This window comes from Stegodyphus dumicola, chromosome 7 (assembly GCF_044657685.1).
Source record: "Stegodyphus dumicola isolate Sdum_Otavi_A_Nest chromosome 7, ASM4465768v1".
NCBI lineage: Eukaryota > Metazoa > Arthropoda > Arachnida > Araneae > Eresidae > Stegodyphus > Stegodyphus dumicola.
The window spans coordinates 181438237-181497368 of NC_140774.1; the positions used below are offsets into that span (position 1 = coordinate 181438237).

The 59132-nt window shown below is 32.2% G+C and overlaps 1 protein-coding gene across 1 annotated transcript; it reads left to right on the forward strand.

Moving 5' to 3' along the window:
• The first annotated feature begins 11298 nt into the window (after window positions 1–11298).
• LOC118195430 (acidic leucine-rich nuclear phosphoprotein 32 family member A-like) lies at window positions 11299–58880 on the forward strand. The gene is made up of 8 exons (XM_035366734.2): window positions 11299–11474; window positions 26269–26412; window positions 36460–36579; window positions 39347–39488; window positions 44111–44158; window positions 47345–47418; window positions 53950–54040; window positions 58500–58880. The coding sequence occupies exons 1-8, from the start codon at window positions 11427–11429 to the stop codon at window positions 58541–58543; spliced, it is 711 nt and encodes a 236-aa protein (XP_035222625.1). The 5' UTR covers window positions 11299–11426; the 3' UTR covers window positions 58544–58880.
• Window positions 58881–59132: the final 252 nt, after the last annotated feature.

Below are 59132 nucleotides of genomic sequence, written 5' to 3' on the forward strand. Positions count from 1 at the left end.
TTGAAGATTAAGGAACAACGCAATCTGCAACATTAACTGAATTAGATAATTTTATCTTAGCTTATACCATCCGTTATACATTAAACGCGCATTCGTAAACATATTTTGCGCACACGCATATTCGCAGGCGTAAAGGTCTTATGCACATGCGTCAAAGCGACGCATGCGCAGAAAGTTTGTTACTTTGATGTCCGGATTATGGGTGTCCGAATTAACGACTTTTGACTGTACTACTATATAGTATAATCGGTCAAAAAAAGCAATTTTAAACATAACAAACTGTCCTCACCATCTGCAGTCAAATAGATTAGCAGAGCATTCAGTATAAATGGCGAAGAAATTGCTGAAGAAAACTCGAGTGGATTATGCTGGTCCTTATTTAGCATTGTTAACTCATAGGAACACTCCAGCTAATGAGTTGTTAGAATCGCAGCTCAACAACTTGCAAGTAGAAGAACAAGAACTATTCTTCTTACATCAGAAAAATGATTGAAACTTCAAGTTGTGGAAAATGTGAAAGAAAAAAAAATCAACCAAAAAAGAACTAAGCAGAAATCGTATTATAATCGTCATAAAAAAAACATTACCATTGTTTCACAAAAGAAATTAGGTAATCACTGGAAAGCAGTAGTCGTGAAAGAAGAAAACAATATGCCCAGATTATATATGCATTTGCATACATACAGGTCCGTAATAGATTGAATGCACACAGAACCGATGATAGCTCTATAAAATTAATTTTACCAAAAGAAACACTTTACAGCTCTAGAAATTTCCACAAAAATACTCATACAACCCTTCTCAGTATCACAAAGTACAATCTGTAGTTACACTTCAAACTATTAAGAATATTAAGTACAGCATAATGCAAACCACATTTAAAAGGCAAAGCTCCCACAAGCATCTTTCAATACTCTTCCCTGTCTTATATAGTTTTGACCCAGCCACCATGAAATCTCTAGTAAGTTACTGAAAGGCATATGAGGGCCGTATACAGTTATGCAAAGATCAATGTAGAGTGTAGATTTGTCGAGCCATGAAAGTATCTCTTGATTAATGATTTTCATACTCTCATCCAATTCTTGTACTACAACTTCGATAGTTCTAATATCCATATCATTCAGTAGTATTCTTCAGTAGATGAAGTATATATCTTGCTATGGAGTATTCAAGCATGAGCACATTCCAGTCAAGCCTCGCAAGTGGAACAATATCACTTGCTGGCGATCAAACAGGTTCATTGTTTATAGCAGGAGATGTAAAAAAGAGCACCTTCTATGGCTGAAACCTGAATGTATGGATATATACAAGGTTTGGTTTATAAATGTGTACAATTATGATTTTTATGAAGGGTGCACTTTTAAACTGAATGCTTTATATAGTAAGCAATGAACAGGTTTTTTTATTGCACAGTAAGTATTATTTGGGACACATGTATGAACACAAGTCATTTGCAATTGACACCACAATAGTCTCAGTGTCATAGCTTTAAAATGTAATATCCACTAGAAAAATTTTAAAACACAATGCAAAAATTTATTCTACCATAAGGAAAATGTGCCCACCAGTGCCTCGGCAGTAATGTTCCTCAAAGCTGGTAGTTTGATCCGAGTTCAATTTTAGGCAAACAAGCTGGCTTTTTTATACATGTGTAGTGTGGATATTAGTCAGTGTCTTTTACAAAGTCCTTCATGGAAGAATCCTTCTGCTTACGCTTATAGCTCTCACGTACTTTGCCATAATCAAATCAAAATAAAAATCACAATAAGATAGACTATTACTAAAATTACTTTTTTAGTAAGCAAATTAAAAGTATGTAATTTGAGCTTAACTGTAATTTTGTAAAATGCACTAAAAATATTTTTTTTTTTTTTTTCTCTAGCAGGGGGCAATTAGCTTACCTAGAATTAATTTTACTGTTAAGCATATTAGTTGAATAACTGTATTGTTCTTACATGAGTAATTTGCATTCAGATGATTTTTTTTTAATCACTATATAGATTTTACGTGCCTCATTTTCTGTTTTTATTTGGTAACAAGGGGTTACTAGACTATACTGCAAAACATTTTGATGGGTAGTTATGTATAGACTTTTGATATGAACTCAATATTACGCATAAACTAACATATAGCTATCCCTAGGTTATCTATCTATATATAAATCGGAACCGATAGTCAACCCTCTAAGGATAATAGAGCATAAGTAGTAATTTTTGCAATACAATATATTATGGAATGTGAAATATGACTGCAGAAACACAGTAAAGAATGTGGAGAACAAAATTTGATATTTATCAGAATTGTTCAAATGAACTGTTACTAAGTGTAATGCAAAGAAGTGATTGGCATATACTTTGAAAGTTATTCAGCATGTCACATCACTTCTGTTCCAGTGATGCTAATTTCCTGACAAGGTCTGCTGTAGAACCAATCTGTTTTGTAAACAAGATCCATTGTCATTGTAATGCATGTATAAAAGTTTCTTATTATCTATTTGTACAATTCTTTTATAATAATTCTCAAATATCTTGCTGTAATCATAATCAATTACCAAGAATTTCTTAATTAAATGAAATAAATCATACGAATGAAATACTGCAAAATTTTTTATTATCGCATACGATGGAGGATAAAATAATACTAACACCTGTGAAATAATGGAAAATCTTTATTAATAGGGGGTTGGACCGCCCTTTGACTGAAGTACAGATTGAATGCGATGTAAAATAGATGCATAAAGGTCATGGACAGTATTTAAAGGAATATTAAGCCATTTTTCCTGCAGAGTGGTCTCTAATTCCGAAAGTCTGGATGGAGGTAAAAATCGGAAACGAAGTTTGGACTCTAAATATGCCCATAAATGTTCAATAATATTCAAGTCCGTGGACTGAGAGGGCCAAGCGAAATGTTCAATTGCATTGTCATGTTCTTCGAACCATTTTTGAATACATCTAGCAGTGTGGATAGGTGCATTGTCATTTTGAAAAAGTGGTCACTCCCCAGGGAATACAGTCTGGGCAAAAGGATGGACATGATCCCCTAGAATGCTTAGATAGTGACTGGATGTGATCCTTTTATGCAGAATAACAAATGGCCCAAGATATTGTACCCTATACCATAATGGCGCTACCCCCATGCTTCACAGTCGGCAAGAGGCAGTTAGAATGAAATGCGTCTGTGGGCGTTCTCCAAACATAAACACGTCCGGTCGTCTGAAAGAGGGTGAATGACGATTCATCTGAACATATTACACTGCTGTGGGGACCAGTCTTTGTGATCTCTGCACCATTGGCATTGCTTGAAAGCATTAGTTGCTGTCACCAAGGGTTTACAAATTGCCACTCTGCCATAAAAGTTTGCAGCATGAAGTTCCCTTTTGGCAGTTTTTTTTTTTTTTTTTTTTTCAAAACAGGATCCTGGAGATGACTATTAATTTCGGATGTGATCTCGGATAACGATTGCTTGTGCTTTTGGGCTACTATGCACTTCAAGACCCATCTATCCCTATCAGCCAGCTTTGACTTTCAGCCACTGTTGTGCTTTGAAGACATCGTCTTACCCTCTTTCATATGCGCTGTCATAACGGCTGATACCGTACTCCTTGCACGCTCCACAAGGTTTGCTGTTTCCGTAACCGATGCTTCACTTAAATGCGCTCCAAGTATCATTCCTCTTTGGAACTCTGACAGGTCTGACATTTCAACTTCTCACAGACAGTTCGATCGAAGCATGCAACGCAGGTGACTGCTGTTGAGAGACTGATACCTTTCTCTTCATGCTCACTAGGTGGCAGACTAGGTGCAGGTGGTGCGGCTGTACTGCAGAGGTAAAATACGTCATACTTTTCACAGATGTTTGCATTATTTTGTGCTATGTGATTTCACATACTGAAAGTTAGAGATGATTTATATTTATAACAATTAAAATCAAAAATGAAACAAACTATTTTCAGTTTATTCTTGTAGCATATAAATACACTTTTATTAATTGTATACAGCATTAATATTTTACTTACTGTATATCAGGAAATATGAATTTATTAATTTATTGCAACCTTTAATTTAGAATGCATTATACATATGAAATATTATAAATATGAAGATGAGGAAATGTGTAATGGCAAATTACTCTTTCCATTCCATAATGCATGTAACTAAATATGTGTTTAAGATATTGCAAAATGTGTATGCTTCTAGCAGGTGTAATTAAATTTTTATATTTTTACTGCAGTTAAAAAATGAAATACAATGTCATTGCATCTTGTGAAATTTTGAATAATTGAGACTTGAAAACATTACCATGCTGAACTGCACACAAATTTACTGCATATATATTTCCAAAAACCTATTATTTTTAATTCATATAATCAGGGCTTAATTTCTAAAATTAGAAGTACTGGAGCCCTATGGAAGACCGTCAGCAAAGAGGAACAAGAGTAAATAAATAAATAAAATGACAATTAAGAATTAAGAATTTTATATATTCATTAAGAATTTTAAAATTAAATAGTTGATTATCATCAAATTAATAAATTATGATTTAATTGATAATTATTAGATAATTAACTATTATTTATTGAAATAATTAAAGTAATTAAATGTAAAGAGATAAATTAAAATTTAATAAACTATTTTTTAATATAATTTTATTGCTAAAAAAATTTCTATTGATTTTGTTATTCAATTACATAAATGAAGTGCCGCAGCCCTCTTATTTAGGGTTCCAGTGCACTCTGGCTAGAATTATGATTTATTACCAAAACTAAGAAGCATAGGAGCCGGGATCAGGTGAGCTCCGGCCCAATTTAAACTCTGATCGTAGGGAAAAATCATAAAAAAAAATTTAAATATACTTATAGCAGATGAAAATTCAGATAATGCTAAAACAAGGCGAAACAGAATGAGGGCTTGAGAGTATGAGTGGGTGGAAACAAAAAATGAGGGGAATCTTGGTGAGAGAGAATGTTCTCTTTGACCGCAGCTCTCTGCTGATATAAGTATAGCCATCAAGCGGATGTGTGTCAGAGGTAAAATGAGTCCTGAATCTGACTCCTAAGTATTAAAGTAAAGTTGTTAGTTACACTTTTCGCCCCCCCCCTCGTATTTGTTTACATTAGTGGATACTGTGGGAAGACCATGTATAGGACATGCTTGAGCTGTTTATCTCAGCATCTCGCTCTTATTGTACTCGCTGTCACTTGACACACATTTAAGAACACAAATTTTCCTTCCTGTGAGGATAACTAACCATCGATAACAATACACTAGATATGATGGCATGGTGAGAAATTTATGCGATCCTAAACAAACTCCTTTGAATTTATTGCCCTTCTTAAATGGAAAGGCTTCCGCATGTGAATGAAGGGACTTTACTTGAACGTCTCATGTTCTCATAAGTTCATATTTCTAGGGAAATAGAGTATTGGAAGGTCTGCTTATTGTTAAACTACCAGAGCTCATCTTATTTAGAGCTCCTGTGCGCTCCAGTTAGAATTGTAAATTATCTTAAAAATTGAGAAGTACCGGAGGTGGGCTCCGGCACAATTTAAGCACTGCATATCATGAACACTAAAAATAATAAATATGCTTACTCCATTAACATATACTAAATAGTATCAGATTGAGGCTACAAATGTCTCAGAATAAACATACTGTAAATGTATTTTGTCTGAGAATTTAGGTCTGTTTAAGCCAGATATCTTTAAGAACTGTAAAGCAACACTGCCACTCTAGATGCAAATTTAAAGCTCCTCTCAATTCAGATTACTATACATAACTATGATGTCAAAGCATACATAACAAAGATGGATAGCATGTTGCTGCAGAAGAGTACAGGAAACTGGAAAATGTCTTATAGAAGTATAGTAATTATGTTCTTAACATCATATGTTACATTTATTGGAAAACCTGTCACTGTGATATCACAATTGAAATATTTGTCGCTGAAGGGGGGAGAAAAGGTGTTTAATGTTGTACCATCATAAGCTTAAGTTTATTATGATTGTTCCTCTCACACATGTGTAGTGTACGAAGCCCGTGTTTGCAAAGCATTTACACTGTATAAATATAGTAATTTAGGTATCAATGAGGGCATATAAGGAAATGTTGACAGATTACTTGCAATACACTTACACAAATACTAAAAAGGTATAGAACAAACCATTTTTGAATATCGACAAGTACAGGGAAGCATAACAAAATAATGAAAACGGAAAATAAGCATTTAACAGGTGCAGTACTCCGATCTGCTACTATGAAAAATCCCTTAACAGGGAAAAAGTATCACAGCTGTCTCCCTAAAGGAAGTACATCATAAGATCTTAACCATAGTCTGATCTAAAGCTGTTTCTCCCTTGTTTGGCATCAAGGCTGTTCCAAAGAATATCCACATCCTAAAAGCAGAAAAAGTAAATTGTAATGATAATAAGTACTCAGTTGACTATGTAAGTATTCTGAAATCTAAAATGAAAATCAGATAGACAGATAAAAGTTCTTGACAAATTGGGTTTCTAAAAGGCTAAGATTGTTTATTCTATGTGCTTTTCTAATTTTTGGCATTTCTTATATACACTGGTACTGGTGTGCAAAAATTAAGGACGAGATGGTTTTTTCAATATAACTTTGTACAAAAGCTTTCCAAATCAACACATTTAATACCGTAAGATCCCCAATACGTAAGGACATGAGTAATGTAAGCAACACTTACTAAAAGAGAAATCAGAGGGATAAAAAGAAGCTTTATTGAAAAAGTAGCATGGAGCGCAATGCGACTGAAGGCCGAAACATCCCTGTGATGGGTGTCCAGCAAGAAACATCCGGTCTTTAATAGGGAATATGATCTCCCCTGACTGCTAGGCAGGTTTCACAGCGTCTGCCCATACTGAGAATGAGGGTGTCAATGAGTTGTTGAGGCATTGCTGCCCATTCATCTTGCAGCGCCAATCGAAGCTCCGGAATCGTTACTGGTGGTAAGGTAGGAGCTGCCAAGCGTCTGCCTAGAAAATCCTATACATGCTCGATAGGATTGATATCCGGAGATCGTGCCGGCCAATCCATACGTTTACGTTCAATATCCTCACTCTCTAAGAGCTGTTCGGCAGCTACTGTGCGATGACATGGTGCACTGTCGTCCATGAAAAGGAACTGCGGACCCATAGCGCCTTTAAAAAGACGCACATATGGAAGAAGGATCTCGTTACAATAACGGGTCCCGTTGACTGAACCTGCGTCGAAGATGTGAAGGTCTGTACGACTACCAAGCATGATGCCTCCCCAAACGAGAACACCGCTACCTCCATACCTGTCCCTTTCAATGATGTTCGAGGGATGATTGCGGCTTCCCCGCTCTCTCTCCAGATGAGTATGCGATGAGAATTGCTACTCAGACTGAATCTGCTCTCATCTGTAAAGAGTACTCGTCCCCATTCATTGTCTCTCCAGTTCCGGTGTTCCCGGCACCACAGAGAACGCCTTCTCCGATGGGCAGGCGTTAGAGGTACACATTGTACAGGGCGTCGTGCAAACAGACCACCACCGTGCAGTCTTCTGGCCACGGTAAAACGCGATATCGGTCGTCCAGTCGCCTGTGTCGTGTGTCTAGCGATTTCTCCCGCCTGTTTCTTCTGGTCTGTAAGGCAATGTACCGGTCATCTGCGGGTGTGCTTCCTCGTGGACGACCACTACTAACCCCCCCCGGATAACTGTTGCTGTAGTTTGAAATTGTCTCCAAAGTCGTGAAACGATGCTGTGAGCAATTCCGAACTCTGCAGCCACACTTGTCACACTGCGGCCTTCCTCCAACTTCCCAATGATTCGACCTAGGGTAAAGCATCCAGATGTCGTCTAACAGGTTGATTATTCGCCATTTCTCGCTGAGGCAGCAACTCGGTGTGATTTTAACTGCTATACGGCGTGCAATCTCTTTGCCAGAAATACTGATCTTACACCGACAACATGCTTTATACTACTCAGACACTCCCCCATTACGTCTACTTGCATATCTGCACATGTGCTACCGTACATCACCTTACTTAATCTCCTGATTGGTCTATCTGTCCGCTCTGCCTCTTCGTTCAGCTGATATGCTAATTTTTCGAATTCGTCCTTAATTTTTGCACACCAGTGTATTGCTACGTGTTGTATACTTTTATTCAGCACGATGTAGAAACGTACTGTAGAATTTCTGATCATAATTTAGAATCATCGTCTGCTTGTTAAGTATTTATTCCTTTTAATATAAGCACATTAGCTTTACACAAATGCAAAGGATATGTCATTAATACAACTTGCGAGTGGTAATAATATTTAATTTCCAATTTGCCTGGTAGTATGCTGTAAATAAAAATGTCTTTATTTGAGAATCTTTGATGTGTAATATTTCGGCTCTACTCTAATATGCGCCCTAAGATCCCCAAATGTGGCAATATGTGTTCTGAACTTGTTTTTGCCACGACTGCGTGTTGTATGGCAACCCTTTTGACGTTGAAAACTCTTTTGCTGGAGTGTTTTAATTGCTAGTTGCTTCGAGTCATGCGCGTTTTGAAATGGCCTATGTTGCAATGAGAGACATGGTTGCAAGAGGGTCTGGGAGATTATTTTTAGTGGCTGTGCATGATAGAAGTAAGGAAACGCTGATGCAGTGTATTAGAGAGTTGATTGAGCCTTGTACAACTATTCTTTGGATGGCTGGAAATCTTACAAGGATTTAGAAAAAGAAGGTTTTGAAATTTTTTTTTTTTTTTTAACCATAGTATGAATTTTGTGGATAGCGAGTATGGCTGTCATATAAATACCATAGATAGTGCGTGGCTGCATGTTAAAGCTATGTTCTGCTGTCTGAAGAAGCATCCATTATGGTAAGTCCATTTTATTTTACTATTTTTATTTTGTAGAATGTTATGTTCATTGTTTTTTTAATATGAATTTCTGTTGTTATTGTTGTTTTTTGAATTATTTGTAATTTATTTTGGTTTATTTTGTTGATTTGTGCATAATGCCTAGATTGTGCAATTTGTAGATGCTTTTTTAAGTTTAAACAGAATGCTGTGTACATGATATTCTTTGAAATTTATTATTGTTATGTTAATTTATTAAAGCGAGGTGTGCATAGTTCATAGATTCCTTCGCTGTCTAGATTGTGCAATTCATGCATGTTTTTTTTAAGTTAAAACATATTGCTGTGTGCATGGATTTTTGTCAAATATTTTTGGTTAGAAACTTTACGTTTTTGCTATCTAATTTTTTTGTTTTTGTTTCGGATTTTTAGATTAAATTGTGTGTTCAAAACGTGGTTTTTGCATGTGCGAAAAGTGCATTTTTGGAAACATTTTAGGCTTAAAGTTCGAAAATGTAGACAAAAAATTTAGATAGTAATATGGCACCGTGGAGTTTCTCGCAGAAAATGTTTAGCGAGAAATTTGGCGACCTGAGGGCGCATATAAGAGTAGTTCCAATATTTCTTTATTAAAGCCTTTTGTGGATTCTGGGGCTCGGAAAGTAAATGTTTAATGGCAGAAAATTTAGAGAATTTTCAGATTGAATCTTACAACCTCATTCTCAAAATAATTTAAAAAATTCAACATTTTAAACAATAATTTTAATTTATATATGTAACTCATTAAATTTTAACAGCCTTCCCGAATTGAAATATTTCAAAAATCTTTAAATTTCTTACTAAATTGATATAACATATAAAATTAATTTTCTAAAACCATAAAATTTCAGATTGGTATTTTCATAAAACAGTGCCAAAATCCAATATTGTTAAAAAAAAGTATTTCATATTTAAATTTTTAAATAGCAATAATTATTATTATTAAATTATTAGTACTTTTCCATTTCTATTCTATGAACATTTTAGTTGCACTACCGAATGAATCTAATAAATATCTGTTGGATCATAAATCCAGGTTTAGGTAAATGGATAACATTTTGTGCAGATGTTAAAAAGAAAGTGCATTTCTGCATACATTTACTGACAGAACCTTGGAATCACTGATGTACTAAAGCTAAACACCTGAAAGTCTCATTAAATCATTTTTAATACAGCCATTGCGCTGGATTAATTAACGTAATTCAAAAGCTGGCTATGAACATTATGCACGCATAACTCTGCAGGTAAACTGTGACTTTTTTTCTGTGGGCTACAGAGCTTTATGTTTGAATTTGAGACCCAACTACGTACTATTCTGTTTTTGAGACCTGATTCAGAAATGTATGAATGTGTGTGTGTATGTATGTATATGTATACACAGACATACATTTGTGTTTACATATATACAATCTCTGGATACGGAACTGATAACAGAACAGTACCTTTTATTTATTTCATGAATTCTATAATTTAATCAACTATTTAGTCAACTAGGGAATGCTATTTTCTTCTTCAATTAAAGCAGCACTTTTCTAAATCTCTACAGCAGATTAAATTTTTTAGAATCTTATTTAAAGTCGGGGCATAATAATCGTCAAGAAAAGGTTATGGCAGAGATTTTGCGAAGATGATGACATCCTTGTGGACTCAGTGCGGTGCTTAACGATTTGGAAAATGTTGAGCTTCAATTTGCTATATTCCCTTAATTCTATATCTTGAATTGGATATTTTTCATTTCATCCTTCACACAACGCAGATGACGCAGATAATTTTCTAACTGAAACTCAAACAACGAATATCGAAAATTTTTATGAGAAAGCTAAAACCTGTATCTTTTTTCTTTCGAACTTAATCTTCGAAAATGACACATTTCGCTTTCCTATTCCTTGCTAGATAATCTACTGCCTCGTCTGTTTACATAATTATGTTTTAAAAATGTAACGGCACCGATTTAGTTTTTCTATAACAGCGCCTATTTGTTTATGTTGGCTTAAAAATATGTGTCATGTGAAATATGGAGGAATATTTAAATCAGACACGACTGCAACTATTTCTTCATGCTTTAACACCATGTCTGCAACATTTTCAAATGACACACACACATTTTTTCTGTTTTATTTAAACTATTATATACGCATCAGTTCACCATAGTTTATGTTTCAGCTCGATTTGATTCGCTTCCACAGAGATAAGTAGAAAAACAATCTTGTTCACGTTGATAATCATCGAAATCTTTGCATGTCGACTTTGATTTTAAATTATTCCATGGTGTAAATTGTATTTTTTTTTTTTTTTTTTTTTTTTTTTTTTTTTTGCGTGTGTGTGTGTGTTTAATACAAACTACTGAAACGATAATTTGCAATGCTCGAAGAAAGGGCGCTGGGGTAAAAAATAAGACCTTCTCCGATCAGCTTATCTTTAACGGTGACCGTGTCTTCCCCCGACAAATTTGAACTGCGAACTTGGTCTTTGAATTTCGTCCATTGCTCGATTTTCAGTAATTTCTGTTGAAAAGTAGTTTTTCTGTGTGGTTTTTGGTTTTAATTCGTAAAAAAATGGAGAAAAGGATTGAGTTAGAAAAGAGAGGTAAAGATCCTGCACAGGTGAGGGTATAATTTTTTTATGTATTATGTTTTTTATCAAGCGTGATTTGTTACATAGTACTTTCGAATTAGAAGTTTAAATTTCAAGTGTAGTTATGTCGAAATGTTGAATACAACAATGAGAATTAGCGAAACCTACAGCCAAATATGTTTTGTTTAATTAATTTATTAATCAATTTAATGTGTGTACGTTGTTTGTATTTAGTAAAGCGCGGAAATATACATCAACATTGAATTGTGACTTTGGCGCCATTTTGCCATTATTTTAAAATGGAATGTTGCATTTACTGCATCCATTTTATGCTCGGTAGGATATATTAATTTAAAGTATTTTTGCATTTTAATGGTTCTACTGTGTTGTTTTAAGATAAAATTTATTTCTAAATCATCAAAATTGTTGTTTGTTTCAGAATTTTTAATATTTTTTATTTAATATAGTTTTCTTATTACGAGTTCTTAAATTCTATCTATATTTCTTCTGCATTTATGTGGTGGAATATTGTAATGGGGTAATACCGAAGAATCTAAAGTCGTTATTTAGGAAATTTAGAATAATTTATATATTAGATTTTGTAAAAAAGTGCGTGTATTTTCCCTATAAAAGAATTGGAATTATTTTAAAACTTCCCCTTGTGTAATATTTAAAAATATGTATTATATAATTCTGATACTCTGAGTTTCCTTTAATATGTGATATACAGAGGTGTAAGCTTGCTGTTAAGGTCAAAAGTGAACTGTTATTATTATTATTATTATTATTATTATTAAGTGTAGACTATGCATAGCTTAAGTGCAGTTTATTGGCTCATTGACTGCAGCTTGCATTGTATTAGGCAACAGTGTTATTTTTTAAATGTAATATGAAAGAGAGAACAATCATTAATTTTTAAATTGCATATTTTAAAACTATTGTATCATGCAAATAATCAAAGAATTAGAACAAAAAGCAAAGAAGGGTATTTGTGCACATATTTTTTCTCCGCGTATCTCATTCATATTAAGTTAAAATTAGTTAAATTGGTAGTTACATAATAACCTGTAATGTTCATTAATATTGCTGTATTTATTACTGCAGTTTGTCAGTATTTCCTTGATTTAACCCTAGCATTGGAACGGCTTGTGTATAACCCCATTTTTTCGCCAACTGTAAATATCGCCAATCTGTAACACTGTGGTCTGGCAACTTGATGTAAGCAGCAGAATTGAATTTTAGAGACGGGTTCTGAAAATTTCAAAAGATTTGCCTGATGTACCCCTTCATCTGTGTATTCAGAGAATAAATCCCCCCATATTTTAAAATGGATTCATCTACATAGTGATTGTTTTTGTCTGACTAACAAAGGTAAACTCTGAAAATCTACCTTTGAAGGATGCATCAAACCTTTTCCTTCTAACTGTTAAAATTTATGCCAGCCTAATAAAAGAACTGACCAATCATAACAAAGCAAATACAAACTGACATTCAGCATACAAGTTCGTTGGGTTTGCTGTCTATTCATCTTCTCTAAGTATTAATGAATAAACCGAGTCATGAAAAGTAGCAGAGAAAATGATAAACGTATTCTAGGTTCAAGTTATTGGAAAGATAAATCATTAGGGTAAAATCCTAGTATATGGTGCAGCCTTGGCACGATTTTGAAAATTATCAGCAACATCAAAGTAACCCATTTACTACTCATGTATGTCATGTTTACTGCTTATCCAAAAGTAGCCAAATCCCGTGTGCACCGTATACTGGGATTAAAGCATCATTAGGTGTTGTAAAGTTAAGATTAGGGGGAAAGTGCAGAATCACCCACTGCTTGGCACATTTTTAAGAATCACACAAACACTTTAAAAAAAAAGTCATAATTGCACAAATTCGGCATTGTGCACTCCCTTGACTTTGTCCATGTACACATCGATGTGTTTTCACTTAAAAAGGCAAGGGAAATTGACAAAAATCCAATTCTTTTTATTCTTCTAAAAAGTGCCAAATAAGTGAGCAGTTCTGCACTTCACCCTTTAATATGTAATAATTGTTGAATGTAGCTTTCTTTTTTTAAAAAAAAGTCATAGTTTACTGCAGTTAAGGTTTATTTATCTTAATATCCAGCGGTTGTAAAATTTCTGTGATGTCAGCCCTCCCAAGATCACAGAAAGGTATTGTTTCTGAACTTTTTTTTTTTTTTTTTTAACAACCTTTTCTGATTGATGTGTGCAAAACCTATCCCATATCAAAAGGGAAGGTTTCCCTAAAAGTGCACCTGTATTTTTGCACCATACATTCTGAAACCAGTCTATCATTAAGGTGTTATCCATCCAACCATTTTTGAGGGTGCAAACAAGAGACGAATATATTGTCATTTTTGGTAATGCTTTACACTTGAAAATAATCATGGTAGGCAATTTATTTTGGTAAAAATATATTTCAGGGTGTCCCTTGGCAAAAATTGGTGATTTGGCAAGCAAGGCATAATTTCAAAATGGCTGCTACACAAAACAAAAATAACAAGTTAAAGAATTGCGCAAACTCAGTGTCCATGTATGCATCGATCAATTTTCACTTCGAAAAAATCGGGAGAATGATGACTTCGTATAATGTTAAAACTAGGTTACTCATTGCCAAAATGGAATAAAATTTGTAGCGAATTGAAGCTTATTAAACTGCATTTTAAATCACACAATGAAATAAACTTAAAAAAAAAGGAAATGCATGTTATCGCATATATGCACTACAGAAAGGAAATATAGACTTACCATATTTAGAAATTTCTGTGTCTTCAGTCTGGCACACAAAATTCCTTAACAGCATCCAAACACTTTCTAAAATTATCTCAACTGGAATATGCATACTGCCATCACCACATAAATTCACAAAAATAACCTTCGTAATGCTGGACTGTCTGTGACATTTCTTTAGACCAGGGATGTCAAACTCATAGGTATACTTGGGCCAAACAAACAAGGTTTAACTTTAGGCGGGCTGCAAGAAAAAAAAAATCAGTGGTTGATCTTTGGATTATGGTAACTTGGCAATTTTTTGACGAAAATTTGGCGACCAACTCTGCTACAGCAACCCTCTATTTTTTTTTTCGCCGCCATTTTGTCTTCACGAGGTAAAGACATGTTTCTTTTCTTTTTATTTACTCAATACTTTTTCCAACAATCTACTAGCCAAATTACACTTATGCTAGAAATTTTATGTAATAAAACTGCTTAATCATGACAAATATTAACTGCAAAATTGGGAAAAAGTGAGCACATACACATAAACCATTTACACATCAACTTATATTTACTTTAAAAAAAATCACAGAATTGCACAAAAATAGCATTGCGCACACTCTTCACTATATCCATGTACGCTGCTTTTTTCTCATAAATTAGAAAAATTTCACGAAAATGCATGAAAATACTCAACGTATTCTACTCGAACGTATTCCAAAATACTACAAACATATAACTCACAAAATCACAATCATTAAATTAAAAAACACTACTTAAAATATAAATAAGCACATGCATTTAAATTAATAAAAATTAGATTACAATCCTTATTACTTTAAACTGAATCGTTGCTAATAACAATTTTCCAATGATATCATATTAATTTATTTACTCCTTACATTTAGAACAATGCATAAAAATAAGATCCTCAAATTATTAAAAATACTAACTTACCTAATCTTCAGAATTTTCATTACGTGGCACGCACACTTCCACTATTTCATACAACACACAATGAAGCTTAATACAAAATAATATAGCACTACAGTTTTCCAAATTCCCCCCCCTTTTCCGATTAAAGAACAGTAATTTGTCCATTAATCCGCAATTAAGCATTTCTTTTCAATTACACATAAACGTAATAAAAATTTCGGATTTACTTTATATACGGCCATGGGATCCAAATATTAAACAACACAGCTTCACAGAACATAGAATGAAACTACTCCTATAAAGTACAGCAGATATTTTTACAATATATCCCCTTTTCCAATTAAAGAAAAGTGATTCGTCCATTAATGTCACATGACATATCTTATGATCTCTCATTTCCCTCACACAAAATAATGCGTAATCGGAACTGAAAACTTCTCACTTTATTCCCAAAGTCCTAGGTAGTAACTTTTATCGCCTCCAAAATGTCGCCAAACTACCTGTTACCATATTCTAAAGATCAGCCGAAAATTGTTATTAGCACTGATTTAGTTTAAAGTAATTAGGATTGTAAGCTAATTTTTATTAATTTAATGTATGTGCTTATTTATATTTTAAGTAGTGTTTATTAATTTAATGATCGTGATTTTGAGAATTATATGTTTGTAGTATTTTGGAATACGTTTGAGTAGAAGTAAATGTGCATGGAAAGAATTTAAGTATTTGACACTAAGTATTTGTAACTATTTTTAATGTTTGCGTATAAATTCGTTGGTGACGTTTATAATATAATAGATAATTTAGAGGTAAAAGCTTTTGGATATTTTATTTATTTTATACGTGGAAATGTTCATTCTTCGAAAAGGTATATACTTTTTCGCGATCAGGTAATTTCATATATGTGCTTTTTACCGAGTTTAAAGATTAAGAAAATTTTCATGCATTTTCGTGCAAATTTTTATAATTTATGAGAAAATAGCAGTGTAGATGGATAAAGTGTGTGCAATGTGCAATTCTGGGATGTTTTTTTAAGTAAAAATAAGTCGACGTGTAAATGGTTAATGTGTATGTGCTATTCTGAAAAATGCGCAAGGAGTTTGTGATTATGCACTTTTTCCCAATTTTGCAGTTAATATTTGTCATGATTAAGCAATTTTGTTACATAAAATTTCTAGCATAAGTGTAATTCGGCTAGTAGATTGTTGGAAAAAGTGTTGAGTAAATAAAAAGAAAAGAAACATGTCTTTACTTCGTGAAGACAAAATGGCGGCGGGGAAAAAAAAATAGAGGGTTGCTGTAGCAGAGTTGGTCGCCAAAAAATCGCCAAGTTACCATAGTCCAAAGATCGACCGAATTTTGCTTTCAAATTTGAGTTGCATTGAATCTCGATCACATCTATTTGCATATGGCTGGGTACCGAGTCAATACTTATTGAGAAAATCGAAGAAAACAAAAAAAATTTGTCTTCGAGGGAACTAAAATCATTAAACCTCGTTTCAAATTCAGTTGTTAAATTTGCAATTTTTTCTGCTTATTTTTGATACGAACAAGTATCATCTAAACTTGATTTGTTCATGCTGCATGTCAGGAAGTACGTCAAATCTTCATTTTTAATTTGTTTTTCCCAAAGAACTAGTTGACATTTGAATGCTTTAATTATGTCAAACATGTTCGTAATGATATGATCTTTTCCTTGTAACGATAAATTTAAATCAGTTAAGTGTTTGGTTATATCAACCAAGAAAGATAAATCGTGTATCCATAGTGGATTGTAAAACAAACTTATGTCTTGATTTTTCGTTTTTAAAAACTGACATATTTCTTCTTTCAAATCCCAGAATTGTTTGAGAATCTTGGAGCAAGATAACCAACGTACCTCGGTATAGTAGGACAAACCCGAATATTCACTAACTCACTTAAGAAAGCAGTGAATTGATGCTGATTTAAACCTCGAGATCTTATAAAATTTATAACTTTTTTTATATATGACCAAACATTCTCCATATTTATTACTTTCGTGCATAGAACTTCTTTATGTATAATGCAATGCATATGATGAATGTTTGAACCGTTCAATTTCACTAAGGTTTTTTCTTAGTAATGCTACGAAGCCCTTGTTTTTCCTGGTCATTTATGGAGCGCCATCTGTAGCTACAGAATTTAATTTTGCCAAAGGTAGATTGTATGTCTGCAAAAGTCAAAAAACACAAGTAAATGTATCTTCTCCTGTGGTAGTTCCAGTAATTCCTCAAAAATGTTAAAATTCTTGTCACAAGAACGAAGAAACACTGCTAATTGAGCTTTGCCACTAATGTCCGTGCTCTCGTCACAGGCAATGGAGAAACTTTCGAAACTAGATGATTTTGCTTTGATCTGAAATTTGCAGCTAAATCAGTAACTCTTTCCGCAACTGTATTTCGAGACAATGAAATTGATTGAAAAGCCTTCACATTTCCAGGACAAACAATTTCTCCAGCTTTCATTAGGCATTCCTTGATGAAATCACCATCAGTAAAAGGCTTCGAATGTTTAGCTATCAACTCGAACAAGACGTAGCTTGCATGTACCGCCGCTTCACTTTCTTGCAATACTTTACTAAACATGGACTGTTGCTTTTTCACTCCTAACTTGAGCTCTTTCAACTTTTCTTCTCTCATTAATCCTTCGTAATTGTTATATTTCGATTTTTGTTGTTCTTAATGGCATTTAATATTATATAACTTTGGTACATTAATAGTATTATTACATATCAAGCAGATTATTTTATCTTTTATTTAACAGCAAAAATATTCTAATTCCCATTTTACTTGGAATATTCTATGTTCGTCAGCGATTTTTCGTTTAATTTTACTACCACTTGGTTTTGATATAGACATACTGAATACAAAGGGCTGGAATAAACACGGTTAACGTTAAAAAGTTAACAAAAATCTATTCTTTCCACAAGAGATAAATCAAAATTTCTTCTTCAAAAATATTCTAACAATATCAGAAAATGTCAAACACTTGCAAAAATCAATTCAAAACAGAGAAACTAATTCTATCTCACAGCGAAATCGCTACAAATCAATCACAGCATTAAGTAAACAAACAGTTCGCTAGAACTACAGCTACAACTGAGATGAGTTGTTTGTTCTCGGCTTTTATAAGCTTTATAATTAATTTCTCGAATATACTGGAAACATCTATAAATATCTGGATTTTTGTGGATGGCAACAGCAATTACGAGATATTTATTTATTAGGTATTAAATGCACACGCTGTTCTATTTTTAACCTTCCAACGCAGCTGTCTTTTCAAAAATCGTCTGTGTTGCTAAGGCAACATGAAGCAAATCTAATTACAATTCTAAATAAAAAAAAACTAAATAAATAAATAACTATGAAATCCGTAACAATATGAATTAAGTAATAATTAATAATAAAGCAAAGTGCATGCACCAATATATCGTAAAAAACCATGATTGGAAAACTGAGACCATGAGTTCGGACACGTTCGGCTATCGGGGGATGAAGTTCTGAGTGCACGTGTCCCCCAAAAGCCGAAGGTAGCTGAACGCAAGCTACTCACATGCATTTGTAATTTAAGTAGTGTGTGTGTCAGCTCGCTGTGAGTAATCTAACAACACTGAATAAATTATCGTTAATTACGTAGAAGTAAACATTTCATTTTTTTCTTCGTCGATATGTTATTTTATTATTATATATTATTATTAGACGATGTATTGGCCAGGCCGCAAAAATATTTGTTGTGGGCCGCATGCGGGCCGTGAGTTTGACATCCTTGCTCTTGACGAACCCATTCAGGGCCATCTGAATGATCTTTACATTCAGCCATACACATTTCCTTCATACAAACAGGGCACTCATAATGACTACAGAGTAAACCTTCATTTACACATCAGTCAGTTAATGCTTTTTTCCCTTTTGTTGCAAATCATACAGAAACTTCACATTAATCTTATCACATGCAGCCATTTTATGGCACAAAATAAGCAATGTACTTCCTGACATTCAATACAGAAATAAGTTCATACAAATATTTTCCCAATCAGTAAAATTTACCACAATCGCATCATAAAAGGGTTTCCATAGCATTCAACTTCGGAGGTTACCATAATTATTAAACAGTTCAATCCTTTGTGTGATTCCTTGCCGATGTGATCCTCATACGGGTAAGTAGTCTCACGTCACTGTATTGTGTGTGATCTGACTTCGCCTGTTTAAAACTAGCAATGTGGACATCGGAAATTAATTTGAATCATATATATTGTATTCTAGTAAAACAGTTTCAAAGTCAAACTGGCGATCAAATCATAGCATACTTGCCAACCTATGACACTCAAAAATCAGGAGATTTTTTTAAGAAATCAGAAGATTTTTCACAATGTTAAAAAGACTTTTTAAATGATAAAAATATAGTTTTTAATAATGAATTAACTTTAAATAGTTACTAAGTCTTAAATGCAAGCAAAACAAAAATACCTTAGACATAAAAAACATTTTTATTACTTTCATCGTTTAAAAAAAAAAAAAAAACTTTAATCAGTTTTCATACAAATGTTATGGACAGTGGCAGATTTTGCTCTCGTTAAGAAAGAAACTTCATAATTTTGTTCATAGCAATTGCCACGTAGGCCTGCTTTCGCTAATAAAAGTTTTTCTAATGTGTCATCACTAATATTAGGTCTAAATTTAGTCCTCGTTTTCGCAACAACACGGAAAATCCTCTCACACACCGCATTACTATGGGGAACTGTCAAGATGGCCAACATAATTCTAGAGAGTTCACTATATTTTAAAATTCCATCAGCACCTTTCAATTTTCCAATTAACCTCCACTGGGTGTCAATCCTAGCTGATTTTATAACTTCATCCAAGTTTTCTAATTGTAAACTGCAAAATTGTGACTGCAGTATATCAGTAGCAACATCAATATCATCATCTTTCATGACTAAACGAAGTAACACAGGAAATCTGTTCAAAAAGTACCTTATATCAAAAAAAGATGCATTTGTTAGAGCAGAAACATCAGCAACTTTAGTATGCAAAATCACTTCATCGTTTGACTGGAAATTTATGTAGTGTGTAATCACATACACGACAGAAGTAACTTCTAAAATGAAGATAAAACTTATTTTTGTCTTCTTCTGAAAGTTCTTCCACTACTTTTGTAGTTGCAGCTCCTATTACCAAATCTTCATCTTCCTTCTGATTTTCTGTTTCACCATAAATCACATCATATATAGAATTACAAGACAAAACACAGACTGGTTTTACAAACTTTGATAAAATGTCTTTAAACAGATCATAAATCATTGATTGCAAAACATGAATTAATGGAATTCTGCTTTGTAGAATTGTGTTCAGAACATCGAATGATGGCAAAATGAATTGTAAAAAAAAAGAGCAAAAAGCTTTGTTAAAGTCCGAAGGAAAAACCATAAATATTCGTTCTTCACATGATAAACTTACTGTAATCGGAAAATGTTTCGTGTGTTGAGCAATTTTTTTTTATTTTGAGAGAAATTTGTATCAGCTTTACGCTTATATTTTGCAGTATTATTTTGAGAACTGCCAGTTGAATTGCTGAATGATGCAGAAATTACAAAAAATTAAAATTTTTCTCATTTCAGTATTATGCAGCTGTTGGAACTGTTTCAATTTTTCCTTTCTTTTAGAACTCCTTTCAAGATAATTATAACTATCAACGGTACTTTTCCGTTTTGCCGGCGCAAGCGATAAAGTCGCCAATAATGGTACAACCGATGCCAAACGGAATATTCTTGCTGGTAACCTTTTACGCTTCATTTTCAAAACAAGTCGCAGCTTTTTCTTATCAGATTCATTGTTTCTTTCAATAGTGGCATATACTTGCACAGAATTTTTATCAGATAGTTCAGTTTTATGTCTAAGGCCATTTTCGGTAATTAAGTCAATCAGGATGCAATCACAGCGCTTACCCGAAGCCGAAAATATAGAAAATGTAAGTCAAGGGTTAAATTCATCAATTCTAATGAGAATGCATTAGCGAAGTAAAGCACTGCAGCTTTACATAATTTCTGAGTGAGCTATTCTTACGCATTGAAATATTTCTTGCATTTAAACTTGTGTTCCAAATTAAGATTTAACTTGAAATTAATGTAGATAATTACTGCGAGCATTAGATTTTTGTAGAGTGGTTTAAGTGAGATGAGATCGCTTGGGGTCACGTGATATGAACCGGCGAATCAAGATGTTGAACCATGAAAGCATAGTAAATTCTTAAATTAATGTCTTTTTACAAATTTACTGTCTTTATTTATTGGCTTTTTATAAAATTTTAAGCGATATTAAAATGTTTATGCCTTCAAAAAAAGAATTCTTAGAACTAACATTTTTTTTAAATATTTTTTATGTGTATACTGTATGTTGTCGCCAATAAAGTCTGCTTGGCGAGATTTGCGCTGGCCAAACGGAAAAATACCCTATCAACAATGTGTTCATCCACATTTAATGGTAAAGAAGCTGCCCCTTTTTCAGCTGCTAAATGTAAGAGGTGACAGGTGCACCTCATAATCTGCAAATCTGAATTTGCCTTTCTTAAGATGCCTGCAACACCAGTCTTCAAGCCTACCATTACTGGTGCATTATCGGCACCAAGCGCTAAGCAATTATCCAGAGGGACTGCATTTAAAGTTTTAATAATTAGATGTGCTATATTAAAGCCTGTGGAATGTCCTTCTAAAGTGGGGTCAGAAAGTAAACTGCACTACTCAATTTCTGAAGACTGTGGATTAAAAAAAGAAACAACAATTGGATACAGTTTTGAATTGTATTATTGCTTCCATCCGTAGAGAGGCAGAACGGAGCTGTTTTAATGCAATTAGTAACTGAAGATTTATTTTTCAAACCCATTTCTTTAACAATTGCACCTGTTTTGGTCCTTGCACTTGAGTATTTCTTAGCGATTTCACTATCGGGAAACATTTTTCTAAATAAAGCTGCAGCGTGATCCGATGCATTCAGTGGCAGGTTGTGCTCCAGTAAAAAGGCAGAGAACAGACATTCTGCATTAATCACTTTTTGGTCTTTTGTTTCCGAAGAAAAATTTAATTTTTCGTTTTTTCAAAACAACTCATGTTGTCCTTGTGTTTTTGTGTACGCACATGTTTGAGAACATCTGCCCTTCCACCAAGCGAAATCGAAAAATCGCAACGACAGATGGTACACATCGCAAATTTATTACATTTCCTTGAAGAAATAATGGAAGGAAAGTCAACTGTGTACGATTTTTGAAACGTGCACGAATATTTCACCTTTCTCGCAGACATATCAAAAGACGATAATTTCTAAAACTATTTCCTAAAGGCACGTGTACTCACACAACTCAGGACAAGATGAACGAAATAGCGAAACATCCAAAGAACGGCCAACGGCCTTGAGCTTGCTTTGTGCTCATTGGCTAATATATGCCAGATGACACGCAGTGGAGCTCGATGCCCATTGGACAACTGGAGAACGACGTTGCTGGATGCGTATGCTGTCAATCACAAAGCAGAAATTCTCATCTGATTCGCAAGGTTTCATTTTAGATGTAATCTAGAGAAAATTCAGTTGCTTTCAGACGTTTTTGTTCATAAAACGAAGTATTAAGCCAAGTTCCATAAAAATCGTGAGAAATATTAAGAATAAGAAAAAGTCGGGAGAAATATATTGTAAATCGGGTTGGCGGGAGAGCGGTCGAAAATCGGGAGTCTCCGCCTAAATCGGGAGAGTTGGCAACTCTGTCATAGTAATTTTATGCTGCCCGCAAATATACTTTCGATAAATTAGCGTTATGACAGATTTTAAGAAAAATTAATAGAGTTTATGGTCTGCGGTCCAGTTTTAAGTTATATTCATTACCCAAAACTGACAAATCTAGAAATAGGGCTAATTAATTTACACTGTGATTTAAATCTTGTTCAGTAACTTTTATTAATACTTGTCAAAAGATATACAGTACAAAGTCCTTAATCGGAACTCCAGCGATTCCAGATTATAGATCTTCAATTTAAATCTGGTAAGATGGCATGCAGAAATTATACAATTAAAAATATGAAACCATAATTTATGAAATAAAGAGCAATTATGATCTAAAGGGTGTCAAAATTTACAAAAAAAAACCTTATATTTATTTGTTTACTTTATTAAAAATTTCTTTCAATGTAAGTTGTTTAAGTTGCTTCATTTTTTTGTGCTAATACTTTCTCTTTAATTCTCTCTTCTATAAACAGACATAATTTCTTGTTCAGTTACAAAGTTCCACTGTTCAAATCTTGTAATTGCTGCATCGAGAAGACCGACTAACTTGTCAATCGGAATTTTTTCGTTTTCAATAATCTCTCTGTCGCTTTCTTCACTATTGGAAGTGCACATGTATAAATGCTTTACTGGCTTTACGCGCATGTGTAAGTTTGTGACCTTGAGGCCCGGATTATAAATAATTCCGGATTACGGACTTTGTACTGTATATCTTAATTTATGAATTTTTGCAGTAAGAATGCTCTCTGTTTTTGAGTACATTGACCAGAGAAAAATTTTATGCTGCTGTACTGAAAAAAATTAATATTTGCTTTCTATAATATTCTCATCCATTCATTGTGATCAAATATTAGTTAGGAAACTGATGAATAGCATTAAAGTGGTGATATTAAAGCTTAAAATTTTAAAAGTTTTGTAATATTTTTGCATTTACTTGAATATTTTATAAAAATTAGCTTATGTACTAGCAAAATGCAAAAATGTGGGTCATTTAATTGTAAAATATATTTTCATAACTCCATCTCTCCCACTTTCTAACATCATATTTTTTGTAATGTTTTTAATTTTTACCATAGTAAGGAAAATGCTCTGTACTAGTAATTGAATATTGAAATAATGAAACTTATATTGTGCAAATTCCACTTCTGCACCTCTTCCATTCCTCCTTCTCTTCAGCGTTTTTCTTGTTCAGTATTATTTGATATAATCTGTAGACCTTTTTTATAAAAATTCAACTAGTATTTAATCAGTCAGAATTTTTATTTGTTTTACCTTAGTAAATGGCACATTACTAAGTTAATCCACACAGCAATATGTATGTTATAGTTTGGCCATCTCAAAAGCAGCCTTGGCTGGCATTCTGCAAAAACACATAGAATGGTCCAAAAGGGGCGTTGATTACATGTCAGGAGGTGAGAAGTCCCTCTTTACCAGGGAAGAGGGAATTTAGTTGATCAAAGAAGGGGAAAGTCCTCATCATGAAGTGATCCTGTCTTCGCCTTTCATGCCTTTGGTTCATATTCAGCTAAGATTATCAGTGGTTTGCAGCCTGAAAATGGAGAATGTTGATTCCCCCCTTCCAGTAAATGAATTTTGTAATAACAATACGTATTTCATTGCTTACTTTTTAAGATAAGGTCATTAAAAATCCTAGAACTGTATTGTTTAGCAGGAGTATTTTTTTAAGTTAAAAAAATGGGGAGACTGATCAATAGGTTTTCATGACATTTACCAGTTTTGTGGTCTTTTATGTAAGTGTTGGGATAGCTTCTTTTTATCATTAAAATAAGTCGTTTTTATTGGTGTTAAGAAATTTGGGTAATTTTCTGTTTTGCCGGCGGAAACGATAAAGTCGCCAATAATGGTACAAATTATGCCAAACGGAATATCTTCACTGGTAACGTTTTATGCTTCGTTTTCAAAGCAAGTCGCAGCCTTTTCCGATCAGATTGATTGTTTCTTTCAATACTGGCATACAATTACATAAGAATGTTTACAAGATAGTTAAATTTTATGCCCTAAGACCATTCATAGTAATTAAGTCAATTAGGATGCAGTCACACCGCTCATCCGAAGGCGAAAATATAGAAAATTCAAAATTAAGGGTCGAATTCATCAATTCTAACGAGAATGCACTGCGGTTTTACATAATTTCCGAGTAAGCTATTTGTACGAATTGATATAATTCTCGCATTTAAACTTGTATTCCAAATTAAGATTTAACTTGATATTAACATAGTTAATTACTGAGAAAATTAGATTTTTGTAGCGTAGTTTACTTGAGATTAAATCACTTGGGGTCACGTGATGCGAATCAGGATGTTGAACCATGAAAACATAGTAAATTCTTAATGTCTTTTTACAAATTTATTGACCTTTTTTTACAAAAATTTAAATCATATTAAAATGTTTATGCCTTCAAAATAAAAAATTGTTAGAACTAACATTTGTTATCTGTATGCTGTCGCCAACAAAGTCTGCTTGGCGAGATTTGCGCCGGCGAAACGGAAAAATAACGAAATTTGCTATATAGTGTCATTACATTTTGTGACGTGGAAGCTGAGGATGAAGAAATAATCAAAAATAAGAAAATGGCTGAATTAAATGGAATAACTAAGTAATTATAACTATAATTATAGAGTAAAATAAAAATGATACACTATAATAACAATAATTACTAAGTTATTATAGAATGAAATTTACTTATGTTTTATAAAATAATGTATGTATAGAGAAACTAATTTGGAAAACACTTATATTTTTACAATTGTATAATAAATGAAATGCTCAAAATTAAACCCAGTGCAATAAAACTGCTAATTATAAATAATGATCAGCTTAGTTTACTTAAATATTTTGCTGTCTTATATGTCTGTGCTCTTTGAATGCCGTGGGAAATCGCTATTACAAGATTCCTGTCTGTCCACCCTATTTTGAGAATAAACCAATCTGAATAGTGCATGCATGTTTGAAGCAGTCAAACTATATTAATTTATTTTCATTTTATTAAACAAGATTTTCTCAGTATATAAAAGTGTAAGAAAATCACAAAATAAAATTGGCCAAAGTGCATACTATTTGGAATATTTAATTCAATATTTATATATTGTACATCAGAATCATAAATATTTCAATAACTATGATATGCATAATATAGTTAATTTGGAGTTTTTTAAAGAGATTGCCGTGCAGCACATAAACCTCTGAAAAACTCCTAATTTTCTATATTTTAAAGTCCACAGCTATGTGTTTGATCCATGCCATGTATTCTGAAACTAAACCATTTTCCTGTAAATTTCATTGCATAATTATTTAAAATGGCAGATTTAAAAATTGTATGTTTCAAATTAATTTTTTCCCTCCCTTAGATCAAAGAACTTGTATTGGACAATTGCCGGAGTACGTCAATTGTTGGTTTGACTGAAGAATTTGTTAATTTACAATCCCTTAGCCTGATAAATATTGGTCTGACAAATCTTAAGGGATTTCCCAAGCTTCCTAATTTGGAAAAGGTAAGACTTGTGAAAAGCAGATTATTTAATATCATTTTGATTTTAAAATCCTCTTTAAGATTGATTAGTAGAACTGTCAATTCGACTTTGAAAATTATAAAGGTTGGTAAAGTGAAATTTGAATAAAAATGTTCAGCTTCTTATATTTAATGGCCTGTTTGCTTAGACTAGGAATTTTAGCATCGTTCTAGTTTTTATGCAGCTCAAACTAACTTTTATTTTGTACATGTGATTTAAAGCACATGCAAAGCATTCTAAGTGCAGAGTGATAGATCTGAATGAAACACACTATAAGGAAATGTCAGAAACAAGCTGTGTTTATAATCATAATATTTATTAAAAATTTAAAATGTGTAGCATTTGTGCTCCTTAAAGTATAGTCGAATTACATAGTATGAAATGAAAGTGGAATTCTCTGAATATGTTTATTAAAAAAAAAACTTTACATATACTGGAGGAAACATTTTGTGTTTTACAAAGTATTGTCCATGGTGTATGTACCTGTCAATTAACTGTCCTGCTTTTTCATCAAAGCTCCCAGTCTCCTGATAGATAATTTTAATTATTTCCTGTTTTCTAATTTTTAGCATTTAATGTGAAAAATGTGTCCCCAGCAGTAAATGAAATCTAGTGAATTAAATTGTGTAAATTTTTTTTTCTCTATCCCTTAGTGATTTTCAGCACAGTTTTTCATATTAAATTTTATCTGAATTCACTTAATCTACTGTAGACATTTGTGACACTTTATTAAGATTTGGTCAATATTTAATCAATATTAATATTTGTGTTTTCTTTTACATCGATATATGGTGCATTACTAAATTTATTAGAACTACTCTTATATACGTCCTTGCTTGGCGAGAAACTCCGCAGTGCCATATTACTATCTAAATTTTTAGTCTACATTTCAAACTTTAAGCCTAAAATGTCTCCTAAAGCGCAGTTTTCGCGCATGCAAAAACCGTGTCTTAAACACACAATTTAAGCTAACAATCCGAAACAAAAAAACAAAAGTTAGATAGCACAAACATAAAGTTTCTAACCAAAAATATTTGACAAAAATCCATGCTTACAGTGATATGTTTTAACTTGGAAAAAAAAAAAAAAAAAACACAGAAGTAGCACAAACGTAAAGTTTCTAACCAAAAATATTTGACAAAAATCCATGCTTACAGTGATATGTTTTAACTTGGAAAAAAAAAAAAAAAAAACACAGAAGTGCACAAATCTCTGTAGCGAAGGAATCTACGAACTACGCACACCTAGCTTAAATAAATTAACACAACAACAATAAATTTAAAAGAATACCATATACTCAGCATTCTGTTTAAACTTTAAAAAACGTTTACGAATTGCACAATCTAGGCATTGTGCACTAATCAACAAAATAAACTAAAATAAATATCAAACAATTCAAAAAACAACAACAGAAATCCATACTAAAAAAACAATGAACATAACATTCTATAAAATAAAATGTACTTACCATGAATGAATGCTTCTTTGAGCAGCAGAAATAAAAATTTCAAACATCACCAAAACAATTTCACCACAAATTTGTTAAAAGCATCTTCTCCTATTTCAGAACAATGATGAAAAATATATAAGCTAGCAAATAAAATTCAAAATCATATTTCCAATTATAAGTAGGCAACATAGCTATACCATGCAGCCACGTAATCTTTACCGTATTTATATGACAGCCAGACTTGTTATCCACAAAATTAAATTTTCAGCCTCCCGGAAAAATAGTTGTACCAGGCACAAGACTAAAATTTTTCCAACAATAAAATCCAAGATTCCACGTAAAAAAGATTTGTCATAGAAACCAACATCGGCCCCCAAAACCAGCGTACAACACATAGCGCTGCAGCTGGCGACCTGAGGGCGCATATAATAGTACCAATTTATCAATGCAATATGTGAATTAATTGCCAATTTTACTTTCATTATATTTAAAAGTACTTTGACAAAGACAAGCTTTCCTTCTTTACTTAGAATTTTCTCAATATAAAGAATATCTAATTAAATATTACAATATTACAGGGGTGGCCAAAGTGCGGCTCGTGAGCCTGATACAGCTCCGCAGTCAATTTGTGTGGCTCATGCATATAAAATATATGTATGAAATATGGTAAAATAAAACTATTCAGTGTCCAAAAGGAAGTACTTAGTTTAGACTCTTTTTACAAAGTTATCAGGGATTTCTTTATATTTAAAACCTCTTCCACTACTTACATAATGATATAAATATGAACTTGTGGCTTTTTAGAAAATCTAGATGCGCTCTCGAACATTCCTGAATTCAAACATGCTGCTCTTACTGACATGAAGTTTGGCCAACTCTGGTATATTCTATGTCTGAAACCTCCAGTTTGAAGTAATTTTTAAATGGCATCAGCGTGCTGCTAAAATACCTCCTGTAAACTTGCGATTTTTCATACTTCAAGGTTCTAATATATGTCGTGGTTTCTAATGCCCTTTTGGAAATGTACTGTACCTTAAAACTTTCAAGCAAAAAACCTCATTTGGAAAACCTTTGTCATGGCTCTAAGCATCTTGAATATCCAAAATTTTCTCATCTTGGAGCATGTTTCTGGTTTAGAAATAAAAAGTCTGCTGAAGTAAGATCATGTAATATGATGAATGTTTCAGAGCTGTGGCCAAATGTGACCAGGCAGTAACGTTGAGAAAACCCAGAAATCTGCTTTGCATTTTCTAGATGCAAGTTTTTTTTTTTTTTTTTTTTTTTTTTTTTTTTTAATAAATTTTTCAGAACATTTTGTGTGTTATTTATTATTGCTCATTTCAGCTAATGTCTTCTTTTTCTGTATTTTTGCCATTCTAAGAAGTTGCAGGCCTACTGTTTTGAGTAGCATCTTCGGTTGAATCCCATCTGTCCTGAAAACTTTTAAACCATTCATAAATATGCTTAAAAGATACAGCTACATCTCCATGATCTTGTTTTATCTGTGCTTTCCATGGAAAATTATCGTTATAAGCTGGTTGTGATGGTAGAGTTTTCTGGCACACAACTGTGGAGATCATCATGTGTATAATTGCATGGTAAAAATTATGCAAGTGTAATTAAAATGTGAATGCTAATAAAAGAAAGAAAATGATGTTAAAACCCTTATTTTTGTTAAAAGGTATAAAAGAAAAAAGATCAGTTAAAACCATATTACGAGTGAAAAAGTCCAGTAATTATTTGATAATGAAAAAAACCACACATATAAAATACATGTATTAAAATTTATTAACCCTCTGGCTGCTCATCCCGCGATTTCCGCGGGCATGTGCTTTTCTTCCTTTATTGAGGAGCGCATCCCGTTTTTTTTTTCCAGTTTAACCATTGAAATAAATTATATACAGTATTTGACGTATAGTTTACGTTTTGGTCAACATATATCGTTAGTTGTCTACTAAATTGCGGGATTTGAAGGTACGTGGTATTGCAGCTCAACCTTCACTTTTTGCCGCATTTTTCTTACAGAAATGGCTGCTAGAAAACGTTTAGCGATTATCTTTATTATTTAATAAAATTGTTGAATATTAATTCGATTTATTGATTAGGTTTATAATTAAATTGATTATTAATTAGATTTATTGAATCTGGCGCAAAGACTGTGAAGTTGGACTTTGCCTTGAACCCTGTTTTGAACTCTATCGTACTAAACTGCATTTCTAAGGTATTTTTTCCTCAGTGCTTCATATTTTCTTAAAATTTATACATTTTAATTTTTTATATTATGTAATAAATAGAAATTAACTGTAATTCGATTGAAAGTTTTTTTTTTTTTTTTTTTTTTTTTTTTGCTTATAGCATCTGAAATTGGTTTTTCTGGCAACTTAGTTTCTCATGATAAAAATCTACATAAAAGTGTTTTCTAGAAAGAAAAAGTGCATTTTTCAACTTTCCAATATATATAGATTTAAAATATGAAAAAAGTTACACATTTTTTGAAGCGATTTCGGCCTACAATTTGAGCAGTCAGAGGGTTAAAGGTTAATTAAAGCAACTTGTAAAATCATCTCTCTTTTAAAAACGGAAATAATTTAACTTGACAGTATTTCCATACAAGATCAGTTAATGTTAAGCGAACTGTGTAAAAATAGTTTTGATAAATGTACTTAAGATACAAACAGTTAATTAATATATACTGCACTGATAATGCCAGAATGTAATTTCTACAAATCGATGGAGACTGAAGCCTTTCACAAATACTGCCAATTAGCACAACAGTTACCTACTCTCATTCGAGTCAAAAGAAACTCCTCCCTCCAATTTCTTGTTGACTCCCTGCTCTCCATGCTGGTTTTTACACTTTGCAATTTTTTATTGGTCTGCAAGTTATACAGCAGCTGCCATTGATTCAAAATTGATGATTCCTTATCAGCATATCCGGAAGCCCAAAAGAAAAATGTGATATCCTCAGTTTTGCAATTCTGGATTCAGATTCAAAACTTCAACAAAGATAGGATTACAGAAATAAGGGAAGACCCTAAAGCACTGTCCGTGCAAACAGTGTTACTTTCTGCAGAGTTGTTTTGACACGAATGTCAAAGCATAGTAGATTGCAGTAAATTTAGATGTAAAAACTGAACTATCCTGGTTCTCTTTAACATTTCTGATGAGGTTTCTACTGACAAAGATTGCACACACATGGTTGTGGGTTTTTGAGCCATCAGTATTTATAGAAAGATAATTACTATATTAGATGTTCAGAAAAGACAGCCCTATACATGGCATCGTGAATGTTTTTCTTATCAATGTGTTAATGTAATTTGACAACATGAATTCAAGCATCCTCCCATGGAGGATATCATGAGGTTTTTAAGCTGAACATAAGCTGATGTTCAGACCATGCCCATTTTTTTGAATGAACTCATCTGGCTGATGTGGAAGGCATGTGATTAAGTGGGAATCATATTTAGCTGCTGCTGGAGAAGGTAAAGATAATCATTTTTGCACTTTTGTGAGTGATAAAAAAGGATGCTAATTTAAGCAAATTGTAATGGGCCAAAGATTTGGAAACTAGTATCTCCGAAACTGCACGATTGGTAGGTTGTTCACAGTCTGCCGTGGTTAGTACACTTACTTCTAAAAGTTAAGCACAGAGAGGAAAATGCTAATTTCTGGAAGCCAATCAGAATTGAAGAGGATGCAATTCGCTGCAGAGGTAGATGGAAGTATGCAAATATGTGAGGTAACAGCCAATCGTGCTTTCATGTCAAGAAATATGCAAAAAAGGCAGTCGTATAAGAAGCCAGCTTTATGAAGGGTTACAGATGTTGATTGTAAGTGCTGATAGGTGTTTAAAACTTTCGTACAATTTGTTTTCAAGACCATGTGTGTTTCTATGACTTCTAGAAGACGAATGGAAGGTGCTGAGCACTGGCGTGCTGGGGGGCACATTGAAGCAGGACAGTCGATCACAGATTCTGCTCTTTTCTTCGGAGTTCATCATTCTGTAATATCATGTTTATGGAAGCAATTCCAAACCACACAGACAGTTGTCCGAAGGCCCGTAGCCGGTTGCCCAAAGGTTACAACCTCCGCGGAAGATCGATATATTGCTATTGTGTCTGTGTGAAATTTTGTCTGAACAAACACTCTACAGATATGGATCATAGAGTGATGTTCTTCAACCCAGGTAATATTTGACAGAACTTTTGTGCCTTCCAGATAAAGTTCATCTTCAGGATGGAGAGTTTTCTTATGATAAAATGTACACAGATGGTCTGGTTTTAAAACGCAAAGCCTTGTTTTCACCACTGAATAACCTTGTAAGCTGTGATTTGCAGATGTCTCTCAATACATCTTATGTCCACTCCTTGGCAACTAATTTGAAATCTTTAACATACAACATTCCAAAAACAGTAGCAGGAAATTCTTAGAATCAAATTGATTTTTGTGCCAAATTGCATAACATTGAATAAATAACCCTGTGGCAGTCCCTCTTAAGAAAAAGGTATTTTGCAGCATAGAACCAATTCTTACTTGGAAGTTCCGATCTCTATAAAATATACTATAAAAATTGGTATATTACTGCACAAGGCAGTATTATAGAGATCCTTAAGAATGACATATTGGTAAATCTTATCATATAAAAAATTTGCATTTAAAAAAAAAAAGATACTAAATGTTTTCCTTTTAAAAATGCTAAAGATTAAAGATATTTATTTCAACAAAAACAATATCAAGTGTTGTAGTACTTCCTTAACGACACTGACTCTGGAAAGATAATATAGAGTTATTCTTCTCTAAATAATATACAAGGCAACAGTTGACCATGTTTTCAAGTAACTTAAAAAATGGCAGCTGGAAAATGCAACCCATCGATATCTAGAGGTATCTTTCTCTTGTTTGGCTATAGGAATAATTATAGCTTTCCTCCATGTATTAGAGAATATCTATTCCTTCCATATGCTGTTATAAAGAATGCAAAGGCAAGTCACTGACTTGTAGGTTGTATCATTTCATAACTAATTATGTCAGGTCCTGGGCTAGATATGTGTGTTTGAGACAAAGCATTCAGCTCAAGCACTGTTATAAAGTTTCAAGTTGGAAGGGTTGAAAATTATGGCCATTTTCTCCGAGTACTCCTTAACCAAAAGAAATGCTCCTGAATAACTACCACTAGAATTGGCAGCAGTAATTTTGCCAATGGTATTTGCAGTTTCTTCTGCATTTGTAATCACTCAGTTACCTCTTTCCTAAAAGGAAAAATACTGGTTGTTATAAATTCCTTATACTTTTCAAATTTTTTCCCATATTTGTTTGCTCAGCAATGATTGTGTTGTACTTTCCATGTTTATGCTTTTATTATTTTGAAAGCTAGATTATACGTACTGAGGCTGTGCAGAATATTCTCCAAGCTTTCTTCAGCTGTCGGCTTAAAGAGCTGAAAGAACCATGTCCTCTAAAATCTTGGTGGACTTCCTTCTATCAAGATTTAGGATATTTTGGAAGTTATCCCAATAACTTAAGAGAGAATTCAGCAGCCAGAATGTTATTATCTGTAACTGTTTTATTGGTTGGCTTGTTGTCTACCATGTCTTATTATGATCATTCTTGACATACATATGCTAAAATATTCAATCAGAACTAGATTATCCATCACTATTTTAATATTGGTTTCTATGAACCATCAATCTGTGGTGGATTGAATGAATCTACCAAAAATAACAAATTAATAAAACTTAAATACGAAAAAAACAATAAGTGAGCTGTATATTATACAGTGAAGTATTGAAATACAAAACATAGATCCCCCCCCCAGTGAAAAAGATGCAGTTTCAAAAGCTGATAAATTTGCCTTTCATGACCCCCCCAGTGAAAAAGATGCAGCTTCAAAAGCTGATAAATTTGCCTTTCATGAACATAGCATGCATCCTTATCAGTGGCTACTACAAGAGTTTGTTAATTGCAGTAGTTCATGAATAAATATGAACAGCAGGACTAAATATATGTATCTTGTGTCATGACATCTATCCACATATCCCAAACTCGTGTGTAATTCCCACTGTTAATGTCCAGTATTGCATGCATTATCTAATCACAGAATTCATGAATAGAAATGAACAGCAGGATTAAATATATATATATATATATATATATATACAGTCAAAAGTCGTTAATCCGGACTCGTCGGGACTTCGGCGATTCCGGATTATCGATTTTTCCGGATTATAGATCGTCAGTTTAAATCTCGTAAGATGGCATGCAGAAATTCTAAAATTAAAAATATGAAACCGTAATTTATGAAATAAAGAATAATTATGATCTAAAGGGTATCAAAATTTGCAAAAGGAAAAAGCTTAATATTTATTTGTTTACTTAATTAAACATTTCTTTCGATGTAAGTTGTTTAAGTTTTGCTTCGTTTCATGTGATAATACTTTCTCTTTAATTCTATTAAACAGACATAATTTCTTGTTCAGTTACAAAGTTCTGCTGTTCAAGCCCTATAATTGCTGTGTCGAAAACACCGACTAATTTGTCAATCGAATTTTTTTCGTTTTCAATAACCTCTGTCACTTTCTTCGCTATCGGAAGCGAATTAAAATGACAAGAAACTTGTTTTAAATCATATCAAAGACGGAGCATATCGAGATGAAATACTACATTTGGTAAGGAACTGTAAGCCAAATAAAATAAAAACATGTACGCTGAAGATAAGGATAGTGCTGACAGATCAACTTCCAATTCATTACGCACCGAGCAGCGTGAAATTGATAAACAGATTTCGGATTTCAAAACATACTTTCGCTTTAGATCCTTTACATATTAACAAATATGTATCGGAAATTCTATTTGATATAATCGAAAGTTTAAGCTTACTTTTATAAAATTGCTCTTACAGTCTGCAAAAAATAATAAGCCGGATCCAATTCGAAAATTAAGGAACAACGCAATCATCAACATTACCTGAAATAGATAATTTTAGCTTATATGTCCATTATACATAAAACGCGCACGCGAAAACGTATTCTGCACTTGCGCCCACTCATATGCGCAGTCGTAAAAGGTCTTACGCGCACACGTAAACGCCTATGCGCATGTGTCAACGCGGCGCATGCGCAGAAAGTTTTTAGTTTTGAGGTCCGGATTATAGATCATTCCGAATTATGGGTGTCCGAATTAACGACTTTTGACTGTATATATCTTGTGTCATGACATCTATCCACGTATCCCAAACTCATGTGTCATTCCCACTGTTAATGGCCAGTAGTGCATACATTATCTAATCACAGCGTTCATGAATAGAAATGAACAGCAGGACTAAATAACTTTTTTTTTTTTTTTTAACAAATTCTGAAAGAAATGTGTAGTAAGATTTGATAGATGGTGTTGCTAAGGAAGAAAGTTTTAACCTCCTGGGAGATTAGAACTGATAATTAGTTATAAAATCCTCTGAACATGGAGGTGAGCTCAATCCATTTATAGAAGGTAATTGCTTTAATTAATGTTCTGTTGAGGTACAAATCAGTTTTCCTTATGTGTCGAGAAATGAGTTGCAAGTCAGGGCTGTTTAAAGGAGGAAGAAAATGCTTTCTAGTGAAACATGGCACAGAAAGCATTGTGTTTTTGAGAGTGCAAATGTCATGCTGCATCATAATCATAGATCTGAATTTCTCAAAATGAGCACACAAAAAACCTTCTGCTACAGTGCCATTTTGGAGTCTAGCCTTATGGCCCGGCCCATCAGTAAGTAAGTATGAAGGGTCGAACTGCTTATGTAAAATTCTCAAGATTTAGGAATCAGGCTGAAAATTATGTAATAAACCAAAATCATATTCTAAATGTACCACAAAGGAAAAACTACATTTTTATTCTGCTAGTCATTATAACAATGACATTTTAGGGGTACTGCATTCTAGTTAACTATTTTCATGAAAGCATAAAAATATTTTCATTTCATAAAAATTGTTACTTGAGACTAAAAAATTATAAGAGAGAGGGTTTTTTTTTATGTTAAGATTTTATTTTAATTCATGTTTTGATTTCATTTACATAACTGCCAACTTTCCTGATAAATGAAGCTCAGGTTACTCCATTTCTCCCCTATTTGATGTGATTGTCTTAATCTATTGTAGAGCTTTACGAAGATTCGCCCTTCGTTTAACCAATATTGATTTTTGTGTTTAAGTTTGTTTTGCATCAGTATATGTCACTTGGCTTATCCACAAAATGCTATGTTCATTAATTATTAGTTTTATTCATAAAATTTAAAAAATTTTTATGTGAGCTTTTTCTTCGTTACATAGGATTTTCTGAGTATAAAAGGATAAGAAAATAACAAATTGAAAACTAGCCAAGGAACGTAAAAATTAGAATATCTAATTAAATATCACATTTTGTACCAGAATCATATATTAAGTAGTTCAGTATCATGAATGCATCATAAAGTGAATATAAAGTTCTTTTGAAAAGGTGTTCATCACATAGCATGAAAACCTGGGTGTTCATATTTCAAGGTTGGCAGCTATGATGTTATATTTGTTCCAAAAACTATGTAAAATTTATTTGCTTTGTCTTGATAGCTTGAATTAAGTGATAACAGAATATCTGGAGGATTGAATTATCTTAGTGGCAGTCATAAGCTTACAACACTGAACCTTAGTGGAAATAAAATTGAAAGTTTAGAAACTTTGGAGCCTTTGGTAAGTAATTAATAAGTCTTGATTTTTGTGAGCATGCTTAAATTCTATACTACGAGTTAAAATGTCATTATTAGCTAAAAGAAGTGAAAAATTCAAATAGAGCGTACACTGCTTTAGAATCATTGGGAATTCATTGATTCTGTATGTTTAAAATTTCTGCATTTTATATTATCTTTTTGAATTTAGTAAGACTGCGTGTATAAATTATAAAATTAAGTACAGTACAAAGTCCATAATCCGGACTCGTCGGGACTTCGGCGATTCCGGGTTATAGATCATCAATGGTAAGATGGCATGCAGAAATTATACAATTAAAAATATGAAACCGTAATTTATGAAATAAAGAGCAATTATGATTTAAAGGTTATTAAAATTTACAAAAAAAAGCTTAATATTTATTTTACTTTAGTAAACATTTCTTTCAATGTAAGTTGTTTAAGTTGCTTCATTTTTTGTGCTAATACTTTCTCTTTAATTTTATAAACAGACATAATTTCTTGTTCAGTTACAAAGTTCCACTGTTCAAGGCCTGTAATTGCTGTGTCAAGAATAAAGACTAACTTGTCAATCGAAATTTTTTCGCATTCAATCACGTTCTCTGTTACTTTCTTCAATATCGGAAGTGCACATGGGTAAACGCTTCACTGGCTTTATGCTAATGCGTAGCGAACGCTCGCCTGAAATGTGCATGCGTAAGTTTGTGGCTTTGAGGTCTGGATTACAGACTTTGTACTGTATAAAGACTTGTGGAATAATAAAGCATAATCATCTTCAGGATATTAGAAAATCGTTGATATCGTTTTGTTTCATTAATTTTTCTTAAATATAAGTTGTTTAAACAATTTTGCTTAATGTTCTCTCTTTTTATAACTGGATATAATTTCTAGTTCAGTTTCCATATTCAGCTAGCTGCCTATGTCACATATGCCTATTAAAACACTTTTAGAATATCTACCAGGCCATCCTATCATGACCTCCATATGGATTTTAAATTAAAATGTGTCAGGAATTCTAGGATGGTCTTTTTTTACTGCATTGATTTTCAAGATGCCTACTTTATATCTTCATGTTGGTGTACTTAAGATTCTGCTAATCATTTTGTGCTTAACTCTTTCGCATTGGGAGAGGGCAAAATCTCAATTCCCCAAACATTGAAAACGCCCGTATCTAAGAATTTCTCCTGGAATGCTTTTTCTTCCCCAATGACAAGTTGAATACTACAGCACTAACAATAGCCTTACTTAAGTAAAGCGAGAACTTCTTTCTTCGACGCTTTGACACTGTGTGAAGCTCCCCCTTGGGACAGGATTGCAACTTCGGGCATCAAAAGCTAAACACTGACAGTAAACAAAGGAAAGGAAGGAACAAAGGAAACAAGGAAGCTACTTTTAGTAGCTTCAAAAGAATGATTGGAACGTGATTTAACAACACCTGAAAGCAATGAGTAATGCAGTAACGTGATGGGGGGAAAGCACTGGGTAGGAAATTATTCGGGCGTCCAGCCGATGTCTGAATGTTTTGGCATTTGGGGCGACTTTGATGTGAAAGAGTTAATGGATATAAAGTTTCGAGAAAAGAGTAAAACTGATATTTTCTTTTATTTGAATTTTGAAATTTAACATAATAATAGACTGGATTAAATGAGCTGTATCAAGTTAGTGTTAAGGAAAAGCACTATTCACAGTGCAAGTTGAGCTTAAGTTGATTAGAATCTAAATTATTTCTCCGTCATCCGTGCTATATGACAAAAGGAAACTAATATGTGTAATATTCCATTTCATACAAACACTAGTCATCGAGACTCGTTTATTGCATATAGGGCTGGGAAAATGCTGCCTTCCCCCCTCCCTAAAACAGCTATTTGGTGGATAATTCACTAGGTGGCAGGTGTTTAAAGGGCAATCGGGGAGCTTACCTTATTGGAGCAAAATTCGATATACAGCATGCTTGAATAACTTATCCATTCCTACACTATGTGAAAAAAGAACATTATAGGAACTCCTTATAATAGATCGTTTCGATTATTGAACATCCAAATTTTGTACTTAAAATTGTATCCAAATTTTGTATCGTAATGAGTTTGACTATATTGGCTCGAGACTAATGTCAGACTATGAAAAATAGAAAACCCCTAAAATTCTTCCCTAAAAGATGTGTGTATCAGTAAATATACATAAGAATCCCCATAGTTTGCCCATCTTACTGCAGTTACATGTTACTGTGTTGTCAGAAGTGATTAAAAAGTTTCGGAAGGTTTTGAAGCTTTCTATTTTCTTAGCTGAAAACTTAAATCTTAATCTAAAAGTTGTGCAGAATTACTGATTTGAGCTTGTAATACTTGCACAGTGTCTTTACATATGTTCTTTTAATTGTTTTATTAATTCCATTATTTTAAGCATAGATAGTGATTTATACTTAAATTGAAGCAGTAGTGCGTTTGTTTACACTTTGTTGGCTGAATTTAAAAAAAAAAAACTTGTGAAATCAAAACATTCATTTGTGGTGTAAACCTATTTTAAATTCCAAAGGCCATTAATAGTATAGTGACTTGGTGACAAGTTTATGGCAACAAATTCAAACCAGACTGTAATGCAGGTTTAAAAGGTACTGTATTTAAAAGTTGTTATAAGATGAGTGTTGGCCATTGTTTTGGGCTAATGTAAGCTTAATATGCAATGTATGTATTATGTAATTTGTAAATTACAAGAAATATTTGCATATGAATAAGGTTTACTTTGTTTGAATTCCATATTTTTTTCTTATTTAGAAAGAACTGAAAAATTTGAAACATCTTGATTTGTCTAACTGTGAAGTTTCTTCAGTTGATAATTACAGAGAAAAAGTTTTTGCCTTATTACCTCAGTTAAAATATCTCGACGGTTATGACCAAGATGATAAATCTGATGAAGGTTTGTATAGAGTTTTAATCCTTAATATCTGTTAATTCTTTATTTAAAATTTATGGTCACATGTATTGTATTAGTATGTAAAGCTTATCATCTGTCGTCCATTCTTTTAAAGGGATGAAATGTTGCATAATATGAAAACTTTAAAGACCAAAGAAACACTTCAGTACTTTTTTAGACTTGTAAAATATAGATGTTACAAAAATAATCTTAACCCTTAATGCAAATGTAAAATTCTGTATAGAAGAATGGTTTTCCAGTTCATTACACAAAATCTGTTGTGTATCTAATTTCGGGTTGGTTGTGTATTGAAGGAAAAGTAACCAATTTATTAAGTTAAAAAAAATGGATATAGAAATTTTACTGGCGTTTGAAGATTTTGGAAAGATTCTGGTTTTTAAGAAGCACTTAAGATGTATCAGGATTTCTGCAATTCCTAGTGAGAAATTATCCAAACTTGAAGTCTTATATCAAGTTGAATTGCCTTCTTTATTGATATAAAATCACTGTTAGTTAATATATTCTGAAATTATTTAATTTGTTGAATTTTTCCTGATCTCATGTTTTCCCCTGATGCTAATTATTAATGCATCTGGTGCACTAGTAATCAAATTGACATATCATTTTTATTTCTTCAAAAGTACTTCAATGCAAAATTAAGTGATTTTCTTTAAACTACCCAAATATGAAACATGTAAAATTTTCACAAAAATTTTTTTTAACCATGATATTGGTCATATTGACTACTGTCAGTATTCTAAATGCAATATGCATATATTGCTAAAAATCTTTTAAAAAAATTATTTGCCAAAAATTATCTTAGTAATGATAAAAATATTTATATAATAGAACATCTTCAAACAGCTGCATATGCCACACTTTTTATAAAAGTAAGCTATTAGTCATAATGATTGTGATTCTTTTTTATTAAGAGATGACATCCGTCTCATTAGACAGCGCGAGTATAATTAAAGTTTCACTTTCAAAAGGCTTTAAAAAAGAATCTCTAGTCAGAATGACCTGAATATCTTTAAAGTAATAGGGATTTGGAGAAAGACGGCAAATATAACTGTTCCATTCTGGTTTCCTGAATTGATGACTCATCATATTCCACAGTTTATCTTCAGTATTTAGTCTATTCTAAACTTCATTGTCTGCATGTATTTAGGAACTTTTTTGTATATGATTTTTTTATCAGCTATAAAACATCAAAGATATTGACAATGGTATTAAGATGCAAATATGGAAAAGAAGGCAATTTTATATGCAGAAGAAAGTGAAAACAGCAGCCAGAAAATTTAATACGGATGAAAGAAATATATGTCGATGGCATAAACAAAGTGATACGATTTCTGCTTGTAAATCTTCAACAAGGTCTTTCACTGGACAAATAAAAAAAGATATCCTGAAGTACATGATAGCAGAGTTGCCAATTCTCCCGATTTAGGCGGGGGACTCTCGATTTTCGACCGCTCTCCCGCCAACCCGATTTACAATATATTTCTCCCAACTTTTTCTTATTCTTAAAATTTCTCACGATTTTTATGGAACATTTCTTAATACTTTGTTATATGAACAAAACACTGTGATTTTGGATGTCTGAAAGCAATTGAATTTTCTCTAGATTCTATCTAAAACAAACTCTTGCGAATTAGATAACTTCTGCTTTGTGAGTGAGAGCATATACGTATCCAGAAACCTCGTTCTCCAGTTCTCCAATGGGCATAGTGCTCCACTGCGTGTCACCTGGCATATATTGACCAATGAGGACAAAGCAAGCTGTTATTTGGATGTTCTTTAGTTACTTCGGTCATTTTGTCCTGAGTTGACGTCATTTTGTCTACAGTACACGTGCCTTCAGAAAATAGTTTTAGAAATTATCATCTTTTCTTATGTCTTGCGAGAAAGTGAAATACTCATGTGCGTTTCAAAAATCGTACACAGTTGACTTTCCTTCCATTATTTCCTCAAGGAAATGTAATAAATTTGCAATGTGTACCGCCTGTCATTGCTGTTTTCGATTTCGCATGGTGGAAGGGCGGATGTTCTCAAACGTGTGCGAACGCAAAAACAAAATGAGTTGTTTTGAAAAAAAACGAAAAATTTAGTTTTTATTGGGAAGCAAAGAACCAAAAAGTTATTGATGCAGAATATCTGTTCTCTGCCTTTTTACTGGAGCACAACCTGCCACTGAATGCATTGGATCACGCTGCAGCTTTATTTAGAAAAATGTTTCCCTATAGTGAAATCGCTAAGAAATACTCAAGTGCAAGTACCAAAACATGTGCAATTGTTAAAGAAATGGATTTGAAAAATAAATCTTCAGTTATTGATTGCATTAAAACAGCTCCGTTCTGCCTCTCTACAGATGGAAGCAATAATACCGATTCAAAACTGTATCCAATTAGTGTTTCTTTTTTTAATCTAGAGTCTTCAGAAAATGAGTAGTGCAGTTTACTTTCTGTCCCCACTTTAGAAGGACATTTGACAGGCTTTACTATAGCACAGCTAATTATTAAAACTTTAAAAGAAAATGTAGTCCCTCTGGATAATTGCTTAACACTTAGTGCCGATAATGCACCAGTATTGGTAGGCTTGAAGACTGGTGTTGCAGGCATCTTAGAATCTTAAAATTCAGATTTGCAGATTATGAGGTGCACCTGTCATCTCTTAAATTTAACAGCTGAAAAGGGGGAAGCTTCTTTACCAATAAATGCGGATGAACACATTGTTGTTATTTACTATTATCTTGAAAGGAGTTCTAAAAGGAAGGGAAAATTGAAACATTTCCAACAGCAGTTTACAATTAGAAAACTTGGATGAAGTTATAAAATCAGCTAGGATTGACACCCAGTGGAGTTTAGTTGGAAAAGTGAAAGATGCTGATGGAATTTTAAAATATAGTAAACTGTCTAGAATTATGTTGGCCTTGAAGTTCCCCATATTAATGCAGAGTGTGAGAGGATTTTCAGTGTTGTTGCGAAAACGAGGACTAAATTTAGATCTAAAATTAGTGATGACACATTAGGAAAACTTTTATTAGCGAAAGCAGGCCTACGTGGCAATTGCTATGAACAAAATTATGAAGTTTCTCTCTTAAAGAAAGTAAAATCTGCTACTGTTTATAACATTTGTACGAAAACTGATTTTTTTTTTTTTTTTTTTTTTTTTTTACAATGCAAGTAATAAAAATGTTTTTTTATGTGTAAGGTATTTTTGTGTTGCTTGCATTTAAGAATTGGTTACTAAAAATCTCCTGATTTTTGAGTGTCATAGGTTGGCAAGTATGTGATATGATAGTGTTGCTCAATTTCTATGTGACACTCAATCTAAAACATTGCCAGTTACAATACAAATACTGCAATGCAAGGCAAAAGAAGCCGCTTGTAAATTTAGAATCGAGAATTTAAAAGCATCAAGAGGCTGTGTGAAAAATTTATGAGAAGGGAAGGATTTTCTATAAGACTGACAACTTCAGTCTGACAAAACTTCTTGCAGATTTCGAAAATAAACTTGCGCAATTTCAATGCGATGTAATTGGTTTATATAGAAGATACACGTATGAATTCAAGAACATTGGAAACACGTTCTTTGATATGCCATGGAATTGTACTTAAAATTAGGGTGAGGAAAATTTAAAATCTTTAGTACAGGATAAAAAAAAACAGTGTATCACAATAATGCTGTGTGATAACAGCAGGTGGCCATGAATTACCTCTGTGTTTGATTCTTAACTGGAAATCAGTGATGAAAACTTTCCTAAAGATATAGTCGTACATGTTCAGAAAAGTAGATGGATAATTGCCAAAATTATGGAAGATTGGGCTAATTCAGTGTAGAATAAATAAAAGACCAGGAGCTCTTCGAACTCCTCGAAACATGCTTATCATTCAGATGTTTAAAAGTCATTTGTCAAACTCTCTAAAAAAGAAACTGAGGTGAGCGTGATTTTGTGATAATCCCAAGTGGTCACAATAGCCTGACTTCGATATTTTTTTTTTAGAAGTTCAGTTAGCCAAGAAGAGAATATAAAATTAGAAAAGAAACATACTAATGTAAAATTTAAAATGAGCCTAAAAGTTTGGCATGAATCTTGAATATAAAAGCCTTTGCAGTTGATAATTTTGTTCAAAATTTGTCAAAATAAGTTTGCTATTTGCCTGTTTTAAGAATGAAAGGAATATGCTTGTAATGCCAAAAACATTATCTCCAAGAGAAGAGCAAACAGTTCTTTGATTGGTCTTGTTTTTTGCATTTTTTTAGATAATCTGTTTGACAAAATATTTCCAACATATCAAATTTCATTATTTTTGTATTACCCTTCCATGTTTTGGCAGTGTTGTTTAGTATATTCTGTTTATGGCATAAGCTCCAATATCTCTCCTATTGCTGTTGTTGTGTATGCAGTTAATTTTCAGTAAACATTTAGTTTTTTGTGACGTCCGATTGATCTTTAAAAATCTTTCAAAAAAAGTTCAACAGCTTGTATATAGAAAAATTTGTTAGCTATTGCAAATATATTTTTTATCATTCTATATTAGTTTTTTATTTTACTATAGCTATCTCAGAACTCATAATTTAATTGCTTGAATATTGTTGATTTTTCCCCCTTCCCATTTTGACAGAATATGAAAAACCAAATGATCTATATCAAGAAAGTGATGAAGATGAAGGTAAGGAAATAAATTTTTGCTATACTAAAATTTATAATTTTGAAAATTCAAGTTATTTTGTGATGCTGTGTGTCTGAGGGGAGTTATTTTTTAATTCTATTTAATTTTACAGTCCCATCTTCTATAAGCTGATCTTTGGTTATATATAATAGCATTGTGTATACAGTACAAAGTCTTTAATCTGGACATCCATAATCCAGAATGATGTATAATGCGGACTTCAAAGCTACAAAGTTTCTGCGTATGCATAAACGCAAAATGCATTTACGCATGAGCATAATACATAGACTCCAACTACTACAGATTCTCCATAGTTTCTACAGAAATTCGTGAAAAACTACGAGCTACAAAAAGCGTGGATTTTACAGAAACAAAGTAGGAGAACCAGTATGCAAAACGGAACCAACTAATTCATCCGATGATTGGCTGAATACTGGTGTCATCATATATCACGTGTTGGGTGTGCGACTGGTTTTGAAGAATAGCCATTCGTAGATCAGTAAGTCCAACCTTTAATGACTTGTCAATAGTTCTGCAACATCTGTCTTCTTTGTCTGTCTCCCAGGTTCGTTACTGCTGCATGTTTAGCCTGCCTTCGGCTCCATTGTTTGAATTACGGCGATAGCTTAGCGTGTGTCTTGTGAACTGTGATTCAGGTGGAAATTTTTTGTTAATAATGCTACTTCGAACGAAAAAGCCAAAATTATCAAAGCAGAAATTTAAAGATTCATATTCTTCAGAATATCCATGTATTAAAGCATCTGAAATTTTTGTGAATCATTTTGTAGTGTATGCAACAAAGACTTCTCAGTTGCACATGGTGGAAAAGATGATTAAACGGCATGTTTATTCTCAAAAGAATATAGAACTTGTCACTTTAAAATCTACAGAAATAATGAATTTCTTAATAAAAGATGACGAAACAGGTCCTATAGAAGCTGAATGCTATTTTGTTCGATTTTTAGTTGAACAAAATTACCGCTTTCTTTTTCGGATCATTCCAAAGAGCTTTTCAAAGCAATGTTTCCGGATTCAAATCAAGTACAGTACAAAGTCTTTAATCTGGAGTGATCTATAATCCAGACCTCAAAGCTACAAACTTTCTGCGCATGCGTTTAATGTATAACGGACAGTATAAGCTAGGCTAAAATTATCTAATTATCTATTTCGTTTAATGTTGCAGATTGCGTTGTTCCTTAATCTTCGAATTGGATCCGGCTTATTATTTTTTGCAGACTGTTAGAGCAATTTTATAAAAAGTAAGCTTGAAACTTTCGATTATGTCAAAAAGAGTTTCCGATACTGGAGCTGCCAAAGGATCTACAAAGCAAAAGCATGTTTTGATGTCCATCAAACAAAAAGTGGAATTGCTGCAAAAAAATGGATAAAGGCATGAAGAAAGTGACAGAGAGGTTAGTGAAAACGAAAAAATTTCGATTGAAAAGTTAGTCGGTATTCTCGGCACAGCAACAGGACTTGAACAGCGGAACTTTGTAACTGAACAAAAAATTATGTCTGTTTATTGAATTAAAGAGAAAGTATTAGCACATAAAACAAAGCAACTTAAACAACTTATATTGAAAGAAATGTTTAATAAAGTAAACAAATAAATATTAAGCTTTTTTTTTTTTTTTTTTTTTTTTGGCAAATTTTGATACCCTTTTTGATCATAATTGCTCTTTATTTCATAAATTACGGTTTCATATTTTTAATTTTATAATTTCTGCATGCCATCTTACCAGATTTAAATTTATGATCTATAATCCGGAATCGACAAGTCCAAATTACAGACTTTGTACTGTATATTTATATATTGATTTATGTAAGGTCAGAGATGGTTGCAATGTTATTTCTAACCTTTTTAAGATTATCATGGATAAAATTTATTTGCGAACAAATTTTTATTTTGTATTGTCGAAAAATTGAATGACCCATAAAACTAGATTTTTAATTTTTTTTTTCTTATCACTTATAGTATATTTAGTAAAGCAAATTAGTTTGTTATATCTTTTGGTATACACCACCTCTTTCATGGATTACATATTAACTATACATGAAAGCTTGAGTGCATATGTTAGCTAACTTGAAAATAAGAACTAATTACTAATTTTTATTGAACAGGGTTGCAGGCTGAAATAAACCATATATGTGTCATAATGAGCCAAATCAATTCATAAACCATTCTGAAGAATGACAGCATTTAAAATTAAACTAAAATTGGGGAAATCTAATATTAAACATTCACAGAGAAACTGGATAAAATCATGTAAACAGCAAACAATATATGTATTGATTGCTTTTTAATTAGGTGACTTTGATGGTATATTTAAAGATTTCAGAAAGCACAAATTGTACTTTAATATATTTGCTATTCCAATTCTTAGTTGGCCTAATACTTATCTGCATCTAGATAGTGGATGTCCTATTAACACTCCTTGTTTCTTTTGAAATTCATCTTAGTGCAGCTTAGGATCTCGCACTTTTTTATCTTCAGGGTTGGCAGCTATGAGATGCATCAAATTGCAGTTAGATATGTAAATATTATTTGAATTGACTTTCATAAGATGATCTATAAGTATTTCATTGTTATTTTCTGTTACGATATGTGAAAGTGTGTGTATTTATGAGAATCTCTTGAAACTTTAAAAAAATTCAGTATAAACATCTTAAATATTTATAAATGTGCTGTTATTAAAGTTATATGTTCTGTGGTATGATTAAGGTGATATTAGTATTTCTTCCCTGATAAATATTTTGTAGATTTTGGATTTATAGTTTTATTGTGAACATATTTGTGTTTGCAGTTTAGAAACTCTTCAAGGTTAGCCAATCCCTACTAATTGCTTAATAACGTTCTTATGCAGTAGTTTTGTGTTGGCATTGGAAATCTGCAAAAAAAGAACTGTTAATCAGCCTGTTAAAACTTTGTCATTTATGAATTTACATTAAATGGAATATATTTTAAGAATTTAGTCATTTCAAGTAGTATTTGTAAAATATTAGCCTGAACTATAACAGGGAATTAATTATATTGATTATTCCTGTGACATAGTGGTAAGGTGTAGTGAATCAATTTATTTTCTGCAGTATTTATATTTGAATCAGATCAATTATACTTTTTTTTTTTTTTTTTCCTCCCTTTCCTTTCAAGTTTGATTAATGTTAAAAATACTTTTGTCATTAAAGAGGAAGATGTAGAAGAGGAGGAGGACGACGAAGAAGAAGAAGTTGGTCTTTCTTATCTTCAGAATTCTATTGATGTGAGTTTTCTTTTTAGAATTTCAGTGAATAATATTAGTTTCTTATTTCACATTTCTTAATTCCTTAAACCCTCTAATTTCATATACAGATTTTAAGGTTTATTGAGTAACCAGCATTTTTATTTTGAAATCTGTTTATTGGTAAACAGTTCTATTTAAATATTACTTAAAACAAAAAATGAATTGTTTATATAGTATATATAAGCATTTTCAAATAACAATGCATTGCATAACTACCTGAGCAATTAAAAAATGCACACTTAGTAATTTCTCTAAGTGATATAATTTATTATACATTTGGTTTGTGGGATTTATATTACAGTAGTACCTCTTATCACCACGAATGAAAAATGATTATCCCTTAGGTTCAGTTCATTGCAATATTTTAAAGTGATGCTCTTTAGTATTAAATCTTGAGCTAGACAAAAGCTGCTATATAGTTACTGAAAATTATGTATTTTAAAACTTTCAGATGCAAGAAAAAATGTTCTTGATAATTGTTATTTTCTGTAAATTTAAAGTGTCCCTTATCTTTTCGCATCGTTTTATATAGTTATCTAAACTTTTGTTCATGTAATGAACTGAAAACTTAAACTGTGATTTCAGCTTTCAGGTCTCATTTTGTACTGTATTGTTCACATCTTATTGATATACAGCAAGTGTTGCTTAATGTGAACATGGTTAATGTTATTCAAATATTATTATTTAATTGATGAAATCCCGTCCATTTGTATACAAAAGCATGGAAAATACGTCACTTATTGTGATCAGTAAGTCAACTAATGGTATCAGAATACTATAGAATGAATTTTTAAATTGCAGGGACTGCAGATTTTACTGAAAGGGGTGACAAGCAAAATGGTATATGAAACAGAACCAAAATATTAATCTGATAATTGCTGAAATGCCTTTAATGACGTATATCATATGTTAGGTTGATGGTCTTGCTGAGTTTGAAGTTGCCGCCAATTGTAGGCCAGCAAATTATGACCAATGGAGTACCCTGCAGATCCTGTTCCTTTATACTACAGCACGAATGCATGGCACATGCTGCTTGTTGTAATTAAACTAGAAGTTTAATTTTGTGAATTTATCCTGTCTCAGAATAAAAGGCTATAATAATTATTAAGCTGAAATTTAAAGTCTCCTGTTCTACAGAATTTTCACGCATTTTGCTTGAAAACACTTTTCATTTGTGTACATGGTGAAATGTGGCTGTAAACAGCATTTATGATCTCAGAGGTATAAACAAAGTTAATGCCATAAAGTCAAAAGAAATTTAAATTTTTGTACTTTAGACTGTGCACATCGGAAGATTTAAATACAAGATTTATAGACCTACAATTTCCAGAAAAGTTTTCCAAAAAGTGTGTCTTCATAGTATTAACACATTGCACACGGGGAACATACTTTTACGTATTTTGCAGTCTTATCACTACATCACAGGCTTTGTAAAAGTACGTATTTAGTAGATCTGTTCTGGACAATGGGTGTTGTATAAATATGATGGGCACTGTAAGTGCATATTGATTTATTGTGATTTTAATAATGCCCACATGAAAAGTCCGAGCCAAAATATACCCACATACAATGTGTTAACATGTAATGAAACATGTTTTATGGGAAATTGGTGAATTTCTTGTCTTTTGGAGAATTATTGAAAACAAATTATTTAAATCTTCATTTTTTTATCTTAGAAATCTTTCTCTTAATATTCTTATCTTCCCACTAGACAAAGCATTTAAGCAATCAAAGAAAGCAAAGATACTGAAAACTGATGTTTTATTAAAAGATTCATCACAGTTGTCTCAGTGCACACCATAGTGCACCTCTGTTCTGCCCAAAATTCAGAAAATTTTGTCTTAAATATTATAGCTTGTTGCTTCACTGAATTCTAAAACTTTAGGTGCGCTGGCAGTAGTGCCACTCTTGACCTTATGTCATTTCATATTGATTCTCAATACACACTCATATTATTAAAGAAATAAAATTGGTTTCTTCTATACATTCTAAATACGAGCATCTCTTTAGTATAACAGAAATCTTAAATCTGAAAATTCTAAAATGAGGAGGAAATTCATTGAAAAAGAAACTGATGAATAAAAACAGAAAGAAAATTATTCTTCAAAGGTATATTATTAAAACATTAACAATTTATGAGATGAGACTAGTAGTTACATTAATTGGTTTATGGAAACAAGTAAACGTAGGGAAGATGTTAAAAGAGAGGAAATTGATGTACATTAGGTTTTAAAAAAAAGAAGCTGGAAATTAAAAAAGTGCAAAAACAGTACGTTTGTTGTTGCTACAAAATATAAATATTTTCTATCTTTTATTGTATAGTTACACTAATATAATTTTAGAATCAATATCAGAAATAACAACTGCTAATGTTCTTAGTACTTTTTTGATAGATATTTTTAGTATTAAAAAAAATTGTGATTGTAACCACATAAGTCTTTTATTGCTAATGATGTGCAATGTATTATAACTGTGCAATTTAATTATTTGTAACTAACTGTACAAAAATGTAAAACTTAACATAAAATGTTATTCCTTACTACTATTGAGACATAAAGTAATACAAAACTACCTGTCATCTCTGATGCTTCAGCAACTTATTTGAACTTTATTATAATAAATACTATATATTAACTGGTCTACAACTCTAGCAAATCTACATGATGCTATGACACTTATTGTGTCAGACTAAGTGCAGCTAACTTTCAACACTTATCAGTCAAACCAATGTCAGATGTTCACATCTGTTCTGATCACCAGCTGCCTGTCTCTAAGCAAGCAGCTGCAGCCAAACTTCTTTTATCAGTTATGCTGATTGTTATTTTCAAGGTTGTCATGCTACCTGGAAAACCGGAAATAGTCAAGAAATTCGATAATTGACAAAAAAAAGGGGGGTCAGTGAATTTAAATATTTTAGTCATAATCTGGAAAAGTCGGGGAATTTCATACGATAATTCCCCAAAAAGCGAGTTTTGCACCAACGTTCGAAGCAATCACGTTCTTGGCGGATTATGTTTCGCGTGAGAATTATTTAAGCAGCTGGCGTAGAGCCAATTTTCACAGCTTCAATCAGATTGTCTTTTAGAAAGGCAAAGCAAGTATTCAGTAACTTTGGTTTCCAGTAACCTTGAGAATTGAGACTCACATGTGTAGTGCATGTTGAATGAAAGAATATACCTTCTCATTCTCGTATAAAGCAAAATCGATTTAATCCTCGTGACACGATTTGGCACCGTTTTGATGAGCAGTAAACGGGTCATTTCAGTGTTTGCGACAGTTTTCAAAATCTTGTAAAGGCCATAGTTTATACCGGGATTTTACTGCAAAATCATTTAAACCTTTCCCTTTTTGTTTAGCTGCAAAATATCTGCAAAAAAGACATTTTAAAATCCAGATTGGGCTTATTATAATCTCAAGCTTCACTAGAGAAAACAACTCCTATTGTTGTTATAATAGTAATGCTTTGAGGATTATATATAATATGTAATTGGCAAATTTTTGTGTTTTCAAGTTTGCCATAATTAATTTACCTTTCAGCACAGCCAATGCAGATAGACTGGAATTTTCTTAAAACACACCTGGAAAACCTTGAAAAGTAAAGGAATTTCATTCTCCTGTTTGAGTGACAACCCTGTATTTTACTCCTCAATTTGACTTGACATCAAATTTGCATATACCTTTGGCTTAGTAAGTGCATAACGAAACAAAGCGTTGAAGAGTCGATGTAAACATAAAATCTTGTAAAATTTAAATTAAAAGCCCTCAATCTTTAATAAAATATGTAGACTAAGTGTAAATTATAAATATTCCAAGAAATTTAATAATTTAATGCTAATTACTGAAAAAAATTTCATAAATTTTATTCTTGGATTTGTTTTATAAATAAGTTAAATATTATGTTTAATAATACATTCCTCTTACAGATTTATTTTATTCTTATAAATTATCAAAGTGAAGTTCAGGTCTAGATGATTGCTTTATTTATTCGGTTCCTATTTGCTTGATAGGTTCTTAGTTGTTTTCTTTGATATTCATGAAAATTACTCAATTTCCACATGCAGAAATGTGTACGAACCCTGAAGCCATTCTCATTGAAGGGTAACATTTTCTAAAGTGTGGTGCGAGTAATTAAAGAACCGTTCTTTAAAAAAGATTGTTTAATGTAGAAGTTAAGTTACTCAATCTTTATGTCCATTAACTTACAAATGAAGTATATATTTCTTGTCAGAAATTTTATAGAAACATATGATTTATAGATTCTAATTTTTTCTATAATTGTGATTTAATATTAGCTTCAGTAATATATTAGTAGATTTTGTGATACTTCTGATTGAGTAATAGAAGGAAAATTTCAAATTAAATGTGCATGTAATTTTCAAGAAATGTTTTTAATTACTTGGTTTTCATACATTTATGATTTTAAGTTAAATGTAATTAAATTACATTTAATGGCTAATTAAAATTAATTATCTTCAATGCATATTTTTCATTCACAAGTTGTAAAAATGCTGTTTATGCATTGATTCCTGACAAGTTTTGCTGTGTGTTTAAATCTATGTACGTACCTCAAAAGCATGTATGACAGAAGTAATTTTTTTAAGGATGCCTTTTAAAATGGGATACTGAACTGAGGGTGCGCGTGGGTAACACATGCCTAAGAGAGTATTGATAGCTAGATAAACAGCAATCTTAATTACGATAGACATATAACAATTAATAAGAAAATGAAAAGTCTAGTCACATTTCGGAAGACAGTGCTGAAATTGGTTAATTTCCTACAAATATTAACCCTTTTAGGAGGAGCATCCCATATACGCATTCCCTTAGAACGTGTCTTACAGCCAGGCGTCCCATCCACGCATCACTAGAGATTGCATTCAGAGGACGGGTGAAGCGTATACGCATTTTAAGCTGGACTGTTTTTCTGAAGATCACTAGATGGCATCCGATGTTCATTACTTTTGAAATGAACCTTGAAATTAGGTTCCTGACTTTGAGTTTGATATATTCTTTCATTCATCAACTGTTGTGGAGGTGGGGGTGTAAACAAAGACGGGCTCTTTAAATCTTGACGTGCGAATTATAAACATTCGCTCTCATGTCTAATTTATATTCAATTTTTATTTTATTTTTTAATTCTATTTTTTCTTCTACCATGTACAGTCTTTTAGGGTTGCTATGTTATGTTTATTTTATGGAGCTTTATTATGTTTTGCATTGTCTTCAGGCATACAGTGGTGGTCAAAATTGTGGACACTTTTGGAAATTTCTATGTTTTTGAACTTTGTATGCTTATAGAAAATGTTACGTTTCACAAAATGCAAACTTGTATATATCATTTTAAAGAGAATTTATTACTGAATTCAATACAAAACACAAAATTCAATTATTTGCAATGCAAAAAAAGTTATATGTACTTTAATATAAATAAAAAACACAGTTGTTTGTAATGTCTAGCTTTCCTGGCCAATCACTGTTTTTGTTCTGAGAACCAATCAAATGTTAGTAACTGCCAGTAGAAGCTGACATCATGTTTACACTTGAAACAATTCATTATTTTGCTTTGTTCTGTAGAAGGAGGACCTATTTCTTATACACTGCAATTACAAGTAGGAATTTTTGTAAAAATTTTTAATATTTAGTCAAGAAGCAATGACATCAAATAAAAGAGTAGATTGGACACCTAGAAAGAGATGTAATATTATTGTGTTACGAGAAAGTGGTCTTTCCTATGCTGAAATTGCAAGACGGGTGGTTCAGTGACTAGATCTGGAGTCCGAAAGTTTTGTTTACGATATCAGGAGACAAATTCAATAAAAAACAAAGGAGGAAAAAACCACTACTGTATTTCGGAAAGCCTCACCTCCTGTCTATTATGGCATGAAGGCACTATTTTTCAGAGGAGGAATACACTCCTATGTTTAATGAACCATTTAACCAACACAGATGAGAGTCATGATTCATTTTCTAAAGAGTTAGAAAGTGATACTTCTCTGTGCTTCGAGATTTACCACAGTCTTCATTTTAAATTTTGTTACTTCTTACTGTAAATAGTCTTTATTGTATTGTTTTATTAATTTTAAACTTTATTGTTGGATTTTATCAATTAAAACTTTAGAATAATTTGAATAGCACTTCCAAAATTTATTTTACAAAATAAGCAATTTTTTAATATATTTTCATGTACAATAAAGACAAAATGGTTATTAAATGCTAATTTTAATGTATATAAGAGCTCAAGTAATAATCTAAAATGATACCAAAAATTATGATGCTTGAAGTGAAACTTTCTTTTTACTTGATTTATATATATATAATTAGTCTTAGCAGTGCAAAACCCCCTTCCTGAACAGTGACTGCCTGCTCAGTATTTTTAAGTTATTTTTTACCATCTTAAATATATTTTTGATTGGCTCTAGGTAAATAATTTCATGTTTAAAAGTCAGATACTGTTTTTGAGTAGCTGTTTTATTTACTATCAAAATTCTTAATTTTTAAATAAATTTTTAGGAAGAATCAGAGGGTGATGATTATAACCCCGATGGTTCAGTTGAAAGTGATGTTGATATTGAAGATGATGCAGATGAGGAAGAAAAGGATGGTAAGAATTTTATGTTAAATAAAATATGCATAATTTTGTATGTTCATATGGAATAACTCTTCCCTGTGTCGCTTCTGTGAACAGAATTTCCTCAGTTAACTCCTTGTGACTATGCTTCTGTAACATCTACGTCGCCATCTGAATGCAGCCTATAAGTATTTTGTTTCTATTTTGAAGACGTGTGTTGCAAGCATCTTAACGAAAGAAAATTCAGATTTGCCTATTATGGCGTGAAGGCGCTTTTGTGTATTATGAGGTGCATCATCTCGTAAATTTAGCATATGTAAAAGTGGCAGCTTCTTTATATGTAGTATATTATTATTTAAGTATAGATAAACACATTGTTGATATCCAGTATTATCTTCAAAAAAGTTCTAAAAGGAAACTTGAAACAGTTCTAACAGCACCATAATACTGAAATAAAAAATATTTTGAAATGTTTTTCTAGAATCTTTGATCAATAAATAGAACCTGCTTCTTATATATTTTAAGGAAGATCAAGGATTTTAATCAAATGTATCTCTTGAATGGTTCATAAACTTTATATTTAAAAAAGAAAATGTATGAGAAAAACCTTACTTAGATTTTATTATACTTCAGAATAGTTTTTAAAGATATTTCTTTAACCATATCAATGATCAAAATTTAAATTTACTGAAACTTGTGCTCAGTAGGAAATATTAAAAAAATTTAGGCTGACCTGGAATAAAGTTATTACATTTTAAACCTTAAGTATAGTAGCTCTTAAAAATTGTAAACAACAAAGGCTCTTAAGTTAACAGATATTTAAAAAGTCAGTAGTATCAAAAAAAATATAATTTATTGTTAAACAAACGTTCATTGTTTTTTTTAATGAGAAAGAATATTTTATTATATATCTGTGTTTACTTGTATATTTGAAATCGAAACATGATTTAATGCAAAAGAAAGTAATTACCTGAAAGTTATGAAAATGCAATCTCCTTGCAATATTCTTCGGATTAACAAGTTGCAAGTCATTCATTACCTTAAGTTTTCGGAAGTTAAATTTGTTTTTTAAAAGTGGCAAATTGAGAAAGCATTCGATGCTGGGAACCCAATAGCTATAAAAATGAGTTTTTACTGCTCAAATCACAGTTAAATGACTAGTGAATTCATCTGCTTCATCTCCTAATTTATTAATGTTTTAATAATAAACCTTTGAAAAATAATTTTCTTTTTATGACCTGTTTGTTTTTTAATGAATTTCCTCTTCTTTTTACCCAGATCAGATTTTCTGGAAATGTGGGAATTGTTCTTTATATGCTTCTTATAATTCTCATTTTGGTATTTGGCTTTTTATCACTAAGGGAAGGGCCATTATGTTAAATCTCCTAATTAGCTGAATTCATATACCCGTATCAAAATTAGAAAAATAGTTTTGTAATTTTTATCTGTCAGAAGTTCTTAAATCGCTCATAAGCTCCAACTACTACGGATTCTCCGTAGTTTCTACGGAAATTCATGAAAAACTACGAGCTATGGAAAAAAACTACGGATTTTACAGAAACAAGAGCAGGAGAACCAGTACGCAAAACGGAACCAACTAATTCATCCAATGATTGGCTGAATACTCGTGTTATCATATATCACGTGTTGAGTGCGTTCCTAGTTTTGAAGAATTAGCCAATCGTAGATCAGTAACTCCAACCGTTAACGACTTATCAATAGTTCCACCCAATTGTCTGTCTCCCAGGTTCCTCGCTGATGCGTGTTTAGGCTGCATTGTGTAGTTTACGGCGAGAGCTTAGCGTGTGTCTTGTGAACTGTGAATCAGGTGAAAGATTTTTAATCATAATGCTGCCTCGAACGAAGAAGCCAAAATTATCAAAGCAGAAGTTTAAAGATTCATATTCTTCAGAATTTCCATGCATTAAAGCGTCCGAAATTTCTGTGAATCACGCACACTGCAGTGTATGCAACAAAGACTTCTCAGTTGCTCATGGCGGAAAAGATGACTGTAAACGGCATGTGTTTTCTCAAAAGCATATAGAACTTGGCACCGTAAAATCTAAAGAAATAACAAATTTCTTAATAAAAGATGATGAAACAGATCCTATAAAAGCCGAATGCTATTTTGTTCGTTTTTTAATTGAACATAATCTACCGCTTTCTGTTTCGGATCATTCCAAAGAGCTTTTCAAAGCAATGTTTCCGGATTCTGCCATAGCAAAAAAATTTAGCTGCGGTCATACCAAAACTGCTGCTATTGTGAAAACGCTTGCAGAAAATACTGTTGCTGATATTATAAAATCAGTGTGCAGTACATCATTTTCTCTAAGTACTGATGGAAGTAATGATAACAAACTGTACCCATTGGTTATAACATACTACAGTAAAGAAAAGGGAGTGATAATTACTTCATTGATTTCTATTTTAGAATGCACAAATAATACAGGAGAAGGTATTTTTAATTGTATAAATGAAAACTTTAAAAACAAAGGTTTAGAATGGAAAAATTGCTTATCATTTTCTTCAGATAATGCTAGTAATATGATTGGAAAGTTTAAAGGTGTAGCATCATTTATCAAAATGCATCAACCAAGTATAATCACCCGAGGTTGTCTGTGCCACCTCTTGCATGTAGCTGCAAAAAAAGCTACTGAAAAATTAATTGGCTCAGAAATTGAAATGTTGATAATAGATATATATTTTTACTTGGAGAAAAGTTCGAAACGGAAGCATAGCTTCAAAGTTGCTCAACAAATTTTGGGACAGAATGCAAAATCTCATAAAATTTTGAAATATTGCAGTACGAGATGGTTGTCTCTTTTAGAATCTATAACAAGGATTTTGGAACAGTGGGATGCTGTGATAAATTTTTTTGGAGATAAACCAGATAACAGTGAGAATGAGGGAAAGAGATTGCAAAACATTAAAAAAATTTTACAGTCACCGACCACCAAATTGTACTTGTTATTTTTGAAAAATACTTTGCCTTTGTTTATAACAGTAAATATTAATTTGCAACAACAAGCTTCTTATATACATAAATTGAGAAGAGAACTTTTTGAACTTTTAATGAATTTATTTGTTAGATTCGTAAAACCATCAGTAATTTCTAAAGAAAATGAAGATGTTACTCTAACGTCTATTCCATTTCAGAAGTATAGTAAACAAAAAGAAAATGAAAATTTAGTGATTGGTGCGGAAACAAGACTATATTTAAAAAATGCCAAGTTGAATGAAAGTGAAGTGAAATCATTTTTCAATTCTGTGCGAGCTTTTTTTGTAACTGCATGTTCATATATAATTGATAAATTTCCACTGAGTGATCCATTTCTAAAACATGCTGAAGTTGCTGACATCAACTTGAGAACTGAAGTCTCATTTTCATCTGTTCTTTACTTGATGAATACTTTTCCATCCATTATTGATAAAAAAAGTCTTAATCAAGTAGAAATTGAATTTTCCATGTATCAAGTAGATGATTTGAAAGAAATTGTAGATTTGCGTATTGATATAGCATGGGGAGAAATTGCCAAATTAAAAAATATGAATGGGTGTATTAAATACAAAGTATTGCCTTCTGTAATGCTTGCTGTCTTAATAATACCTCATTCAAATGCAGCTTGCGAAAGAATTTTTTCTATTGTTAAAAAAAATCAGACGGAATTTTGACCAAATTTAGGTCTTGAAACTCTTGAAGCAGTTTTGATTGAAAAAATAAATATGCAGGCAAATGAAGAACTGTGTTATAAAAAAACATTCTCAAAATCAGAACTTAAGCTTGCTAAGCATGCTACATATAAATCTTTGCATTCATAAATTATGCGTATTTTGCTTAATACTTATATGTATCATTCTTGGTTATTTAAATTTTATTTCCCTGTAGAAATCATATCCAGAACAAAGATATGATTTATAGCTTCTGATTTTTTCTATGATTAGTAGTGATTTGAAGTACTTTTTATTAGTGAATGCTTGAGGAGTTAAAAGAAAATTTCTAATTAAATGTGCATATAATTTACAAGGTATATTTTTAATTATTCAGTTTTAAATGTAATAAAATTGATTACAATTAATTATTAATTTAAAATTAATGAATGGTTAATTACAACATACGCTACGCGCACATTTTCAAAGTTGTAAAAATGTCGTTCGCGCGTTGACTACTGACAAGGTTTGCTGAAGGTTGGAGTCTATGATCGCTATATGTTTAATCTTAATCTGACAGCTTGCTTGTATTTTGAATATATTATATTTAAGACAGCATAAGATTGACAAAAATTAAGATGTGTTACAAGTACACACTAAAGTTTCAGTATGATTTCATCAGTCTCTTCTCTAAGCTGAAGTAAAGTAATGAAAAATTCTCTTAGTCTCTACAATTCAGCATTGGAAAGCCTATAAATATATTGTCACCACATATTTATGATTCCATAAATTAAGCATGTTTCTCTGTGCTAATGCTGTATATTTTTATTTATTTATTTTTTAGATAACCCCAGAGGACAAAAACGAAAATTGGAGAATGATGATTAAACTGCCATTTTCAATTGGTCATTCATAACTTGTGTATAGATCATCACCTTGTTGGACAATTTTAATTAATGCATATATTCATTGTAGAAGTCTTAATATCTGAAATAATTATATTGAAATACAGGCAACTGTATATTTTCTGCAGTTTTGTAATAATTTTCAATTTATTTTCTGTATTTTTTCCAGTGTTTGTAAACTTTTATTCATCATATTTGGTAGTATGTGATTTCAGCGTCTTTTGTAAATTTTTACTCCTTTAGTTCATAGTTATGCCTATATTTTGTGTTTTGTGTAAAATATGCGATATGAATTTTAATAAAGTATCTTTCCTAAATAATTTTCAGTGTCGTGTTTTTAGAAAACATTTGTGACTACATTTAACCCTACGGCACTTGCGAAATTTAAGTAATTCTTTCTCCCAAATATGTGCAATATCTGTCCGTCATAAATTTGTAATATGAGCTTGTTCATGTAGGCCCACTTGCAGTGAGTAACCGGAATGTGAGCTGAGCTCGTTCGTGATTATATAAAAGGGTCAAAAAAGCACTATTGAATCGGACTATAAATTATAGCATGTAAACTGTATATT

Excerpts from the sequence above, each read along its gene's own strand:
- LOC118195430 (XM_035366734.2), top strand. The coding sequence starts at position 11,427 with ATGGAGAAAAGGATTGAGTTAGAAAAGAGAGGTAAAGATCCTGCACAG. Across the intron at positions 11,475-26,268 it reads GAGGTAAAGATCCTGCACAG|ATCAAAGAACTTGTATTGGA; the intron begins GTGAGGGTATAA and ends TCCCTCCCTTAG. Across the intron at positions 26,413-36,459 it reads AGCTTCCTAATTTGGAAAAG|CTTGAATTAAGTGATAACAG; the intron begins GTAAGACTTGTG and ends TTGTCTTGATAG.